This window comes from Engystomops pustulosus, chromosome 3 (assembly GCF_040894005.1).
Source record: "Engystomops pustulosus chromosome 3, aEngPut4.maternal, whole genome shotgun sequence".
Lineage (NCBI taxonomy): Eukaryota > Metazoa > Chordata > Amphibia > Anura > Leptodactylidae > Engystomops > Engystomops pustulosus.
In genome coordinates, this window is record NC_092413.1 from 74162195 (window position 1) to 74234283 (window position 72089).

General features: G+C 43.5%; 3 protein-coding genes across 4 annotated transcripts; 2 read left to right on the forward strand and 1 right to left on the reverse strand.

Moving 5' to 3' along the window:
* Positions 1 to 2788: 2788 nt before the first annotated feature.
* TBP (TATA-box binding protein) lies at positions 2789 to 11966 on the reverse strand. Of its 2 annotated transcripts, none has more exons than XM_072141098.1 (8): positions 11882 to 11966; positions 9238 to 9403; positions 7488 to 7810; positions 7219 to 7306; positions 6766 to 6857; positions 4450 to 4617; positions 3681 to 3775; positions 2789 to 3410 (listed from the first exon to the last, which is right to left on the reverse strand). In XM_072141098.1, exons 2-8 carry the CDS (start codon positions 9286 to 9288, stop codon positions 3331 to 3333), a joined length of 897 nt encoding a protein of 298 aa, XP_071997199.1. In that variant the 5' UTR covers positions 9289 to 9403; positions 11882 to 11966; the 3' UTR covers positions 2789 to 3330. The 2 variants fall into 2 exon arrangements, with proteins under 2 accessions (XP_071997199.1, XP_071997198.1); XM_072141097.1 differs by having other exon boundaries at positions 11785 to 11942.
* Positions 11967 to 24793: 12827 nt separating this feature from the next.
* Positions 24794 to 38936, forward strand: PSMB1 (proteasome 20S subunit beta 1). The gene is made up of 6 exons (XM_072141100.1): positions 24794 to 24999; positions 26365 to 26472; positions 29070 to 29151; positions 36558 to 36687; positions 37633 to 37739; positions 38675 to 38936. The coding sequence occupies exons 1-6, from the start codon at positions 24890 to 24892 to the stop codon at positions 38858 to 38860; spliced, it is 723 nt and encodes a 240-aa protein (XP_071997201.1). The 5' UTR covers positions 24794 to 24889; the 3' UTR covers positions 38861 to 38936.
* LOC140121467 (uncharacterized) lies at positions 31746 to 35255 on the forward strand. The gene is made up of 2 exons (XM_072141099.1): positions 31746 to 32404; positions 32855 to 35255. Exon 2 carries the CDS (start codon positions 32953 to 32955, stop codon positions 34954 to 34956), a length of 2004 nt encoding a protein of 667 aa, XP_071997200.1. The 5' UTR covers positions 31746 to 32404; positions 32855 to 32952; the 3' UTR covers positions 34957 to 35255.
* Positions 38937 to 72089: the final 33153 nt, after the last annotated feature.

A 72089-nucleotide genomic window follows, 5' to 3' on the forward strand; every position in this document is an offset into this window, starting at 1 on the left:
GTATCGCCACATCCGAAAAAAGCCTGTTCTACCAAACTTCTGCGTGACTTAGAAGTGTTCCACGACCCTGGGCACGACCCAGGTCTGAGTTATTTGGGTAGAGATCTCTTGATTCAGACACCACTCATTCTGGTCAGTCTTTTTGCAAAAAACAAAAAAACAACAAGAGATATCTAGTGGTCCTTCCCCCCCTTAGATTGGCTGCAGATAGGGATAGAGTGTTCTTTTTCTGGGGTTCTTGTTCCCCCTGGATGCCAAAGATAGGCGACAGTAATGGTGTTGTCCGAGAGAATCTTTACATGTAGATTCTTTAGCAGATGAGACCCAAGAACAGCCCTTAGTGGTAATTTGAGGAAAACTGAATGGGTAGTGGCAAACATCCATGGAAATAAGAGTCCACTAGCTTTGCACCCCAGCCCTTTTGACTGGCGTCTGTCTGGACTATAGTTAAAGGCCAAGGGTCGAATGGGACCCCTCGTCAGGTGTGAATGATGGGTCCACCAGTCCAGGGATGTTTTGACCAACAGTAGTATGTGGATTCTGTCCAAGTGCTGAGGATTCTTGTCCCAGCCCTGGATGACTCAAGTGTGGTTATGTGACCACTACATGTAATGGATGCAGGCAGTTATCTGACCTAGGATTTCCATTGTGTCCCTTATAGAACAATCATGTAGTGTGTGAGGATTTCTCTGATAGAAGGACATCTGGATGATTGAATTTAAAGGGCATCTACCACCAGGATGAAGGACTATTCAAGAGTGAGGGGCTCCAAGCTCCATAGGTGTTAGAGGTGGAGCCCCCCATTTGCATACAGCCCTCCATCCTGGTGGTAGATGTCCTTTAAAGTACTGCTCAGGAATATGGTCTGTATACTGTTGAAAAGCCTTCTCCCAGTTTATGAACCAGTGCAGGTTCAGTAATGTCTGGATTGTAAAGTCTTTGTGACTAGCTCCTTGTATGTCCTTGCAAGTCTTCCAAATAGGGGGACCACCACATTTTTTTGTAATTGTCACTACTTCTAGAATTTTTTGAAAATCCAACCCTTGGGGTGGATGATATTCCAAATGATAGGGCTCTGTATTGAAAGCATTGTAATCGCCTCACCACATCACGAACTACAAGTTTTAGGAATTTGATCGGAAAGGTAGTTTGGGCCATATTACGCATCCTTTAATCCATCCAGGGGCATTCGCGTGCACGACAGACTTAAAAAGAACCCGTCAGGCAAAATAACCCTGAGAGTGTGAGTGTGTCCCTGGAGGCGGATCCCTCTCTGGTTGGGTGCTGTCGTGGTGAGAGGGGGAAACTTTTTTGGGTTCAAAAGGATACCAAAGAATTTATCTAGAATGATTTGGACTCTGTTAAGAATGTCACTTATGGCTTTTAGCAGGGGGTCCAAATACTCTGAGAAGTAGTATCTGTACTCAATTCTTGCAGCTGCTACAGAGGGTGGAGGGTCTGTGTACAGAGAATCTTTAAGGGAGGCATCTCCATCTGAAATTGGATTCTGAAAGAGATCAGTGTTTTCTGCGGTTGGTCAGATGGTCTAAATGAAGCCAGAGGTGGTGAAAGAAGATTGAACTTCTCTTTTAGAAAAAAGAAATTTACTTTCATGAATGAAGTTCAGTCATCAAGAATCCCAGGACAATTTTTTTATATTTTGGAGTGAGTTTTGTATAGCTCACATCGCTTTTAGAGAAGTTGATTCCCCCCCCCCCCCTTTTCTCTTGATACTTTTCTCTGTCCTGCCAAAGAGAGCAAGCTCTCATTATTACCAGAGGCAGCGGTCCTGCTGCTTGGTTGTTGCCCTCCTAAGGGCCCTCTCCATAATAATAATAATTTATATAGCGCACAGATTACGCAGTGCTGCACAAAGCATGTCAAATTGTTCACTGTCCCCATGGGGCTCAATGTAAAACAACCTACCAGTATGTTTTTGGAGTGTGGGAGGAAACCAGAGTACCCGGAAGAAACCCATGCAAACATGGAGAGAACATACAAACTCTTTGCAGATGTTGACCTGGGTGGGATTTGAACCCAGGACCCCAGTGCTGCAAGGCAGAAGCGCTACTCACCCAGCCGTGCCACCCTTAAACCTCCATGTCTCCTGGTGTACTGGCCTGTCCCCTTGTAACGCCTTCAGCCTTTGGACACGGCAAACCTTCTTGCCACAGCTCTCATTGATGTGCCATTGTAGATGAGCTGCACTACCTGAGCCATTTGTGTGGGTTTCACAGCTGTTGTAGGGGGGGGGGGGGTCATACAGGCAAGTTGAGGCGCCACACACACACCCACACAGCCTGTAGCAGCTTTTTCCCCACTTTTTGTGGGAGACTCCAAATTGATACCTCCATTGATAATTGTGATTGTTGTCAGCACATTCACCTTTGTACAGAACAAAGTTTTAAATTAGAATATTCCATTCAGATCTAGAATGTGAGCAGAGTATATAATTACCTCCTTTAGCACACCTAGTCACTTCAGTCCTCTCCTGCAGTGTAACAGCCTGTGTAGCCAAATCACAAAGGGACTCTGGTAACAACCACCACCAGAGCCCTTTGAGCTCATTACAAGTTTAAAGTGGATTTTTAGTAAGGAGGCCATGGATATCAAGTACAAAATTATTTGTCACAGTGCCTGGCTCCAAGTCATTGCCCCTGGTTTATCATGCTTTATTTTGATGGTAAATTTCCTTTAAGGGATTATAAATGCCTATAGTACTGAAAAACATCCTCTAATGGAGACACCAAAGTGTAGTTCAGAACCGCACAAGTAGTATTAAGAGATATTCAGAGTAGAATAAAATTTTATTTTGTCCAGCTAAACACTGAATTTCAGGAATGTTTCTGGCACAATATAATCAAAAACTGCATTAGAGCAATTTATATACAATGGCTTAAAGTGGCATCACTGAATTGAGACATTAAAATGAACATTGAAATACTGCAGACTAACAGAACTGGGAAATACCCATAGGTTAAGAATACAGGGCACATGGAATATTTACAAATGCTGGGCTTCTTCCAAATCAATAAAAGGTATCCAAAAAATAAGACACTAAAATACTTAAAAATCATTCAATTGTGGTCAAATTGAGAAAAACACAGGATTAGACATCCATAAAACCATTAAAACAAACCTGTCTAAAACATCAGCATTTTTCTATCATTTGGCAAATAAAATGTAGATTAGAGGGGCAGGAACATACTGAAGACAGTGGAACACCATATGTAACTAGAGTCCATCCTTTCTTGTAACGGTATGCCTAGCCAGATAGGAAGGCTTCTAAATTGCAAAACATACAAAAAGTTAAAATTGTAAAAGCAGCCGTTATGTAGTCTTTCTAAAGCCTTTTAGGATAGGGTATATATTTTCAAAAGCTTCATATATCTCTGCTCGAACTTTAGCACCTATGGAAAAAAATAAAAAAAAAAATGTGAAAAAGTGAAACTTAAAACTCTTGGACAAACCAGTTACACATTTAACCCCATCTCAAAGATGGATGTAATAGTACTGCACATTTAGCAGAGACTTGCAGCCAACAACCTGCTGTAAAATTGTGGGTGTTAGCCTCTTGCATGTTGTAATACTCCCCCCCCCCCCCCCCCAAAAAAAAAAAAAAAAAAAACCTACCATAAACCATTGCTAATCACCTTTACCTGTACTGCGTTGTCACTTACCAGTCAATACAACTTTTCCAGATACAAAAATCAAAAGAACAATTCTTGGCTTGATCATTCTGTAAATAAGTCCGGGAAATAATTCTGGCTCATAGCTAAGCAAAAAAAAAGAAGAAAAAAAACACATGTTTTACATAATTAACTATAAAATACTTTGTGATATGCCAAATCATCTTCTACTATTTGCATGGTGCAGAAGAAAAAGACTGAATTCAAAACCAGAACAGATATTGGTCTAGTTTTTATCATCAACCCATGAGAGTGGAGGAGAGTCACAGAATTCTGGAGTAATTTGAAAGTGAAATGCCATACACCAGAATTAAGGTTTTGGATCACATTTAGGCAGATTTTTACAGATTATTTTTTAAATCAATATTATGGTTACCAACTCTAGGTTTCAACCATTTCTAAACCCCCTTGTTGTAGGCTCCCATTAACTTTGTATGCCCCCTCTTCCAAACCCATATGTGCCCGATTTCAGTTGCCCTTTCCCCTTTCCACAACCCCACTTCATTTACAGCAGACACCCTGTATAGAGAAGGCACAGCTTCTGCGCTCCAAATCCTTATGGACAAAGTTGCTAATGCAGTTTCCCTTTAAGAAATGTATACACACCATATGCAGCCATGCGTTTTTAGCTTTCTTTAAGCTGTAAAAACCTTTTTACTCAAAGGTAAAAGGTCATGTATTTTGACAAGGGACACAAAAGCTTTTACATAACAAATGTGCAGATCCACCGAATTAGGGGAGAAAATTTAGAACATGTTACCTGCTGAACTGTTGATGTGTAAGCACCAGACCTTCTAATCTGATTGGGAACTTCACATCGCAGCTCCCCACCATATTCTGAATTTTAAAATCTAAAAACTTTGCTGGGAATCCCAATTTCTGTACAACTCTAGCATACTTTCTGGCTGCTAACCGAGACTGTTCTTCACTGAAAAATAAAGACAAAAGATGTAGATGCACTTCTTACAAGTGTATGCAAGCATGTATGGGTCTGGTTTCCAGGCCATGAACAAGGTATACAAACAGTTCTTGGAAACTTCGCCTCTATAGTCTCTCAATTACTTGTTTGTTGGGCTTTGAAGACAAGCTGCATATTACAAAGTCCAGTTTTTATTTGCATTTTTGTTCTTTAATTTTGTGTAACGGTGCCCGGTACATATAGGACATGACACATTTTACTACACATATGGAGGTAGATTTATCAATCTGTTTATGACAATACTCTAGTAATGTGCAAAAAAAAATATCTTGTGACATTAAGGGTTTAAGACTGACACTTCCATGACAAGAGGCCAAGTTTTCAAGAAATGGGCTGTGCATCAAACATGCAATACACCAGCAACAGACATTTCTAAGTACTTTGCTTGCCAAAGCAATATTCGGACAAATTAGCATTTTCATGCATATTGAGTGTGGCCCAGAGGTCCAGTAGATCCTCTGCCTGGTCTCACAGAGGATGGGAGGTAAAACTGGGCAAGAGGGCACAGCAGACTTTACATTCAAAAATAGACTAATGTTAGCCATGGTGTAAAGCTCTCATTAAATACAGTCTCTAACCTTCCCCTTCATACATTATAAAGAGATTACTACATCTACACTACTTTGATATATAATGCTGGAACAGCTCTACTTTCTCTCATCCTGTCACATTACCATCTAACTTTCGTGCAAGTGCAGGTTGAGTAAGGATCTAAGCTTTTAACAATTTACCAGTGAAAATTCCCTAATAAGGTATACAATTCTAATGTCTCATAAATCACTCGAGTTTGTAAGGTTAATATATATATATATATATATATATATATATATATATATATATATATATATCTATATCTCATTTCAACCAACTCAAATCACAACTCTGCATGATTTAATAGGATCAATTCCACCCCTCCATTCCTGAGTAATCAATGTTATTTGAATTTATACTGTTGGATGGACAAAAACAGGTTTGCTTAAGTCCAGGATAACCTTTCAGGATGAATTCACATGCAGTGATCACTCTTATCACATTCTTAAAAGTGCTGTGGACCAAACACTATGCCGGGGACTCAACTCCACGCATAACATTAATTTATGCACAGTACAGTGTTGGCTCTGCTGCATATAAGTGCAACACACACACACGTTCAGTCCCCAGCAGAGTACTCGGTCCATGCCATGGCACTTCACACACACTGATCATGGAATTATCGGAAAAAAAATGTACTCAGCCTCAGTTCAGAACCCTATACACATTTGGCTTTCTACTAAATTGTAATAGTTAGCCTCTTACGTCAGCACTATCTGATAATGCAGAGTAGTAAAATTCTGATTATTGTTCCACTGATTTGGCACAACCTGTGACCCCAACGGTTCCTGTGTAAAGTATATGAAGACATGGTAACAGTTGGGTTTAGGGAGGTCACTTAAAGGGAACCTACAGCCTTGATTCTACCCATAAAAGGTAGAACGGGTGATAGGTGGATGAATGGGACATGAGGACAGCCCTTTTTTGGGCTAATCCTCACGTCCCGGCTATCTTTTAGAAAACTTTAATGCAGGCATATGTAATTTTTTTTTTTATGCGGCTACTGGGGCGTAGAGTAGCCGGACATGAGGCTACAAGTCACGGCTACTCCGCCTACCATTTAATCTTCGGCGCGCAGCTCCTCGTAGCTGCACGCCCTAGACCATGGCGTTCTGCGCATGCGCAGAACGGAGGTCTTCACCTGCGCTGACGCGGCCAGAGATGCCGGGGTATTCGGACGTGGGCACGCAGCTACGAAGAGCTGCACGCCGAAGATTAAATGGTAGGCAGAGTAACGTGGCTACTGGGGCGTGGAGTAGCAGTGACTTGTAGACTCATGTCCGACTACTCCACGCCCCAGTAGCTGCATAAAATTTTTTTTTACATATGCCTGCATTAAAGTTTTCTAAAAGATAGCAAGGATGTGAGGATTAATCCCCCCCCCCCAAAAAAAGGCTATCCACCTACCACCCATTCTACCTTTATAGGTAGAATCAGGGTGGTAGGTGCCCTTTAAATGGATTATTTTAAAACCAACAAGTCACATCAGTAATTTTACATACACACCTCTTTGCTCCTGTGCAAACCATTTTACCAGAGCTAAATATAAGTGCCGTTGTACGTGGTTCTCTTATCCTCATGATTACAGCTGCAAAACGCTAGAAACAAAAACCAACAAGAAGTCAGGTTAGCATTTTTTCACCTCTCCAAGTAGACCTTCTGTCTCTGCCCTAATTTGTAATAGTCCTGGAATTAACTAGTTAAAAACTTTAGTAATATGTAACTGCAGAGGCTACTGGGGTGTGGTGTAGCCTTAGCTCCAAGTGCCCAGCAAGGCTAGTACACGCCCCAGTAGATTCAGCAATTTACATATTACTAAACTAAAGTTTTTAACAAGTTGGGTTCCAGGGTTTTTAAGTTACAGGTTATGGCATAAACAGGCAGGAGCAAGTCTACTTCTGATGGTAGGTTTCTTTAATAAACTATACTGACAGTTCTCTACTTGTGACTCCATGTTACCTTTGGATTATATTCAGCATTTCGTGCTCTAAGTGCAATCGTTTTTAAGTCCAATTTGCAGCCAAGATTTACTGTTGACACAATATTCCTAGAAAAAAAGACCAAGAAATAAAACATTATATAACAAATTTATTGTTGGGTTATCAGGGCATACAGGATGATTAGGATATTAATAAATGCATGGTGCAGAGCTGGAATTTCAAACATCAAGCACTTTACACAGAATCCATAGTCCTAACTAAGTGTACTGTATTGATAAGTGTACTTACTGCAATTGAGGAACAATCCCAGAATTTTCTGATGCAGGAGTGGCAGGGGTAATAGGAGTCATGGGGGTCATAGGAGAGGGGTATAGAGGTGTATTGCCTGGCAGAGGAGCTGTAGTTAGAGTCTGTGAGTGAAACAATTGAGGGGTTTGGCTGGACCCCTGAGTGCCTTGCTGGGATGTGGATTGCTGAGCCTGCTGCTGTTGCTGCCTTTGCTGTTCTTCAAGAATTGACAAACTGTTGGTTGTCTGTACGGGTTGTGGGGTCAAACCAGTTCCATAGGGCATCATAGGACTGAAAATGGGAATTCCAGGTGTCATTGCTCCCTGCAAAAAAAAACACTTTAGAGGTTTGTTTTTACCAAAAAGCACAGCTGTGTGTAAAATCCTCTTCCACCAATTTATGAAGTTATTGCTCAGCTTCAATGATCATACCATTAACACTACCCATAATTCCTGGTTTCCGCCAACATGTAGAAAGAATACATTTCAAACCAGGTTTTTGGAGTAAAATACTGTATGCACCACATATTGAGACACTTTTCCAATGCATACAAATAAGGGGCAAGGTTGTTGCAGGGAAAAATCTGTGCGCAAAAATATTATTATGGTGCAGAAAACTAGACTAAGGCCTTATGCACATGGCTGTCTGGAAAAGGGGGGGGGAGGGGGAATCTCCCCCATAGACTGAAATGGCGGCCCGGCAGGGAAAATATAGAGCATGCGCTGTATTTCCCCGTGTGTGCATCTTTTCTAAGGAGGGGTCCTCTCCAGTGCAAAGCGGTATGCCCATACGGCTATGTGAATGTACCGTAACAGAGGCAAAGTGCAATTTATACTGCACCAGATTAACCATCCAGCAGCAGACACAGCCAAAGACTGGTCTAATTAGCAGCACATTTATACATCTCCCTGATAGGGATGCATGTCTGATCTGACAGACAACATATGACAAAATAACGTGGGAAGAACTTGTTTAGATCCATTTCTAGCAGAAGGAGGCATTACATTTCAAAGGGAAGGCTGTGATTAAGCATAGGATAAAACATGCAAGGTCTGAACACAGAAATCTAGAGATCCTACGTATTTATATAACTGGGTCAGCCAATATGCATAGCTTGTTCATAGGGTGTTAACGGAAATCTAGCATCTCAAAACAAAGAATGATAAACCAGGGACACTTACTCATTAATTCAGACACTGATAGTGGTAATCTTATATTTCTTACCCATGGCCTCCTTCCTTTTAAAATCTGCTTTTAAAATTATGCTAAGGAGCTATAAGGGCTGTGGGGGCATTATCAGAGCCCTTCCATGCTGCAGATTGACAGTGTGTGTGATCATTCCAGGCAGAGAAACATGTGAATTTGATGCATGGAGGGATCCTGGTAACACTCCCAGAACCCTTCAGACTCATAAGTATAATTATAAAAGTTGATATTAGAAGGAAGTCAGTCATGTATAACAAATATGAGATTATCAGTCCTGGATCTATAAGCAAGAGTCCCTGGTTAAATATGTTTAAAGAGGGAGGCGATGTCAAGCCAGATGCATGAATTCACGCCTCCTGCATGATAGATACCTCCCTCTCCCCATGTTGGAAATGGAGGCGACGCCACATGCAAATACTTAGCAGCCCAAGCATGCATTGCATCCCCACGTTCCAAGCTGCTCTTTTTCAGATGATCCCGGTGTCTTAAAGCACCGCCGGGATCAAGATGTGGAGGACGATAGGCAGGTATATACTGTGCTTACCTGGGGGGATGCCAAACCCTGGAAGGGGGGCAAACTATTGTTCTGATCCATCTTTAAGTCACTTTTCTAAAGAGCACATTAATGGAACAAACGGCTTGTTTTCGTTTTTTTATTCAAGTTCAAAGGCTCTCCAGTTTCATTGACTCATCCCAAATTGTCACTCAATCTGCAACAATACAAAAGTAAAAATAAATGAAAAGCAGGAAACACAACCAGTAACCTAGAAGAGCAACTTGTCAGTCCAAGGGCATTACTCAATAAGGGTTGCTCAGATTGTTTAAGAAAGCTCTAGAGCAGTGATGGCGAACCTTTTAGAGACTGAGTGCCCAAAATGCAAACCATACCCTCTTATTTATTGCAAAGTGCCAACACAGCAATTCTAGCATTAAATTATGAAATCTTCTTGCTCAGTGCTATACCACAGCTTTCAAGGGTCCTGAGAACACCGATATCATTGACAGAAGGTGGGAAAATTCAGATTGCCATTGGAGCTTCCCTTGACAATCCAATGAACAGGAAGAATTGTGGGGCCAAGAGCAGGAGCTTAATGGCTCCAATGATAATCTGACCATATCCACACCTTCTCTTCCTGCAGACTCAGGTAGACCCAGATGCTTCATGTACTGGGCTACCTGGGCCTGCAGGAGGGTCCCTCAAGTCCTGTCTTGTGAATTCGGTGCTGGGGCAACTGCCTGAGTGCCCACTGAGAGGGCTCAGAGTGCCACCTCTGGCACCCGTGCCATAGGTTCGGCACCACTGCTCTAGAGTATCACAGGACCAGCTCCATGCACCAGAGGACATCACAGGAAGTGAAATCCTTGAAAATGAAAGTGACGCCCTGTGTCACCGCAAGCCATTCATCAAGAGCAGGTTCTGTGACCCTCGTGGAAATCCCCGTTTGAAGATTAGGGGTAAAAAATAAAAAAAATAAAAATTCTTCAAATGGCATAACTAAACTAAAAGTACAAAGAATAATGCTAGTATTTGCAATTTATTTAGGAAAAATGCTTCACTGTTGCTTTATAAGTTGCCCATGTGTTTTAAACACCTTCATAATCTCTGAACGTTTATCAAGTGATTCAGCATTCCTGCTACTTACTTTAGTGCTGTCTGCAAACTATTTGTTTACATGTCTGTGCACTGATGAGTAAAAGGGGCATGCAACAGAAGAGTAATGACTCAAATCCCCCCTCCCCTGTATCGTCATGACGCCATGAGCACAGACAGAATGAGTGGGAAACAGAGGGCAGCATGCAGAGAACAGGGAATTGATAAAGCTCTCAAAGGGGGCAAAGACATAGGTACATATAGGTGGAGAGATATGTCTAAAGGAACAGAATTATTGAAAAGTGGCCAACCCCTAAATTAAATATCAGCTAAGCCAAATGTGAGTGGCTACCCCTGTCTATGCTAGCCTGGGCCAGAACCAGTGAAGGAAAGCATAGGCGAATCAAGGGAAGTATCCTGCAATGGATCCATCACATTAAAGCGAACCCACCACAGTCCGCTAACAGACTCTTCTGTAATCTATAAACTCCCTGAAGGTGTTTTTAGCATATTTCTAGGTTTCAGCATGCATGAAAAATAAGCTTATTCTTTTGCAGTCAGTCAAGCAAGCCCACCTCCTGCAGTCAGTCTGCTCTACCCACTCCATGCATCCAAATTCCCAGCCTTGGCTACTTCTTGCATCATTCTCCAGCCATCTTGGGATCTAGGAGCCAGGGCTGGGAATTCAGATGCATGGAGTGGGCAGAGCAGCCTGACTGCATCAGTTATAATAGATGACATTTCATTCATTCTGCAACATACATACATATACTAAAAACTCCTCCAGGGCAAATAAATATTACTGAAACAGGTAAGTAATTTAGTACACAAAAAAAAAAAAAAATAAAAGACATGAACCTCCCCTGGTCCAGTTCTGCCAATATTAGACAATTTTAGAGGCAACAAGTGGAGGATGAATGCAAATGGATGGGCTCTCGTGGTGACATACTTCATGGGGTGCTAAAGAAGGATAAGGAGAATATTTGGGAGCAATGCACTCCTTGACATTCCTTTGGATGGGAGTCACATCAACTTGAAGTTGTCACCTCTCTTCCTAGTCTGACACTTTATATAAATTAGACCAATTATGGGCTCAGAAGAGTCACGTAATACAAGCATATAATTCTATATGGCTCTTCTACTTCATACACAGCTACCTAGTAGTATAGGAATTGATCAGTACAAGGCTGAAGCTGGGGGGGGGGAGGGGGGGGTCCAGTCCAGACACATGAATGGAAGGTGCCCCACATGTGCTGCACACCTGCTGAGGCCGGTGTATACAGGAGCAGACACGTGTGCAGCCAGGCACTACCTCGTTACACGCGGATACTGAGCTATATTCCAGGAAAGCTGCCCCTTAAGCCGAGCACGCCACAACATCAGCAGACAGGGCGAGAGTGTCAGCACGGAACTGAAGCCATATACAGGTAGGGTCGGACGCGAGCACAACCGTGTACACCGGAGGTTTTACCTCACCGAAGCCAGGCCAATCCCGGTTACCTGAGAAACGCGAACAGCCTACACTCACTGCTCGCCGCGCTTCCCTCACGCCATTCCGCCGGCGCCACAGCTACTGGGCATGCGTACACTGACTTACAGGATCCCAGCTCATCCAATCCGCATCGTCCCCCACAACCCGCACTACGTCATTTCCGTTCAGTTGCCAACCACGGAAGTAGATAGGCAGCTTTGTATATAAGATATAGGTAGGCGTGGCTTTGAAATGCAAACCAATTGGGGAATGTGAGGTTTCAAACGTCGCACGGAGTTTTTGGAGCTAGTTGCTAAAGGCACATTCACAAGTTGGGTCGCGTTTTTTGATGCGTTTTTGACGAATTCCAAAGCCTTCAGCCTTAATCACATGGTGCGATAACATTGCATTTTCATTAAGGGTGCTGTCACACGTCGCGTTTACTGCATGCGTTTAAAAACGCATTGCTACAGCTGAAGGGATATTTCCCTAATTAAACAGCTGTTAACGCTTGCGTTTACAAAACGCATGCGTTAACGCATGCGTTAACATCGCGGTTAACGCATGCGGTTGTTAACGCATTGTTAACGCAAGCGTTAACATCGCGGTTAACGCATGCGTTTTGTAAACGCAAGCGTTAACAGCTGTTTAATTAGGGAAATATCCCTTCAGCTGTAGCAATGCGTTTTTAAACGCGTGCAGTAAACGCGACGTGTGACCGCACCCTAAGGATGAAGCCTTTTGAATGCGTTAAAAACCGCATCAATAAACGCAACGCATCTTGTGAATGCGCCCTCAGACTGCGCTCACTCGTGACATTTATGTCACATTTTGAAACACAATACAACAGTTGAGATGGGAATTGCCTAATTAAATTGCCGTTAACATTCGCATTTAGTAAATGCTATGTTAACACAGACATTAATATAACAGCGGTTTTGTCAACATATTTACGTAATGTTAACTTGCCTATAGTGTATTGCATTAACATTGAGTTTTGTAAACACAAATGTCATAGCAGTAATGTAATAAGGCAAATCTCCTCAGCTGTTGTATGATGTTTCAAAACGCAATGTAAATGCCACGTCCGTTTGTCTTCCGTTTTGAAGCTAACTGATTGAGACCAGTTCCGTTTGGAGTTTCTGTTTATTTGAACTGACTGCAATTTAACAGGGGGCGGGCCTTGGCCCGATCACATATTTGTTTCCCAGGAAACGCATATGTGATTGGCCCAAGGCCCTATGGGCACTTTCACATGATGCGTTGCATCACATTTTTTAATGTGTTTTTGACGCAATCCAAAGACTTCAGCCTTGAATACATGCTTAACCCCTTAACGCTCTGCGCCGTAGCTCTATGGCGCAGAGGTGCAGGGAATGTATGAAGAGGGCTCACGGGCTGAGTCCTCTTCATACAAGGGTGGGGGTTGTTGCCTATTGCAGCAAACCGATCACGGCTATTAACCTTCCCGTTGTCGCCGGCGGCATTCAAAAGACGGCGACGCGTGGGCGCTCTATCTTTATTCTGATCGTTCCTCCCCCGAACGTCATCGGAGGGTGGTGATCGGTTGCCATGGTAGCCTCGGGTCTTCGTTTGACCCGAGGCTACATGGCTTCTGCAGATTCGTTACAATGAGCCAGTGGCTCATTGTAATGAATGTCCTGCAAAAATGCCATATATTGCAATACAGAAGTATTGCAGTATATGGCAGGAGCGATCTGACCATCTAGGGTTAATGTACCCTAGATTAGTGGTGGCGAACCTATGGCACGGGTGCCTGAGGTGGCACTCAGAGCCATCTCTGTGGGCACACAGGCCTTCAACCAAACACAGAGTTTGCCTGACAGGACTTCCGCTTCTTTCAGTCCAAGACAACCCATGTTGTGCCAAGCTCAGCGCCATTTTGAAGTCCTTGGTTGCCAGAACTACAGGAGGAGCAAAAAGGTGTTGATGGAGATGGATTATTGTTGGAGCTCCTGCTGTGGGTCCCCTGATTCTACAATCCAAATTTGAAGCTACAATCCAAATTTCTCCATCTTTCTATTGTATTGGTGAACTCAGGACACCAATACGATTGAAACCTGTGATACAGCAGGGATCAATAAGTTACTGCTAAAATTGTCATGTTGGCTAGTAGCAACATATAAGTGGGTTTTGGTTGTAGCTTGGCACTCTGTCTCAAAAAGGTTCGCCATCACTGCCCTAGATGGTCTAAGAAATAGTGAAAAAAAAGTGAAAATAAAATAAAATATTACAAATTCAAAAACCCCCCTTTCCCTAGAAATGATATAAAACATAATAAACAGTAAAAATCACAGACACTTTAGGTATTGCCGCGTCCCAAAATGCCAGATCTATCAAAATATAAAAACTGTTACGGCCAGCGGTGACCTCCGAGACGGGAAATGGCGCCCAAATGTCCGAAATGCGACTTTTACACCTTTTTAATCACATAAAAATGGAATAAAAAGTGATCAAAATGTCACACAGACCTTAAAATGGCAGCAATGAAAATGTCGGCTCATTTTGCAAAAAATGACACCTCACACAGCTCCATACCCCAAAGTATGAAAAAGTTAGCTTCAGAAGATGGCCAAAAAAAATGTTTTTCTTTTTTGTACACATTCATTTAATTTTTGAAAATGTATTAAAACTCAATAAAACCTGTATAAATTTGGTATCACCGCAAAGCTGTGGTGTTATTTGGAGCGCACAGTCAAAGTCGTAAAAACTAAGCCCACAAGATCGTTTTTCAATTTTTCCACATTTGGAATTTTTTTCCAGCTTCGCAGTACACGACATTAAAACAAATAACACTACGGGAAAGTAAAATTTGTTACGCACAAAATAAGCCCTCACACAGGTCTGTACACGTAAAAATGAAAAAGTTATGGATTTTTAAAGATGGAGAGTGAGAAATGAGCGAAAAAAACCTGTGTCCTTAAGGGGTTAAAGAGGACCTGTCACCTGTAAAAAACTAAAGTAAGCAGCTCCTAGTGCTACAAAAGATGCATTATTGAAAAAACCTCCGATAGCGGTAACAGACACTGCCGCGATGTTCCCCAGAAACGCTGGACCGCGCTGTAAGCAGTCCGGCATATTCATGAGGGCACTGCCTCTTCCCCGGACTGCCCTGCCCACTCCATAGGTGGAGTGCTCCATAGGTGGAGTGCTTTATGCGGCCCTAATCCTGCCCCCTCATGAATACGGCAGACCGCAAATTTCACATTTTAATCGATTAAAACGAGACAGCCTCGGATCATCGGAAGAACCGAGGCTGTCAAGGCAACGGATCGCGGCACCCCGATGACATCAGGACGAGCAAGGCTCTCCAACAAAATGGCGTCTTTTTTTAGCTGCCAGCAGCTTTGCCGGCCGTGCTGTGTGCACCCGCGATAGGTGCTAGCAGTTGCGATATGCAGCAAAGACCGGCTATGGAGAGGGCTCAGCCCGTGAGCCCTCCCATGCACCTGCAGCCGACCTGTGAAATGCTATTGCGTCACGAGTCGTCAAAGGGCCAAATCAAAATGGAGGTGAAATTTAGAATGGTCAAATTTTTTTCCCGAGTACAGAGACCCCTAATAAACATGTTATCTTTATTCTATGGGTCAATATGATTACGGGGATACCAGACTTTAATATTTTTTCTTACGTTTTACTAAATTTGCCAAATAAAACCCCAAATCTGTCATTTTTGCATCGCCATCTTTCGAGTGGCATAACATTTTTACTTTTTTGACTATGGAGCTGGTTGATGGCTTGTTTTTTGCAGGACAAGTTGTACTTTGCAACAGTAAATATGTTTTTTAATTACTTTTTATTGCATTTTTTGTGGGATTAAATAGGTAAAAATTCTAATTCTTGTCGGGTTTTTAATTTTTTTTTTACGGCATTCATCATGCAGGTTCAATAATTATTTACTTTTATTCCATGGGTTTGTAACGGATGCGGCGATACTGATACTGGTCCACAGATGTGGAGTTTGTGTTATAATTAGATTAATTGTGTTATAATTTAGACTTTTTTGGGCATTATATGTCTCTTTATATGTTAAGGGGCTTATGGGCATTTTTATTGATTTATTATTTTATTTTTTATTAAATAACTTTTTTTTTTTTTACTTTTTTTTTCCACCATGGGACATGAACAAGCAATCATCTGATCATTAAATAATCTGCAAACTGATGTATTGCAAGGTATTAGCTGTGTCAGCCTATTCATAGGCTGACACTGTGCCTTTAAAATGACGTCACAGACTTAGGTTTAAGTAAGTTTTAAAAAAATGTAAATCTTTTGTACAAAAAAAAAAAACATTTGCCATTTTGCCAAATTTTGAGGCCAAATACTTTTTCACACTTTGGTGCACAAATGTTTTGCTGTACGTACTGGAGTTTTAATTTACAGTATATACTTGGGTATACAGCCCCCTGTAGTATATAGCCTGCCAGCCCCCTGTAGTGTATAGCCTGCCAGCCCCCTGCAGTGTATAGCCTGCCAGCCCCCTGTAGTATATAGCCAGCCAGCCCCCTGTAGTATATAGCTTGCCAGCCCCCTAGTATATATCCTGCAACCCCTGCCCCTAATATAATGCCTGTAGGAAATGCCTGTACTCACCTTCTGACGCCCCCCGGCAGGTCCTCTTCTGCTCCGGCATCGGCTACATGTCCCTGAGCGGTCCGTCGCAGGCACCATGATGTCAGCTGCTTGCTGACATCATATTGTGTGCCGATGCCAGCGCACATAGTAGAATATCAGCGAGCGGCTGGCGTCACGATCCCTGCGACGGACAACACGGGGACACGGAGCCAATGCTGGCACATCGCTGTATAGAAGAGGACCTGTCGGGGAGGGGGGGGGGGTGTTTGGAAGGTGAGTACATTGTTTTTTTCTTGACTTGAGTATAAGCCGAGGTGAAGTTTGTAGCACATTTTTTGTGCTGAAAAACCCTGCTTATTATCGAGTATATACGGTATATCAATTTGGGATCCATATAACTGTTTCCTAAAAAATCATTTTATATTCAAATATTTACAGATGGAAAAATGGCAAAAATGTGGCTATTTTCCGTTACACTGTTTTTTATATTTTGATGCCTGTTCTCTGGGCATTTTGGGAGGTGATGATGCCTAACATGTGTATGATTTTTACTGTTTATTTTTGCATTCACACGTGGCATTTTGGTTCCGTTTTGAAACACAATCTAAAGCCACTATGACTAAGGATTAGTTCCGAAACGCGTCAATGGCCGTCCCTATCTCCCTCGCCCATGTGCACATGGCTTTTTAATCGTGTGATTAAAAGTTAGTTTTTAATGTTTCTGAATTTTTTCTATAACCACATTTTTGCATCTACGCTGGAGTCCTCAAATCCTTTTTTTTACATAAGATTGCATTTGTGTCACAAGCCATGCACTAACATGCATCGGGAGGAAGATGGGGAACTCCGGCGGACCTGATCGGGGAAGCGACACATGCATGAACTTGGGCGCATGATCCTCATGAATCACGAAAGATGTGGATTCCGGCGGACAACTCACCTCGGGGATCGCGCAGGGACCAGGTAAGTAAATGTGCCCCAATGTGTTGGAAAAAAAATGTTACCAAATCACGAGTGGAGCCTTTGAATTGCGTTTCCAAACATAACTAAAATGCCACTTGTGAATGTGGCCTCAGGTACCACAAACCTTTATCCCAGAGAATTTGTAAACTTTTTATCATGTGTAATAGAGGGCATATTAACCCCTTGCTACTGATGGGCTTTTTCCATTTTCTGTTTATCGATCCCCACTTTCAAAAATCAATAACTTTTTATTTTTCCGTGTACAGAGCTGTGTGAGGGCTTGTTTTCTGTGTAACAAATTGTACTTCCTAGTGATGGTATTTTATATATTCCGTGTACATGGAAGTGGAAATACAATTCAAAATGCGATAAAATTGACAAGAAACCGCATTTGCGCCATTTTCTTGTGGGCTCTTTTTTACGTCTTTCACTGTATACTGCCAAATGGGATCCATAATATATTCTTTGGTTCCATACAAACACAGGGATACCAAATATATATAGGTTTTATTAGGTGTTTATGGATTTTACCAAAAATGTAAACTTTTTGTACCCCAAAAAAATTATTACCTTTAACATATTCTGACTCCGGGAACTTTTTCATACTTAGGAGTACAAAGTCGGCTAAGGTGTCATTTTTTATGGCACGGGCTGACATTTTTATTGCTACCATTTTGCGATGTTTAGATCAGTTTTTATTACATTTATAATGTGTTGGGAAAGGGCAAAAAAGTGGAGATTCAGACATTTGAGCACATTTTTCCGTTAAGGGGTTCACCATCGGGAATAAATGTTTCTACATTTTTATAGATTGGGAATTTTGGGACGCAGTGATACATAATATGTTGTGTTTTTTTTTAACTTTTTTTCCACTTTTTTATTATTTATTGTTTTATATGTGTTAGGGGCTGGAACCTAGTTAAATACTACAGCACGACTGTCAGCATAGGCTGATACACATCTTCATTAGGTCCCTGGCTTCCCGGACTTGAAGACGGCACCCCACGATCACTTTGTGGGGTGCCGGGAGGAGAGGGAGGGAGCCCCCTACCTCCGCAGTTATGTAGATCCTGCAGACAGTGCATTGATAGTCTAACAGAAGATGTAAAAACGGATACTAACGGACAGAATTGTATGTCCATTAAATCAATAAGAAAAAAAGATCCGTTATTTATCAATTTTTAACAAGTTAACGGCACAGTTTTTTTCATTTTTCACTCCCCACCTTCAGAAAACTATAACTTTTTCATTTTTTCGGTCTACAGAGGTTGCACTTTTTAGTGATGGTATTGATTATTCCAGGCCTTGTACTTGGAAGAGTGAAAAAAAATTCCAAATGAGGTGAAGTCGGTGAAAGAACTTATTTGCAACATTTTCTTGTGGCCTCGGTTTTTACAGCTTTAACAATGCGCTCCAAATAACACCTTTAAGCCCCTTCTACACTGGCGTTTTTCACGCGCGAGTTCTGCGCGTGCATTTGACGCGCAGAACTTGCATTGCACTCTGTCCCATTGTATTCAATGGGTCTTTCTTCATTAGCGTTTGCGTTCGCAGCATGCTCTATTTTTGCGATTCACGCGCGTTTTTCACGCCCCATTCAAGTCTATGGAGATGCATCAAGAACGCATTGCACTCGCAATCATTGCAAGTCCAATGCGAGTGCAATGCGTTTTAAACGTAAGGGTTGCTAGGTGACCATAATAACAGTATTTCCCCTGCTCGCGAACGATCATTTAATTAAAAAAACACAATGAAGAACAGTGAAGAATAGAATAAAAACAGTGAACACAGTGAACACAGGATCATTTAAGAGAAAAACACAGTGCAGAACACAGTGCAGAATAGATTACAGATGTTCGGCACATCTGCTTACTTGTCGGGAGATACGCGCGGAACGGTGCGAACAAAATAGCATGTGAAGAACAATGTATATGTGTGAAGAACACATTGCAGATGTATTTAAACATCTGCAATTTGTTCTTCACACACATATATATTGTTCTTCACATGCTATTTTGTTCGCACCGTTCCGCGCGTATGTCCCGACAAGTAAACAGATGTGCCGAACATCTGTAATCTATTCTGCACTGTGTTCTGCACTGTGTTTTTCTCTTAAATGATCCTGTGTTCACTGTTTTTATTCTATTCTTCACTGTTCTTCACATCTGCTTACTTGTCGGGAGATAATATACACGGGGAACAGTGAAGAATAGATCGCAGATGTTTGCAACTTATCAGAAGACATTATTTTTCAATTAAATAACCCATTTTAATCCCAAACCATGGTCCCTTTGAAAAATGCTCGATTCTCCCATTGACTCGCGCGTGAAAAATGCGCCGAAAACGCAAAAAAAACGCTAACAACACGCGTGTGAAAAACGCAAAAACGCTAATTACTCCAAGGAAAAATGGAACAAAAACGCAGCCAAAAACGTCAGTTTTTCACGCATTGCACCCTGACGTGAAACGCAACGCTAGTGTGGAAGAGGCCTTACTTTATTCTTTGGTTCATTGCGATCACGGGGATACTAAATTTATAAAGGTTTTATTGTGTTTAACAAAATGTAACCCTTTAATTCAAAAAAATGTAAAAACATTTTTAAAAAATTAACCCATGTGAATGAAAAAACTAATTTGTTTTACCATCTTCTGACACTAATAACTTTTTCATACTTTGGTGTTTCTGGAGCTGTGTAAGGAGTCATTTTTTGCAAGATGAACTGACGTTTTCATTGCTACCATTTTTAAGGACTTTTGATGACATTTTGTAAATTTTTTATATTTTGCAAAATGGCAAAGAAGTGGCATTTTGGACATTTGGGTGCTATTTCCTTTGCAGGGTTCAACACTGGGAATAACCATACATAACCAGACATCTTGGGACATGGTGATACCTTACATATTTATGATGTAACATGTTTATTTTTATATCAGTTCTATTTTATTAATTCATTTTTATTTTTTTAACTTTTGTTTTTTTTTACTATTTTTTTTAATCCCGCCCTAGGGTACTTTAAAGGAAACCTACTATCTATCTAATAAGGTAGATCCGATGGCAGGTTCCTTTACTATAAACAAGCCATATCCTGTTTCAAACTAAATCTTTACTGTCTTAAAACTTTTACCCCCCCAAGCAATGACGTAAGCCGGTTGTCACTGGTGCCTCCGTGATCCATGCTGCGTATTGCGGGTACACCCGTGCTCCGCACTGCGGTGTTTTTCTCCCGGCCACACGCCTCCTCCAACTAAGCCGCGCTGACTTCCCCAGACTTAAAGGGCCTGCCACCTCCTAATTGGCGCGGCTAATCCGGCGCGAGCTTCACTCTTGGCCAGATCTTCAAGTCATTTCCCATATAGTGAAGGCTCTCCTGTGTTTCCTAGTGTTCCAGCGTTCCCAGGTTTCCTCCGTGTGTCTGTACTCCAGTGTTCCTCCGAGTTCCCGTGTTCCTGTGGTTGTCCCCTGTTCCTGTGGCGGTTCCAGATTCCTGTGGAGGGCCTGTATTCCAGTGGCGGTCCTGTATTCCAGTGGCGGTCCTGTACTCCTGTGGCGGACCTTTACTCCTGTGGCGGACCTGTACTCCTGTGCCATCGAGCCAAGGTCCTGCCATCCAGCCGAGGTCCAGCCATCCAGCCGAGGTCCTGCCATCCAGTCGAGGTCCTGCCATCTTGCCGAGGTCCTGCCATCTTGCCCTCTGTTCCTGTGTCAAGCTTTGGTGATTTGTCCCTAAGGTTCCTGTTACCTGCTTCCCTACCTTTGGCTGCAACCGCGGGCTTGGTCGCACCCGTGGAACAACCTGGTGGTATGTGTCCCTGGTTTATCAATGCTTTATTTTGATGGTACATTTTCTCACAGGGGCATCATGGCAAATGCGAGTACAAACTTTTTTTTTTGCAAGTTTGCAAAAAGGGTGTGGACTCTTGTTGAAGTAGGGAGAAATTTGTCAAAAGATTTGCATATATATAGGGCGGTGTATTGTAAAAAAAAGGGGCACTTGGCGAAAAAGAAGGGGAGACACTGGGCAACAAAAAGGGGGCACTTGGGTTTATATATGGACTGTTGGGTTTATGTATGAACTGTTTACATAACAATCTCCCTTGGGACGTTTAGGAGTTCCATGTTAAAAGGCAGAGGTATTATTAGTTATATTGATTATGAAAGGGGGGCCCCATAAGGAATTTTGCTCCAGGGCCGAGAGGACTCCAGTTACACCACTAGGTCTATGTACAAATTCTACTTATGTTCAGCTTTTTTATTGAAGAAGGACTAAGCACATTATTTTCTGCTTGGGCCACGTTTTTCGACATCAAAATAAATTGTATGCCTTTGTTATTTAAAAAAATTACACTTAATATCCAAATTATATTGATGATGTGCTGTTGCAATATGACAGGTTACTGCTTTCAGAAAATATATGGCTTAATATGGCTTAACATAATGCTTTATGTTATATGGGGCTTAGTATAATTCTCTATGTACAGGTATATCAAAAATGTAAAAAAATTGCTTTGGCAGCTGGAGCTGAAAAAATTCTGTCAGATACTTTCATTGCCTTGGCCATATGTTATAGACGCAGAGGTGTGCCATTTTTAAACAGAACTTTTTATTGTATTAAAATTTGGATACATTTCCTTACTGACTTGTAGGGTGTACGTAGTTGTATTACATAATGCTGAAAAAAAATACTATTTTTCTTTATTTTTTGTGCCATGTTGTACAAATGTTGTAAAGTAAAAAGTGCAATTCCATAATTTACCACTTTTCTTTATTACTTTTCATACTTGGTAATGTATTTTTTGTGTGTAGGATCATTGCATATGTAGTCGCAATCGGCCATTTACACCTTGATTTATAGGTTGGATTATAGGATAAGATGCCGAGAAGCTCAGAGAATCAAAACACGAGAAACACTCTCTGGGGTCTATCAAAATGATTTGAATTTATTAAAAACAAAAATGCATACAGGCAGTCCCCGGGTTACATACAAGATAGGGTCTGGAGGTTTGTTCTTAAGTTGAATTTGTATGTAAGTCGAAACTGTATATTTTATAATGGAAGTTCTAGACAATTTTTTTTCTTTTGCCCCAGTGACAATTGGAGTTTCAAAATTTTTGGTGTAATTGGACCAAGGATTATCAATAAAAGCTTCATTACAGACACCTTACAGCTGATCATTGCAGTCTGGGACTATAGTAAAGCATCCAGAGACTTCACCAGAGGTCACATGGGGCAGAGGGGTCCGTCTGTAACTATGGGTTGTCTGTAAGTCGGATGTCCTTAAGTAGGGGACCGCCTGTACTTAGAAAAAGATATCTGGCTTATAGGTCAGTGCCTCCATTTATTGGGAAAACTCCACCTTTGTTATTCAAGACATAATTAGTATTAATAATGAGTGAGACAAGAATTTGATTGTTTCGCATTCTTTTCTAGTGTAAAGTAGAAATAGGTCTGTAATTAAGATTGTAGACTGCAATTCTAGCAGTTTTTACTGAGACCAACAATTTTGTCCTAATTTTAAAATAATAATTTCCTCACGCACAGATATTGTGACAATGCCAAAGAGCTATAAATCAAAATTGTCTTGAAAATGGAAAAGTACCACCTTACTTTATGGAAGCTATATCAATCCCTAGCAGCCGATAAGATGCATGCAACATATTTTGTAATAATGGTTATGATAATGTTTGGAGAAGGGCAAAATATGATCTGGACAATCATGTACTAATGACTCTTGGTTAAATATCGGAGTTGATTAATAGAGAAGGTACCGAATAAGACCAGCTTCAACCTTGACAAGTAGGAAAACCTTGCATCATATCAATATATTGCTCAGAGGCCCGTCCCTAGAAGTGGGTGCGATCTGTGAAACTGGACTGTGCGGTCCACAGTTCTTGGACCGATCTTGGTGTGAAGCCGCCCCAAGCGGGGTGCTATACGGCAGGCCTTTTACACACAGAGTAGGGAAACTGTTGCTGACCCCTTAATGACCTGGCCCTTTTTTTTTTTCATTTCCATTTTTGACTACCCACATTCAAAACACATTAAAAAATCTATAACTTTTTTAAATTTTACACGTGTAGAGCTGTTTGATGGCTTGTTTTCTGTGTAATAAATTGCACTTCATAGTGATGGTATTGAATATTCCATGCTGTGTACTGGGAAGAAAAATTCCAAATGCTGTGAAAATGGTGAAAAACGCACTTGCATTGTTTTTTTGTGGGCTTGGATTTTACGGCTTTTACTATGCGCCCCAAATAACATGTCTACGTTATTCTTTGGGGAGGTTCGATCAAGGGGATACCAAATTTGTATAGGTTTTATAATGTTTTCATACATTTACAAAAATTCAAACCTCCTGTACAAAATTATGCCATTTTCGACCTTGGGCGCGATTTTCCGTTACGGGGTTAAACGCAGTGAAAAAACATTATTATATTTTGATAGATCGGGCATTTTCAGACGCAGCGATACCTAATGTGTTTATGATTTTTACTGTTTATTTATATTTATATCAGTTCTAGTGAAAGAGGGGTCATTTTAATTTTTATGTTTTTTTATTATAATTTTTCTTTTTCATTTTTTTTATTTTTACTTTCACTGTTTTTCAGACCCCCTAAGGTACTTTGAACTTAGCTTGTCTGATCGATCCACCATATACTGCCATACTACAATATGGCAGCATATTGTGATTTTCCACATCGTTCATTAAAATGTGCAAATCGCAAGTTGTAATGAATAGGTTAAAACGAGACACCCTTGGGTCTTTGGAAGACCCGAGGCTGTCATGGTGACCGATCGCCGCTCCCCGATGAGGTCATGCCCAAAGCGGCCCGTGAGCCCTCTCCATGTACCCGCAACCGACACACGCCGTACTATTACGGCGCACGACGATAAGGGGTTAAAGGCCATCTACCACCAGGATGGATTGTAAACCACGCACACTGGTCTTTAAAACCAGGGCATAAGAAGCTTAAAGAAGAGCAGATCCTGCCAGAGGATGCACACACCAGTATGTTAGTGTGCTTGGTTTACACACCTTCATCCTGGTGGTAGATTTACTTTAAAAATGTAAATCCCATCCCTGGCTGTAAACAGTGGTTCACTAATAAATCACCCATCATGTGGATAGGCCATTAGTAGTTATAGATGTACACATTCATTTCATACACCTTTATTTACCAGCTAGTAACTGGCAGCACATGTCTCAAGACAATAAATGAGATGTCACCACTTTCAGGCCAACGGGGTCTTCGAAGGGTGTGGTTGGATATTTAGTTTTTTTTGTTACAGATTCCCGTATGTTCTCTGTCTAAATAAACCTTAAAATAATATTATATATATGGGGGTCACGATTTAGAACAGCGTTTATACAGAATAATGCGCGTGTGCGGGAAAGAGCGCAGGACCATAGAACATCCTATGTGACACAGCGCAACCGCACGACTGCCGGCAGGTCATGTGACACTGTGTGTAGGCGTGGCCAGGCTGTGGAGACTCTACCACCGGAAAGACAACGACGGACACCGGAAGCGGTATTGTCGCCATCTCCGTACAGTGATACAGCAGAGCTGTCTGGAATGTATCTATCAAGCTATGCGCGTCCTGATCAGCAGAACTTCCGAGACATGGATTATCACTACACCGGGCCTGTGGAGCAGCGCTTCAACCCCTACACATTCAACGGAGGGTAAGGATGGACGGGATCCGGGATGACTGGTGCCAGGGCTGTGTGTGACATGCTACGTTCCTGGGGATTGAGCAGGTTTTTTTGCTGCGATGTTCTTTCACTTTCGCTTTATAACAATGGTCGGGATGTTGTGAGCGCTGCCAATGTGTACAGACCCCCGACTCCTGCTCGGCAGTAATGAGAAGCGGCTTGTCTAAGAGCAAAACCCTTCTGCTTACTCATGACCACCAATCAGAGCTCAGCTTTCATTCTATAAACTTGTAGGAAAGCTGAGCATTGGTTGGTTTCCATGAGCAGTTTTGCTGTGATAAATCTCCCTCTGAATTGGCTCATATGATAATGATTTTATTTTGTTGATTATTTATATAGCACCATCAAATTCATAGGGGACATATACAAACATATCAGGGCATCATGGTGGCTTAGTGGTTAGGACTACAGCCTTGTAGCGCTGGGGACCTGGGTTCAAGTCCCAGAGTCAACATCTCTTTCCAGACTCCAAAACATAATCTGTAGCGCCTACAGATTATGCAGCGCTGCACAAAGCAGGTCAAACTGGTCCCTGTCCCAATGGGGATCACAATCTAAACAACCTAACAGTATGTTTTGGAGTGTGGGAGGAAACCGGAGAGACCCACGCAAACACGGAGAGAACATACAAACTCTTTACAGATGTTGACATGGGTGGGATTCGAACCCTGTGCTGCAAGGCAGAAGTGCTACCCACTCAGCCACCGTGCCGCCCATACTGGTAGGTTGATTAGATTGTGAGCCCCATTGGGGCAGGGAACTATTTTGGCAAAACTCTGTGCAGCACTGCGTAATCTGTGTGTGCTATATAAATTTAGAAATTATTATATTACATTACAGAGTACAAACAGTCACATGAAACAATAGGTGTGAGGGCCCTGCTCGCAAGAGCTCACATTCAAGATGGACATTATGCCCTATCCAGTGGCTAATAAGATTATTATATTTTAGCCCTGCATTGTGTGTTGCAGTTTTTACAGTGTGCAGTACAGACATTATGCTGTTGTTGCTAATAAAATATAGTGAATAAATGGTCAGCAATACAGTTTTCTAAAAAATGAAATCCCTGTAAATTGTCATCCAGTCACTGGCTGTAGTGGTCATGTGTCAGGCGTGGGGACCATCAGTGCTTCAGCCGAAATTACTTATTTGTGATGTGTTATAGGCAGTTTTTATAACTCCTTCAAAACTAGGATAACTCCAATACATATTGGAGAAAAAAAAACCTAAATTATTTGAGGACATCTTTCTTATTTGTTAGTGTATCATAGTGCTGTTGAGTGTTCAACATAATATGAAGACCCATTCTAATAAATGTGCATCTTTTCCTCCTAGGACTGTGCTGGCTCTAGCAGGGGAAGACTTTTCCCTTGTTGCATCAGATACCAGACTCAGTGAAGGATATTCAATCCATAGCAGGGACACTCCAAAGTGCTACAAACTGTAAGTTATCGTCCACGCAAATGTATTAATGTATTATCTGTAAGGTAACCCAGGCTTGACAAAAATATATAGTGTGATATATAGACACATTGGAATAAAAGTACCTTACTATTTTAAACTTTTGCTATTCTTTGATTTTTATATACTTCTTCCCTCACTGGTACATGTTTGGCTGCGTGATGAAGTGTTCCCCGTAGTAATGACACCTCATTGTGAGAATGGGGGACAGTATGACAGCTGCACCATTCTGTACAGCTTCTGTCTGTGATGGAAATCACTAGTGGATTTGAGCCATGTTTTTGCTGTGACAGGAGGGTACAGCTCATCTTTTGTATTGCAAGATTGAAGTCCGAAACCCTAATCATCATTTTTTTTTTTTTTAATAAATCCCATTCACTGTGCTGATACTGAGATTTGCACCGGTAATGACAAAGCTTTGCATGATGTGCCACTAAACAGGGCAAGTAAAAAGCCCCTTTTCCAACAGTTTTGTCGCATTTCCAACTCGCATGCCACTTAGTGTGGAGCCGGTGCATGAGCATCCTGACGTGCCCTATTTACAATTATCTTCTCAAATATCCTATTGAACAAGTCCCCTCCTGGGGATTGATATCCCACTTGAACCAGTTGTCTATATACATAATTTACTCCATAGTGTCAGTAGAGGACCAAGCACCATACCGCTCCTATATGTTTTAACAACTGCTAAATGTCTTATAGCCTCATTTTGGAAACACTTAATCCCATAATCTATGGACCTACCGTATTTTTTTTATATTCCGGTGCGCCTTGTATATGAACTATACTACAGACAAGATGTACTGTACATTAAACAGTGTTTAAAGAGAACCCGTCATGCAAAATAACCCCCCTAAACTAAATATATTTTCATAAACTGCCATTAGAGAGCATTGCCTCTATCCCTTCATTGTCCCTCTACATGCCTGCAAACCTAAGCAATGAGGTCCTAAAGCTGTATGCAAATGACCTGTGAAATGTCCAATGAAGCATTAGCATATTCAAGCTGTCCACTCTATTCATGAGTGGGAGGCACAGCCACACCCCCAGTGCATGACTGACAGCCTGTATAATGGTGTGAGGCTGTATAATGATGTGCTTCCTGGTGCTGGTGGCCACGCCCCCTGCAGCCTGTGTGTGCATGTGTGTGTGTTTAGGAGAGCTACAACAGCTCCAGGCAGCCATGTTACAGCAGAACATGTCAGATTCATGTGTAGCTGATGTCTGTGTCTCTCACCTGTATATTAGGAGGATGCTGCATGTCAGCACACACACTAGCCATCCTTTACTATACATTACACACAGACATGAGCAGGGGGAGGAGAGGGGAGGGGGAACAGGGGTGACATAACTGCCTCTGACCATGTGACCAGCCTCATTTACATGATAAAGAATAGATGATTTTACAATGAATAATGTATGAAATAACTAGATAAAGGCTGGGATGGGATCCCTGTGAGCTGCTCCAACAGGAAGAGGTGACAGGACTAGTGGCAGAGACCTGATGACAGGTGTCCTTTAAGAGCTCCACCCCAGCAATATCCTGCTACTGCCCACACTGTACATAGGATCCCTGACTCCTGAAGTGCCCTGGCACCACAACCAACATTCTGCCCATCCTGCCCTAGCACAGAGAGACCGGAGCCGCCATAGTGCCGACCATGAGGCAATCCTCATCATCAGTAAGCAATACCCCACTGACAGGGGAAAGAGAAGGAGCTACAGGAATAACACCCTGCCTGAGGAGGGAAAGTAAAGGGGCAGAGGGGAGACCGCTTAACCCCTGCTGCATCACCCTTGCAACATTAACCCCCAGCAGCCCATAACTCTGAGATCAGAGCTCTGTGACACGCTGCAGACAAGTTTCCCGGGAACTGCAGCTGCCTTGAACTGTGCACAGGTCTGCCACCTGCTGGTCATTTTTACTGACTGCATTTGAAAGGAGTGCCAAGTGCACAGTTTTTTATATCCACTACCCTAAAAATGCCTATATATAATACCTTATAATCCAGTGCACCTTATATATGAACCTAGATGTCTTAGCATTTATTCGTGGTGCGCCTTATAGTCCGAAAAATACGGTATCTGTTCATATTGAAGACATTAGGATCGTGGAACATCTTACAACCCTATTTGGAAGCACAATAGAAAAGTTCAACTCTGTCTGGGCAGGATGGGCTACATTTCAGGCTGAACTCCTTTTCTAATCGGCTTATCATTAGACGTGAGCGGATCCGATACCCAGAATTTTGATTCTGCCATCTGACCTGAACATATTGCTAGATTGGCCGTTCCCCTAGCAACCAGCCATGGCTATGATTAGCTAAAAATGGGCATCTTAATAAATCCCCCCAACGGTGCTTAGTTTTCCGTTTTGAAATTGTGCTAAAACACATTACTTACAATTTTAAAGACTTCTGCTCCTCATTTAGAAGTGTAATTGCATTTGTCCAGAGATTTTTAACATACAATCATTCCACTATTAAATTTTTTTTACCATGTTATGTTGTCTACTAGATACTCCCAGTTATTGGGCATCGGATGTCTGTTTAACAATTATTTTTTCTTAACTTCTACAGGACAGACAAAACGGTCATTGGCTGTAGTGGTTTTCATGGGGACTGTCTCACACTGACCAAGATCATTGAAGCTAGGTTAAAGGTAAATCGGTAAAACTTTGTCGCTTTGTTTGTTTAGAAATACCTTTGAAATGAGACACTGGGGCTAACAATGTAATTCATTTTATTTAAAACTTAACTAACCATAATAGTGTGTCACTATCCCAATTTACTACTTGTTTTCCTTCATAAATAGAGAATAGGGAAAAAGTATCAGAGAAATGGGTGGAGTAAGAACTGCAAAAACTAAAGGAAATGTATCACATCATTTAACCTCTACTAAGCACCACCACCTGTATACCTAAACCTCTGCATATAATAATGTTTTGACTCTTCATTAATCTGTTAATCTGCCATCAGGGTTGTTTGCAACATTCGTATAAAAAGGTACAAAATCCATCAAATTTTGCAGGACATAAACAAAGCTGGGGAATGGCATCATTTTGTGCCAAAACGTTCACCTAAATGAAAAGTTGCAATGCATGAATTTAGTGCTATTGTAAAAACTTGACTATACAAAATTAAAGGGGTTGTCCGAGTTTTGAAAAAAAAAATATATGTGGCTGGGAGCGGGCTGCCTAAAACAATAAAGCTGTACTTACCTTCCGGTGCCCTCCGGTATCCAGCGCTGCTGTCGCTCCGGTCCGGGCGCCATGTAAACAAACATGGCCGCCGGAGCAGCGCTGCTTTCTGCTTCCGGACGGTCCCGACAACCTTCCGGCCCCCATACACAATGCTGTGTATAGGGACGGATCGGCGTACCCGGCCACGGCCGGCCGGATACTGAATGCAGCGGTGCTCCGGCGGCCATGTTTGTTTACCGCAGGGCACTGGAAGGTAAGTACAGCTTTATTGTTTTAGGCAGCCCGCTCCCGGCCACATATATATATATTTTCCATAACGTCCCCCATGACGGCCCACTAGGAGGATGACCCTTGACCTCTGTAGGGACAGGAAGCAGAGAGGTTAAAAGCCTCCCCCCCACATCCTCCCGCCAGTGTCTTCCTGTCCCTACAGGGGTCAGGTCAAGAGAGGGTCTCTCTCCTCCTAAGGGGGGGGGGGGACGTTTTGGAAAAAAAAAAAAAAAAACAGAGAAGGATCTCCATACTCACCAAGCCTTACCTGGGGTTACGCCGACTGCGGTCCAAGTTCCCCTCCGGACAGATCCTCGGTTAGCCCGGCGGCTGCGGGCTCTCCCTGGACGTTAACTTCGTTCCGGCTGGCGTCCTCTCCGGCGGGCTGGTCTCCAGACTCTCGCGCGGACGCAGGAAACTACGTTTCCCAGAATTCCCCCTGTTCGATGACGACTTCTGGTCGCGACCGGAAGTGACCGCGGACCGGGCGCGGGACGCAGTAGAAGCCACCGACAGGGGGATGGGCTCCCCATGCAGGTATTTAAATCCTCAAATAGCGGGTAGTCAGTTGGTCTGAGGTCTATGACTCGTTTCTTCTTGGCTGGCCGTCCCAGACATCATAATGGCTGATGAGGCAGACTTGGGCCTACTCCACCCCCCGGTGCACGTGAGTGGTGCTGTATGGCAACATATACAACTGTTTTTTGTGTGAGCTCCAAGTCATTGTCTCCTTGCCTTCCTTCCCTAGGAGCAAGTTTCTAAGGGGAAAGGCAAGGAAGAGAAATCAGGAAAGTCTGAAAAGAGTAGAGAAAAACCTGAAAAAAGCAGGATTCCTGTTAAAAAATGCAGTATGTGCTTCCGTACACTACTAGAGGGCTATAAGAAACCGATCTGCAGACTCTGCATAGAAGAATTCATGCGGGAGGAGAAAACGTCTTTTATGGACGAGCTTAAGTCCTTTATAGACGAGAAGGTGGTTTCTTCAGTGGCGGCGGCTACGCAGGGAGCCCCCCCCCCACGTAAGAAAGCTCGGATAGTATCGGCTTCCTCCTCAGAGGAAGAAGAGGGGTGTATTTCAGACTCTCCCTCCTGCTCTCTGGCGGGAGACCAGGATCATCAGGATCGTGAGCAGGCAACATGTTCCCGCTACTTATTCCAAAATGAGGATCTGGACGATCTTCTGAAAGCTATGCGAGATACATTGAACCTCGAGGACGAGGAACCCCCTCTTTCTCGCGAAGATGAACTATTTGGGGGACTCAAAGCCAGGAAACAGCGTGTCTTTCCCCTCAACGATACCCTTAGGGGTCTAATTAGTCAGGAATGGAGAGACCCTGAGAGGAAAATCGCGGTCTCTAAGAATTTCAGGAAACGCTTAGTCTTCGACCCTGAAGAGTCAAAGGATTGGGACTCGTTCCCCAAAGTTGATGTACAGGTTTCCAAGGTCTCTAGGAAGATGGACCTGCCCTTTGAAGATTCGGCTCAGCTAAGAGACCCAATGGACAGGAAATCAGAAGCCCTTCTAAAGAAAGCGTGGGAAACTTCCATGCTAAGCCTAAAATCGAACTTAGGAGCCACTTCGGTAGCAAGAACACTATATTTCTGGCTGGGGAAGTTAGAGTCCCATATCCGGGAGGGTACTCCCAGAGAAGACTTACTGGAAAGCATACCATTGTTAAGATCAGCTACTGCCTTCCTTGCTGACGCATCTGCCGAAGGAATAAGGTTTGCTGCAAAAGAAGGAGCTCTTACCAATGCCACCAGGAGGGCCTTATGGCTGAAACAGTGGAGCGGGGACATCCGCTCTAAATCCAAATTGTGCAGCATTCCTTTCTCCGGAGACTTTGTGTTCGGACCCGAATTGGACGCTATACTCGAAAAGGCGTCCGACAGAAAAAGGGGATTTCCAGAGTCCAAAACAGTACCCAAGAAATCTTCCTTTCGTCCTTTTAGGAACACCGGAGAGACTTACCGTGGCAAAGGTAAGCAAGGACGGTGGAGTTATCCCAAAGGAGGAAGGGGAAGGGGTTTCCTTTTCTCTAACCTCCCAGAGGGTCCAGGAAACAAGAAACAATGACGCCAGAGTGGGGGGGCGTCTCCTGGGATTCCTATCCCAGTGGACAAAGGTCACCTCGAATCCCTGGGTACTGTCTATCTTGGAATCAGGCTACAGGATAGAATTCTCATCACCCCCCCCCCCCTTCTCCAAGGTTTGTCGCTCCCTTACCCTCTCTCTCTCACTCTACACATTCCTTCATTTGGCAGGAAGTGTTTCATCTAATCCACATGGGAGTGGTGGTGCCGGTCCCTCAAGAACAAGAAAAATTGGGATTCTACTCCCCGTTGTTCCTTGTCAAAAAACCAGACGGATCAAATCGCCTAATTATCAACTTGAAAGAGCTAAACCGCTTCATCGTTTACAGAAGATTTCGCATGGAGTCGGTAAGAACAGCTACCCAACTTATTCACACAGGCTCCTATATGTGCACTTTAGATCTAAAAGACGCATATTATCATGTACCTATTCACCCCTCATCTCAGAGATTCCTAAGATTCTCGGTTCTCTCTCCCGAGGGCTCTGTCTTACACTTTCAATTCCGTGCACTTCCATTCGGTATTTCATCGGCTCCAAGGGTCTTTACCAAGATCATGGTGGAGGTGGTAGCCTTTTTAAGACTACAAGACATATCAATCATCCCTTACCTAGACGATTTGCTAATTATAGGGAAAGACAAACAAAAACTAATCTTGGCAAGAGAGTCTTCCCTAAGAATTTTTACAGAGTTGGGGTGGTTAATCAACCTGAAAAAATCAAGTTTAGTACCCTCCACTCGAAAGACCTTTCTAGGGATCATTCTAGACTCAACTCACCAAATGTCTTTTCTTCCTCAGGAGAAATTATCCAACATAAGGCATCAGATTCGTTCATTCAGACGGAAGGACTCTGTACCAGTCAGACAGGCGATGAAGATCCTGGGGCTCCTCACAGCATGCCTACCTGCGGTCGCCTGGAGTCAGAGCCATACTCGGATCCTTCAGAATTGGATCCTAACCTTCTGGAACAGGAAGTCTTCAGGTCTAGACAAGAAGATCCGGATTCCTTCCTTTGTAAAGAGGGACCTGCTGTGGTGGATGGAACCAAGGAACCTAGAGAAAGGAGTATGTTGGCACCACCTCCCAACCATCACCATAGTGACGGACGCAAGCAGCTCAGGCTGGGGAGCAATCCTTCCTTCCCACTACGAGCAGGGGTCCTGGACTCTAGCCCAAGCAAAAAGCAGCTCAAACTACAGGGAGTTAAGAGCGGTCTGGGAAGCGCTAAGATCGAACACAGCCTATTTGAGGGATCATCATATCCACATTCTCTCGGACAACGTCTCGACAGTGTCCTATTTAAGGAGACAAGGGGGTACAAGATCTCCAGTATTATCGAGTCTGGCTCGTACCATCTTCCAGTGGGCGGAAGAAAACATCCTTTCCATCTCTGCCACTCATTTGAAGGGATCCCTCAACAGAGAAGCGGATTATCTCAGCAGGAGAGAGATCCTACCGAACGAATGGTGTCTCAACCAGGAAATCTTCCTACATCTAACCAGCGTCTGGGGCATGCCCCAAATAGACCTATTCGCCACGAGGGAGAATTCAAAATGCCAACAATACTTCTCTCTGGAGACCGGCGAGTCCAGAGATCACTTGGACGCGTTCAGCCATCGTTGGAGCGGAAGTCTCATGTATGCCTTTCCCCCAATTCCCCTAATTGCGAGAGTACTCAGGAAAATCTTGCTCGACCGGTCAAGGGTGATCCTGATCTGCCCAAACTGGCCAAAAAGAAGCTGGTACCCACTGCTGAGGTCCCTATCTGTCCAGCAACCCTTTATTCTACCGATTCAGAAGGACCTGCTATACCAAGGTCCGATTTTCCATCCCGATCCAGGAAGACTCCGTCTGGCGGCTTGGATCCTGAGTTCGAGTTCCTAAGGTCCCAAGGTCTCTCTCGGGCCGTAATAACTACGTTGAAGGCAAGTAGGAAAAAGGTTACTTTCGCCATATACCATAAGATATGGAAAAAGTTTGTGACCTTTTGTGGGGCTAATCCCCCCTCTCAGTCTAACCCAAATATTTTACAGGTACTAGACTTCCTGCAAAAAGGACTAGAAATTGGTCTTTCTACTAGCACTCTGAAAGTCCAAATTTCGGCTCTGAGCGCATTCTTCGACCAACCCCTGGCGGACCACAGGTGGGTCAAAAGATTTATTGCTGCTGCAAATAGAATTAGGCCTCAGGTTCTGAAGCGGGTTCCCTCCTGGGATCTCTCCCTGGTTCTGGATGCTCTCTCCAGACCTCCCTTTGAGCCTTTAAAGGACGCTAGTATAAAAAACTTAACTTTAAAGACTTCCTTATTAGTAGCTGTGACCTCAGCTAGAAGGCTGGGGGAACTCCAAGCCATTTCTATTAGAGAACCCTATATGTGTATTCTCCCTGATAGGATAACTTTGACTCTGGATCCAAGCTTTGTTCCCAAAGTGGCGTCCAGGTTTCACAAGAACCAAGAAATAATTCTTCCATCATTCTACGGGAATCCTTCTTCAAGCAAGGAATTGGAGTGGCATTCCCTGGATGTAAGGCGCTCGGTCTTAGAGTACTTAAAAGCTACGAAACCTTGGCGCAAAGATCACAATCTCTTTGTTCAGTTTCAGGGGAAGAACAAAGGGGTAAAGGCATCCAAAACCACGATCGCCAGATGGTTAAAGACTGCCATAGCCTCCTGTTACACAGAACAGGGGAAGGAAGTTCCTCCTAACCTTAAAGCCCATTCCACCAGAGCCATATCCGCCTCCTGGGCAGAGAAGAGGGGCGCTTCTCTTGAACAAATCTGCAGAGCTGCCACCTGGGTTTCTTCATCCACCTTTGCAAAACACTATCGGCTGGACTTACCCAACTCACAGGATCTCGCCTTCGGTCAGAAAGTTCTCCAGGCTGTGGTCCCACCCTAACTCTACTAATTTTGTAGATCTCCTAGTGGGCCGTCATGGGGGACGTTATGGAAATTGTGAATTAGACTCACCGGTAATTCGGTTTCCATCTAGTCCTCCATGACGGCCTATATATTTTTCCCTCCCATGTTTCTTTCACTTTTTTTGAAAATTCTGTATGTGATTCTAACAAGACAGAATAAAAATATGTTGTATCTTCCACCGGTGTAGTTATTTTGTAGACACTGGCGGGAGGATGTGGGGGGGAGGCTTTTAACCTCTCTGCTTCCTGTCCCTACAGAGGTCAAGGGTCATCCTCCTAGTGGGCCGTCATGGAGGACTAGATGGAAACCGAATTACCGGTGAGTCTAATTCACAATTTTTTTTAAACTCGGACAACCCCTTTAATGAATTTGGTGAAAGCAGTGTTTATGTCAAAATAACTTGTGCCAAAACATAGCCACACATAGACAAAACAAGAAAATTATACATCGCCCCAAATCTTTGAATGAAAGTCTAAATAAATGTTAGCCAGTTCTTACAATGCAGGCACTGTGTGCTATCAATATAACTTGCCGTGATCTTCCTGATAAGCATCAGTACATTTAACTATCCACAGCCTTAGTGTCTTATTCGCTGTGAATTATTTCTATTACAATTCATTATTACAGGGGGTTACATACAAGATAGGGTCTGTAGTTTTGTTCTTAAGTTGAATTTGTATGCAGGTCAGAACTGTATATTTTATCATTGTAATCCCAGCCAGAACTTTTTTGGTCTCTGTGACAATTGGATTTTAAAAATTTTGGGTTGTCATAAGAATCAATATTAACACTAAAGCTTCATTACAGACACCTGTGATAACTGTTACAGCTGATCATTGTAGCCTGGGGCTAAAGTACAATAAATTACCAATATCCAGAGGTCCGTTTGTAACTAGGGGTCGTGCGTGTGTGTGTGTATTTTCTGAAGAAATCCAATAAAGATTGTGTTGCAACCACCAGCTAGAGTCTATACATACTACTTAATACATTTAACATATAGAATCGAGTATAAGCTGAGGTATCTTATTTTAACACAAAAAAACTAGGAATACCTATTAACTCAAGTATAAGCTTAGAATGGGAAATGCATTGGTCACAGCCTCCCCACTATATAGCCAACCAGCAGCCCCCTGTCCCCTGGTATCTGAATTACAAATCTACCTATCTACCTTGCATGGGGCTGCTGAAACCTACATTGCAAAGTTGGAAATCCAATTTAAGAATCTCTACAAGTTTCAGATTGAAAACCTGCTATGTAACGTATTTTATATAGAAGGGTTATGTATAAAACCATCTAGTCCCCTGTCACTTGCTATTACTCCACTATTGCCCATCTTGAATTCCGTCTTCAAGAAAATTGTGGTTTTGGTTCAGTTCTACTAATTGTTATTGTAGAGGAAAAACATGTTTATGTATAACAGTAAAGGTGTAAGACATGGGACAAAGCACTCATTTGTATAAATATTTATTTTTTAAATGGATTTCGTTTTGGATTATTCTGAAAAATTCAATAAAACGTGTTTAGCGAGACAAAACCTTGTATACACTCTTACCTTCTGCATTTTATTTCCTATTAAGATGTACAAGCACTCAAACAACAAGACCATGACAAGTGGAGCAATTGCTGCTATGCTTTCCACAATCCTCTACTCGAGACGCTTCTTTCCTTACTATGTGTACAATATTATCGGAGGCCTGGATGAAGAAGGTGATCTTTATTTTTAACCCTCTCGCACCTCCAATCTGTAAATCTACATTAAGTGAGCTCCATTCAGCTAGGATGTAAATTTAGCAGCACCTTAAAAAAAAAAAAAATTGAAAGAAATTCGTCCATGATCATGTGATGGACACGCGGGGGCACGAGTCGTTATCACAGAAAGTAATCAGAGCGGCATGATACTAACTGTCTGTCCACCATTGTCTCCATCACATGACCAGGGACAGATTTCTATCCACAGGAGCAAAACATATAAGCTTTCAATAGCAAGCAGAGAGGAATTGATACAGAAAGTATATTGGAAATTGTATAAGTTTTTATTATACAAACAATTGTTTGCTGAAAATGAGCAACCCCTTTAAATACTACTGGTACATTTTATTTTTGATAATGAAAAAAAAAAAATCAGCTTTGCAGGCCAGTTAAAGTGGTTGGCCATTTTACTTTGTTTTTTGTGATGTGTAGGTGGCAGGATATTAGGTAATTTACCAATATACATTTATTTATAGTTCTGCGCCGCTTTCTTGATATGTAAAGTGAAGCGTCCTGTCTTTTACTGCACAGATATTCCTCTTTATAATGGAGATCTTGCGATCTCTATCTGTCCTTAAACTATTGCCCTGCCGGGACCTTATGATAGTATTCATGAATGGCAAGTTTATGGACTTATTGATAACACATGCTATCAGTCTGCAGTTATTTTATGGACAAGAATGTCTGTCTGATGAGGTAAAACACAGGAGGCTACATTTTTACATATCAATAATGATGAAAAAAACCTATAATAGATGTATGTATATAGGTAAAAAGCCTAATGTCCTGCCCCACCTACTTGTACACATATTAAAATGCCAGTTAAAGTGGCCAAGCCCTGTTACATGCGTGAATTTTCAGTTCAATTTTTTTAACTTCAACCTTTTTTTTCTATTTTTTTAGGCAAAGGAGCAGTGTACAGCTTTGATCCAGTAGGATCTTACCAGAGAGATGCGTACAAGGCCGGGGGTTCTGCAAGTGCCATGCTTCAGCCCCTTTTAGATAACCAGGTATATAGCTTCATCATAGTATATCATTTTGCTTGTAATTTTGCTCCTTTAAATGTTTTAACTTACCAAGCCTATTTACATTACCCAGATTATATAGGAATGGCCAGGCACTATAAGTAAAGAGCAGTGATACAGTTTATAGTGGTGTCATTCAACTAGGGTCATCTGATGTTTTTTTGATGATCCTCACCAAACTTTCTATGTATTTTCCCAGCCACAATGGGGGTCATTGTGTAGCAGTGATCCTGGTTTGCGCCTAATTTGTTTTTGTATTTCTCCTGCTTTCTGATGTTTGCGCCCTATTTAACATTGATTTTCACCTACATGGGCGGAAATAATTGTGCAATAACACACCAGTCCTGACAGCTTAGGAAAGACAATGGTATGATTTGCCTTTTTTAAAATTTGCGCCTAATAAGTCTAAGTCTATGCTGTGAACATATGAGATGTGCAGCCCACCCTGTACAGATTATCATCTAACTTTATGAGGAAATATATCACCAGAATGAAGAATTGTAAACCATGCCCTTGTTTTTACAAAAATGGCTTTAAAAATTATGCAAATGAGCCCGAGGGGCTCTGGGTTTAATTAACAGCCATTTAGCCCAGAGCCTCTTGGGCTAATTTGCATAATTGTAAAAACAAGGACCTAAGAAGCTAAGAAGAGCAGATCCTTCAAGAGGGGGCACACACCAGCATGTCAGTGTGCTTGGTTTACACATCCTTCATCCTGGTGGTAGATGTCCTTTAATAAAACAAAATGCAAAAAATTAGAAGGGTTAATCAACCAAATGTGTAATAAATATGCCAAACCTATCTAATAAGAGGATTTATTCCTTTCTGTGTAGGAATGAAGGAAGATGTATTTTAAGCCTTTCTCTAAATTTTCCTCTCTGTATTGTGCTACATTCATAATTCTGTTCTTTGACTCTTAGATTGGATACAAGAACATGCAGAATGTTGAACAGCTTCCACTGACCTTGGAGAAGGCGCTACAACTTGTGAAAGATGTATTTATTTCAGCAGCAGAAAGGGATGTGTACACAGGGGATGCCCTGAAGATCTGCATTGTTACCAAGGATGGTATAAGAGAGGAGTCTGTTCCTCTGAGAAAGGATTAATTGAATTTATTTCTAGAAATCTGAAAATGTGTTTACTCATGCTTTTTTCTTTATAAAATAAAAAAATGAAAAAAGATCTTTGGGAAATATTTTTTCTTCCTCCAGTATTAATGGAATTTTATACTTTAGAGAACACAATTTTAAAAATGTTCTGCAATGCCGTAAAAAAAGCATATTTTCCCAGAAAGGGCAAAAACATAATCCTACAAATTACACAATACTGTGTAAAAATCGCTGGACTTTTGCAAATATACATTTGTGGAAAATAATACATTTATCCTTTTTAAATAGGTTCTATTTATATAATATTATTCTATCAGTAGAAGATGACCTAATAACAATTTTGACAACATACCGATAATGGTCTTGTTTCTTTTTTTTTTTAAAACAATTTTTATTTGGTTTTGCATTTTTCACACAAACAAAATCGACCATACAACAAGAGTGAGGGTATATCGCCCTCTTCAAAGACATAACATAATAAAGCAAATTAACATTATAACATGGTGCTGTGTTTTACATGGTAGGGGTAGTCGAGGTTCACATGACAAAGTGGAACATCAAGAGCGGGATACCTCTTTTAGGTCATTCAAGCACATGTCAAATTCTATGGTACCCTTAATGGTCCCAAGGTGCCCTTCAGATTTTCCAAGAGGTACCACTGAGTGAGGGTGAAAGGTTGCATTAGCATTGTGATTTCCCTTTCATTCAAATAAGCGACAACCCATTTCCTCCATTTACCAAAGAAGTGTTTAGTCTTTGTTTTTTTCCCCCTCTCCGTCTCCAACCTTTCTATATACAATTGGTGCTTCATCTGTTCTATAATCTGTCGTATGGACGGAAGTTCAGGTTCTAGCCACATTTTCAATATACTTCGAACTGTCATGAGAGTGATGACATGAAAGAGCTGGGGGATAAATAAGGGCTGGAGCAAGGAGCTATCCTCCGATTCCTCAAAATAATGAAAAAGATACAATATTGGCTCTAATGGTATCATCCACCCCCACACCGTCTTACACATCTCCTGGATTTGCTTCCATAGCTGTTGCACATGTGTACATGACCATAGCCCATGAAACAGGTCAGTGGCGTCTTCTTGACACTTAGGACAGGCCGTTTTCCTGTCTGGTTTTGCTGGAGAGGGAGGGAGATTAAAGGCATATATTGCCTTATGTAGTATACGAAAATGTGTGTCCCTCCATGTTTCACTCAGCACTACTTTCCTAACTGTTTGCCAGCCTTTCACTAGTTTCTCCCCTATATCTGCTGTCGTAATATGGCTCGACCATGAATTAAAGGCTGTTGCTTCCACCTTTTCGGTCATCTTATTTCTTAACCTTGCATAGTAAGATGATATATTTGGACAAATTGTACCCCCTAGTATCTGAAAGTCAAATGGGTTGCTGGATATTTCTTTACTTACATCACTCAATTTTGCCATAATTACATCCCTCACTTGCGCATATTGTATAAATTGGTCCGTGCCTAGCTCAAATTGTTGTGTAAGTTCTTCTAATGTCAGCCAACGAGGCTCAGAACCGTGTAGTAGCTGCCCCACCTTTATTATTCCTTTTTCTTTCCATTTGTGGAATAGCCTATTACTCCTACCCTGTGGGAAAGCAGGGTTGGCCCAAAGCGGCAAATGCTTTGAGACTGCGTAAGATAAACCATACCTTTTCCTCAGGACTCTCCAGGATGCTATAGTGTCTTTACATATAATTGAACTCTTAAGATTATACGGTATTTTCGGTAGTTGTGTATGTAGTAGTGCTGCTGGGTTATAAGGGGAACAAAATGCCTCTTCAAGGTCGTAATCGGAATAAAAACTCGTCTTGTGCGTCCAGTCAAAAATGTGTCTAGCCATGCAGGCCAAGTTGTATGTTCTTATACATGGTAAACCCATACCCCCCATTTCCTTTGTCATAATCAATTTTTCCCTTTTAATTCTGGGTCGTTTCCCGTGCCATAAAAAGCGGGAGAATGCAGCATTTATTTTTGTCACATCCACATGTCTCAGTAGTATTGGCACAGTTTGTAACGGGTATAGTAGTTTTGACACGCTCATCATCTTTATGAGATGATTTCGTCCCAGTAGGGATAATGGCAAATCATGCCACTTGGTTAATTCCGCAATTATTTTCGCAAAAAGTGGAGGGTAATTTAATCTGTACACGGATTCCTGCGTTCTGCCTATTTTGATACCCAAGTAAGTCAGTTCCGTACGTGTTATTGGTATTCCCTGATACGTGTTTCGGAGGGTTTGTGGGAAGGGTCCTTTCCCCAGGAACAATATAGCACATTTTGAAATGTTGAGGCGAAAGCCTGAAAAAGATCCAAAGCTATCTAACGTCTCTATGGTTCTAGTCAGGTCCCCTTCTAAATCAGACATGAAAAGAATTATGTCGTCAGCAAATAGACCTGTGCGTAGGTGTCGCGATCCCATCTTTATTCCTTGAAAGACGTCCCCATTCTCCAGGAGTCGAGACAAGGGCTCCAGAGCTAAATCAAAAAGAAGCGGTGAGAGTGGACACCCCTGTCTCGTTCCCTTCTGAAGAGGAAAAGGGGGCGAGAGGAAGCCCGGTGTGTTGATCCTAGCCTTAGGGTCTAGATATAGCATTTCCAGATAAGTTCTAAAGGCACCCCTAAACCCCATTCTATCTAGGACCTGCCCTAGCCACCCCCAGCGCAGGTTGTCAAATGCCTTTTCCGCGTCGAGGGTAACCAGGGCAGGCACCTTTCCTTCCGTTTTCCCTCCCTCCGTAACTCCCAAGGCCATAAGGACCCTTCTCACATTTGTTACCGCTGCCCTTCCTTTAATAAAACCAACCTGGTTACCCAGGATCAGTGACGGCAAAAAGGCTGCCAATCGGTTTGCTAAGATTTTAGATAGGAGCTTTTGGTCTTGATTGAGTAAAGAGATAGGTCTGTATGATCCCGGGTCGGTTGGATCTCGCTTATCTTTGGGTATTAATGTTATGTGTGCTACGTTTGTTCCTGGATATAATGGACGGCCTTGCAAAATGTCATTAAACAAATTGGACAATTGGGGTGCTATCTGTTGGGTCATGGCTTTGTAAAATTCTCCAGGGAACCCATCAGGACCAGGAGTTTTTCCCTGTGGGAGCGTCTTAATGGTAATCTGTATTTCTTCTGCTGATATTGGGGCATTCAGGGACGCTAGCTGGTCTGGTGTTATTGTGGGTAAAGTCACCTTATTTAGAAATGCGTTGCCCTGTGTCGGGTCGTATGTTATATCTGTATAAAGAGTTTTGTAGAAATCCCCCAATGTCTGATTAATTTGTAAGGGGTCTATGGTCAAGGAACCGTCAGGTTTTTTCAGGGCACCTATATGACGTCTGGGTGTTTTTCCTTTGGCTAGGTTTGCCAACAGACGTCCAGATTTGTTTCCAAATCTGCGGAGCTCCACTTCTTGCTGTGATCTGATAAATTGTTCCTTCCTATCTGCCCACATGTCAAACTCTGTTTTGGCCTGTATCCATGCCTCCTTAGCATTTGGTGTTGGTGAGGACAGATAGGTCAAATATGTCTGTCGCACCAGGTCACTCGCTTTTACAAATTGTCGTTTAGCATTTTTCTTTAGGATCCCAACATGTGCCATTAGTTTATCCCTTATTGTTACTTTAGCCGCTTCCCAAAATAGGTGGGGTTCCGCCATATGAGCCCCGTTTGTCACTAGTATCTCTGTCCACCATCCTCTCATTAATTCTACAAATGTGTCATCTTTTACTAAAAAGGTCGGAAAACGCCATAGCCAATCTGAGCCCTTGGGGTGTCTATCCAGGAGAGTAAGGCTCACCGGTGCATGGTCAGATATCACTAAGTCTTCTATACACGTGTCTTGTACTCTCGTTACCAATGAGTCTGAAGTACATAGGTAGTCTATCCTGGACCACGAGTCATGTGGGTGCGAAAAATGCGTGAATTCTCTCTCCTGAGGGTGCAAGAGCCTCCACATATCCCTGACACCAACATGTACAAAAAAGTCATATAGCTTTGTGTCCCTCCTGTCGTCTCTCCTATAAGTTCTGTCTTCCGCTGAGACATGGACTGAGTTCATATCCCCACCTAATATTTTGTCTACTATAGCATCCTGGAGAATCCTTGTGGTCAGTGTCGCAAAAAAGGGCTGCTGACCGGTGTTAGGCGCATAAACATTATAAATACTGAGATCTTTTCCCTGGCTGTGTATTACCACATGAGATAGTCTACCCTCCACGTCACTGTGGTTCTCTATCAACCTATAACACACATTTTTATGTATCAAAGTTAATACTCCTGCCTTACCTTCCACAGCGGCGGAGCCGTAGACTGCCCCTACCCAAGATTTGTGCATTCGGAAAAAATCTGCCGTTGTCAGGTGGGTTTCCTGCAGCATGACTATGTCAGCCTTAAGTCTTTTTAGATGACGTAAGACCATGTTTCTTTTATGGGGTGATTTTAACCCCTTAACATTCCAAGTCACAATACGCATATTAAAGTATGTTTGACATTATAGATGTGTCTACGGCTCCCTCGTTGGATTTGTTCCCACTTCTCTTTTTCCACCCCTCATCTTCCCTCCCCTCCCCCCCCCCCCCATGTTGACAGCAGCACCTGTAAACAAAAATAATTGAACAACAAATGTAGATCAACTGAAATCTCCAACACAGTGGAGCAATGAACCAGGGCTCAACCATGCGTCCCATTAACTCGGTATCGGGGACTTCCTTTTTTCTGGTAATAGAGGCTCGCGCCTCCTCCCCGGGACTTAGACTATGTTTCCATCCCCCCCCCCCCATTTATTTCACCGCATATCATGACATTCAGCATTAAAGTCAACGCTACCCCTGGCGTATTCTTAAGGTCATGTCATCAAGATGGGGTTACTGTGCCATGTGCATCTTACCCCATACCGTCTCTAGTCGTTCTCTTCCATTGGCATTCGATCTGCTACCACCTGCCTGTTGGATTCCCGTTGTGGCTGGGGACTAGAGATGGCCCATTCTGACCTCTTATGTGGGGATGATCTCCAGTTGTCCCGGTCAGTTGATAGCGGCGGTGTGGAGTGTCGCGGTGTTCGTCGAGGCGATCGGGGGTCCTGACGGTTGTAGATTTCCTCCAATAATGCAGAGGCTGCTCGCGGTGAGTTTGCCGTTGTCAAAGTGCCATCCGGGTTGCGGATCCTCAGTATTGCTGGGTAGGCCAATTGGAATCTCACGTTGGCTTTCACTAGCGCCGTGCATACTGTGCTATACTCTTTTCGTTTTCGCGCCACCTCAGCAGAGTAGTCGCCAAAAAGCAGTATTTTACGTCCCTGCATCAACAGTGGGTCCCTACGATTGCGATATCTCCTCAGGATGGCTTCTTTATCATTAAAGTCCAGATATTTTACTATTACTTGTCGTGGTCTGGGATGCTGTGATGTTGTATGGTTTTCTGCGGCCGCTTGTGTCGGCCCGATTCTGTGGGCCCTTTCCACTCTCCTTGGAAAGGCCAGCCCCAGTGTCTTGGGGAGCTCTACCTCACACAGGTGCTGTAGGTCCACTGATGGAATGGACTCAGGAAGCCCTACCAGGCGCAAATTGTTTCTCCTGGCTCTATTTTCAAGGTCGTCAACCTTATCTTGAAGAGCTGTGAGTAATCGCTCAGTTTCACTTGTTTTATCATGCGATTCTGTATATTGATCTTCTAGAGCCGACACTCGTGTTTCCACTTCGTTCAGTCTACCTCCATGCTTGCTAACTTGATCTTGCAGGGCCTGCAGGGTGCTTTGCACTGCGGTTTGCAATGTCGCAGTGAGTTCGGGTACAATATATTTGGCCACTTCCGTGGCTAGCTTGGTGTAGTCCACCTGGTGTGTTTCAGTACCTGGCGAGTGAGCTGCCTGGTCTGTAAGTTCCTCCATCGATGTCAGCGACAGGGCCTGTGGGGCTGGCTCAGCTTGTGTGTTACTTGGCGGCGCCATCTTGGGAACGTGTGAGCCTCGTGGTTTGCCGACTCCTGTGGAGATTTTCGTGCCGCTCCGTAGAAGGTATCTTTCCATATGCCGCTCCACCGTTATCAGGTGTGTTTTTCGTTTCCCCTGGGGTTACGGGGGGGCTTATTGTCTGGTTCTCTTGTCGGTATGCGTCCCGGGCTGCGAGGAGCGGATCTGCGCACGTCCTCACATACCAGCGCCGGAACCGGAAGTCCATGGTCTTGTTTCTTAATGTAGCAGTATAGTAGCATCATCAAAAAACAACATAGTGGTAGTGGTTTGCTAGGCCAATTTCTGCTGATGGGTTCCCGTTAATGTGCAAAGTGAGCAGGGGAAAATTGCATGAAATGTGTAGAGGCTTGAACAAGCAATATTACATATACATGTCCAAGTGTGAGAAAATACAAATAAATAAATACAAAAAATACATAAAACACCTCCACAATAATGCCTAATAATCTATAAGAAGCACACACATTTGTTTCTATAAAGTTTGTAATGCTTACTCTAAAGCAATATCGCACCAGACTGGTGACACCCCCGGTCCCCTGTACTCTTCCCTGCTAGGACCTATCCAGCGGTCCCGCGCGGCTAATGATGGGTCCAGCAAGGGGAAAGAAGGATAGAGTACAGGGGCAGAAAAGTTACCTCCCGGGCTGGCGGCCAAAAGCTTGGTCCTCCGCTCCGGGGAAGAGGAAAATTGGAAGCAGCATACCTCTTAAGAAATTTGTCGCACGGCCGATGCGTGTTCCGGCATCGGGTCTCAGTGTGGCGCTGAACTTCTGACGCATCACGAGGAACTTCCGGTCCAGCGATTCCAGCAGTCCCAGACATCCAATCACGTAGCACTTCTGGGTCTCTCTTGAGGGGGTGGGGAGGAGCCCAGACATAAAACCGCCAAGCCTCAGGCATATGGCGCTGGTGTCAGACAAACACTAAGTTGGCTCCAGCATCTCCATCTCCCACATTGCAGATGAAGCGATTAACGTGTTCCAGGTCCTGGTACCTGTAAGTACAAGCCCTGGGCTACCTCTCTGTCACATTTCAGCTTATCTATGTAATAATTGATGTTATTATGTGTACCTTCTCAGGGTAAGGATCAGAAAGAACCCAGAGAAAAGGAGCAAAGAGAGAGGTAAAAACCAACTAAAAAGCCTTCCAAATGTTGTGGGCTGTGTAATGCAAAAATGGCAGAGGATTATAAAAAGAGTTTATGTCCAGACTGCTTAAATTAAATCCTCAAAGAGGAGAGATCTTCCTTAATAGATGAATCAAGATCAGTAATTAAAGAGGAAGTATCCTCATCTATTGCGGCCCACTTACCTGAACCCCCTAAGAAAAAAACTAAATATATTCAAACATCCTCTTCTGAAGAGGATTCGGATTTTCCTTCAGGATCCTTTAGTGAAAAAATAGAGGATGACCTTGAAGAAGCTCAACCTAGAGATCTAAATCAGGCAAAATATCTATTTTCCTCAGAGGAACTGGATAATTTATTAAAAGCATTAAAAAATACTCTAGATATCGAGGACGTGGTTGAACCATCCTCGGTTCAGTCTGAACTCTTCGGAGGACTTAAATATAAAAAGAAACGGGTCTTTCCAGTGGTAGACACATTAACAGATCTAGTTCTAGAGGAGTGGAAGGCCCCAGAGAAAAGAATATCAGTCTCTAAAGAATTTCGCAATAGACTTCTGTTTGAAGATAATGCCTTATGGGATTCTATACCTAAAATAGATGTTCAGGTCACCAAAGTGGTTAAAAAAACTGACCTTCCATTTGAGGATATCTCACAGCTTAAAGACCCTCTTATTAGGAAGGCTGATGCCCTTTTGAAAAAAGCGTGGGAAGCATCCTCCCTAAACATAAAAACAAACATTGCCTCCACTTCTGTAGCTAGAACCCTCTTTTTGTGGCTCTCAGAATTAGAAAACCACCTTCTAAATAAAACCCCTAGAGAATCCATCATAGAGTCCATGCCCCTCTTAAAATCCGCTACCGCATTCCTTGCCGATGCATCTGCTGAAGCCTTAAGATTCTCGGCTAAAGAAGCGGCCCTGCCCTGGATCAACAGGACACTTATGCCACTGTCTGTGCATCATCCCCCACTCTCATCTCTTTGAACCCAGATAGAGGTGAGTAACGTAGTGGAGAACGCAGGCGTAAACTCTGTCCTTCACAACAGTGAATAGGAGACATGGTGTCGCCATTACAGTGACTACAGTGCATGCAGTCACAGACACAGGATAATTATGTCACCGTGTTTGTCTGGACCAGAAGAGAAGAAGCAGAAAGGTAGGCAGGTGAGTATTATTTGTTTTTCTTTTAATTCTCAGGTAGGGCCTTTGGGGTACATCACTTGATTGGGGAGCGGCATCAATTGCTACAGAGAGCATTCATTTTTTGGGGGAACATCAATGAATCAGTGAAACGAATGGTAGATGTCCTTTAACTGGGGGATGTGGGGAACATTATACACTGAGGGCTGTAAGGGACATTAATGGGGGCTGTGTAGGAAATAACTGGGAGTTGTGGGGAACATTATACACTGAAGGCTCTAAGGGACATTAATGGGGCTGTGTAGGTAATAACTGGGAGTTGTGGGGAACATTATACACTGAAGGCTGTAAGGGACATTAATGGGGGCTGTGTAGGAAATAGCTGGGAGTTGTGGGGAACATTATACACTGAAGGCTGTAAGGGACATTAATGGGGGCTGTGTAGGAAATAGCTGGGAGTTGTGGGGAACATTATACACTGAAGGCTGTAAGGGACATTAATGGGGGCTGTGTAGGAAATAACTGGGAGTTGTGGGGAACATTATACACTGAAGGCTGTAAGGGACATTAATGGGGGCTGTGTAGGAAATAACTGGGAGTTGTGGGGAACATTATACACTGAAGGCTGTAAAGGACATCAATTGGGGCTGTGGGGCACATTATATACTGGAGGCTGTAGGGGACATAACTGGGAGTTGTGGGGGACATTTTATACTGGAGGCTGTATGAGACTTTACTGGGGGCTGTGGGTATTATTAAGTAGCTCCTTTCACTGCACATAATTAGAAATGGGACAAAATCATGAGGCATTAAGGTGGGTGTTGAGGGGTCATTATTCAGTATAAGGTCACATTTAAGGTTCATTTGCAGAGGGCACAGGTATTAAAGGGGTATTCCCAGAAAGACAAGAATCTTAAGTTTATTCTTATAACAGAATAACACATTTTTAAATTCACTGTTATGAACAAAAATACAGTTATTCACAGATATAATTTTAACCTGTCTCTATCAGTCCTGGTGTATACAATTTAGATTGCCCCAGGATTCGATCATAAAGCATAAGTCTAGGACATTTCATTCTCCTATCTGATGCTGCACTGAGCTCCTCTCTACAATGAAGCCTCCACCGTTTCATTCCAAGGCAAGCTCACACAGAGAGACTTCCTGCCAGCAAACAGCATTAGGAGAGTGAAGCTACAAGCTACCGACAGATAAGTACTTTAGACTTAAGAGAATGCAACATTTCTGCCAGATATTCCAAGTAAAAGCCATAGGCATCAGTAAAGTGGAGGAAAGGACATCTAGCTGGGGCTCCATATCAGTGCTAATTACATATCAAAGTGATTAAAGGTAACCTGCCACGAGGAACCCATCACAAAGGCATTGTAAATATTTCATAACCATGACATCCTGAGTGTTTACAGTTCAAAAATAGACAATAATAGCCTGATATTATATTACAAATAAAATTACTTTATTCCATATAGACAATACACAGCCATCCAACCTTTAAGGACACTGCTTATATATATATATGTAATACACATGGTAAACTAGTACACAATCTGTATAAATATCAAAAGTGTGAGTGCATGTACACCAAGGACTACTTTATAACCAATACTGACTTTGAAAAATGCAAGTGCATAATACAGAAAAGGTTAGGAGTAGAGATGAGCGAACATACTCGTCCGAGCTTGATGCTCGATCGAGCATTAGTGTACTCGTAACTGCTCGTTGCTCGGACGAGTATTTCGCCCGCTCGAGAAAATGGCAGCTCCCGCCGTTTTGCTTTTTGGCGGCCAGAAACAGAGCCAATCACAAGCCAGGAGACTCTGCACTCCACCCAGCATGATGTGGTACCCTTACACGTAGATAGCAGTGGTTGGCTGGCCAGATCAGGTGACCCTGGGATAGACTAGCCCCTGCCTGCGCTGCTCGGATCATTCTGTGTCTGGATGCCGCTAGGAAGAGAGCTGCTGCTGGTCAGGGAAAGCGTTAGGGTGTTCTATTAGCTTACTGTTAGGCAGGAGTGATTCTACAACAACCCAACAGCCCTTCTCAGGGCTACAATAACGTTATACTTTTTTTTTTTTATTTGCTTGTGGCTGGGCTTGCTGGCACTAGTAGTGCAGCTTGTACCATATTGTGAGGAATTAGCAGGGGGACTTGCTACCGTTGTGTTTAGCTCTTAGTGACACACATATCCACCTCAAACACCAAAGTGGGAAAATTTATTAGGGGTTTGATTTCAATTAGGCACAGTCTGCCAGTTTCTTTTTATTTTACGTTTATTTTTTTAATAACTCAGTGTCATCTCATCTTGCATAGTAGTGTGCTTTAATACTTGGCTAGAAAATAGCCATAGGAGAATCCAAACGGCTTACTTACGCCTACAGTAGCGTTATATATATTTGATTTCTGGTTGATCTGCTGGTGGCTGTAGTTGCTGCAGTGCATCTACTAGCAAATTGGGAGCAATTTGGAGTGAGACTTGCGACCGCTGTGTTTTGCGCTTAGTGACGCACATATCCATCGCAAAGACCGAAGTGGGAAAATTTATTAGGGCCCGGGGTTGGATTTCAATTAGGCACAGTCTGCCATTTCCTTTTTTATTTTACGTTTATTTTTTTCATAACTCAGCGTCATCTCATCTGGCATAGTAGTGTGCTTTAATACTTGGCTAGAAAATAGCCATAGGAGAATCCAAACGGCTTACTTACGCCTACAGTAGCGTTATATATATTTGATTTCTGGTTGATCTGCTGGTGGCTGTAGTTGCTGCAGTGCATCTACTAGCAAATTGGGAGCAATGTGGAGTGAGACTTGCGACCACTGTGTTTTGCGCTTAGTGACGCACATATCCATCGCAAAGACCGAAGTGGGAAAATTTATTAGGGCCCAGGGTTGGATTTCAATTAGGCACAGTCTGCCATTTCCTTTTTTATTTTACGTTTATTTTTTTCATAACTCAGTGTCATCTCATCTGGCATAGCAGTGTGCTTTCATACTTGGCTAGAAAATAGCCATAGCAATAGGATAGCATCGTTTGGTTTTAAAAACTAAAAAACACACAAAAAAAAAAACACGAAAAAAGTTAAAAAAAAAATTAAAGTTATAACTCTCATTTTCAAAATGTTTAACCCGAGGGCTAGGGGTAGAGGACGAGGGCGGGGACGTGGGCGTCCAACTACTGCAGGGGTCAGAGGCCGTGGTCCTGGGCGGGGTGAGACACCACCTGCTTATGAGGGAGCAGGGGAACGCCGCAGAGCTACACTCCCTAGGTTCATGTCTGAAGTTACTGGGACTCGTGGTAGAGCACTGTTGAGGCCAGAACAGTGCGAACAGGTGATGTCGTGGATTGCCGACAATGCTTCGAGCAATTTGTCCACCAGTCAGTCTTCCACGCAGTCCACCCATGTCACCGAAATCGGCACTCCTCCAGCTCCTGCACCTCAGCCTCCTCCCCCCCAGTCTGCCCCCTCCCAGCAAAATTTGCCATTTGAACCGGCATACTCTGAGGAACTGTTTTCTGAACCCTTCCTACAGTCACAAACCACTTGTCCGGTTGCTGATGAGCAATTTTCCGATGCCCAGGTTTTCCACCAGTCGCAGTCTGTGGGTGATGATGACCTTGTTGACGTACTGGAAGAAGTGTGTAAAGAGGTGTCCGACGATGAGGAGACACGGTTGTCAGACAGTGGGGAAGTTGTTGTCAGGGCAGGAAGTCCGAGGGGGGAGCAGACTGAGGGATCGGAGGATGATGAGGTGACAGACCCAAGCTGGGTTGAGAGGCCGGGTGAACACAGTGCTTCTGAGACGGAGGAGAGTCCTCGACCAGAACAGGTTGGAAGAGGCAGTGGTGGGGCCAGACGGAGAGGCAGGGCCAGACCTGGTGCATCAGCGCCAAATGTGTCAACTAGTGAAGCTCCCGTGGCGAGGGCTCCTGCGGCGAGGGCTAGATTTTCAGAAGTCTGGAGGTTCTTTAAGGAAACACCGGATGACCGACGGACTGTGGTGTGCCACATTTGCCAAACCAGGATCAGCAGGGGTTCCACCACTACTAGCTTAACTACCACCAGTATGCGCAGGCATATGAATGCTAAACACCCCACTCAGTGGCAACAAGCGCGTTCACCTCCGGCCGTGCACACCACTGCTCCTTCCCCTGTGTCAGCTGATAGTCAGCCCCCTGCCCAGGACCCTGCCACAAAAACACCATAGTCGCCTCCACGATCCTCCACAGCATCCACCAGCGTTCAGCTCTCCATACCCCAGACGCTGGAGCGGAAACGCAAATATAGTACAACCCACCCGCACGCCCAAGCCCTTAATGTGCACATCTCCAGATTGCTAAGCCTGGAGATGCTGCCCTATAGGCTAGTAGAGACCGAGGCCTTTCGCAGCCTCGTGGCGGCGGCCGCCCCTCGGTATTCGGTCCCCAGCCGCCACTACTTTTCCCGATGTGCCGTCCCAGCCCTGCACCAGCACGTGTCAGACAACATAATCCGTGCCCTGACCAACGCCGTTTCTGACAAGGTCCACCTGACCACGGACACGTGGACGAGTGCTGCCGGGCAGGGCCACTATATATCGCTGACGGCACATTGGGTTAACTTGGTGGAGGCTGGGACCGAGTCTGACCCTGCGGCTGGTCATATACTGCCGACGCCGAGGATTGCGGGGCCTACCTCGGTCCAGGTGTTTCAGGCCTACTATGCCTCCTCCTCCTCCCACCCCTCCTCCACCTCCTCCTCCGAACTACCATCCGTGGGCATGGCGCCATCAGTCGGTAGCTCTAGGCACAGCAGCAGTGCCGTCGCTAAGCAACAGCAGGCGGTGCTCAAACTGCTGAGCCTAGGCGATAAAAGGCACACCGCCCAAGAACTATTACAGGGCATCACGGCGCAGACTGATCTGTGGCTGGCACCGCTGAACCTGAAGCCAGGCATGGTTGTGTGTGACAACGGCCGTAACCTGGTGGCGGCTCTGCAACTCGGCAGACTGACACATGTGCCATGCCTGGCCCATGTGTTAAATCTGATAGTTCAGCGTTTCCTCAAGACATACCCCAATCTGTCTGATTTGCTCACGAAGGTGCGCCGCATCTGTGCGCATTTCAGGAAGTCCAGCACAGATGCTGCCACTCTCAGGGCAGCGCAGCGCCGCCTCCAACTGCCCGCTCACCGACTGTTGTGCGACGTGCCCACGAGGTGGAATTCAACACTGACCATGTTATCCAGAGTTTACCAGCAGCGCCGAGCGATTGTAGACTGCCAGATGTCAACTTCCACCAGAACTGGTAGTCAGGTCAGTCAGCTTCCTCAAGTCTACAATGAGGAGTGGACGTGGATGTCTGATATCTGTCAGGTGCTGAGTAACTTTGAGGAGTCAACACAGATGGTCAGTGGCGATGCCGCCATCATCAGCCTCACCATCCCGCTGCTTGGCGTGTTGAAAAACTCTCTGGTCAGCATGAAGTCGGAAGCTTTGCGCTCCTCAGAAGAGACGGGGGAAGAAGATTCCCTTGTTGATAGCCAAAGCACCCTTAGGTCTGTTTCTCAGCGCATATCGGAGGAGGTGGAGGTGGAGGAGGATGAGGAGGAAGAGGAGGAGAATGTTGGCGAGACACAAGAGGGGACCATTGTTGAGTCCTTCACTGTTGAGCGTGTATGGGCAGAAGAAGAGGAGTTGGAGGAGTTGGAGGAGGAGGAAATGGACAGTCAGGCCAGTGAGGGGAGTGAATTCTTACGCGTTGGTACTCTGGCGCATATGGCAGATTTCATGCTAGGCTGCCTATCCCGTGACCCTCGCGTTCAAAGAATTTATTCCAGCACCGATTACTGGGTGTTCACTCTCCTGGACCCACGGTACAAGCAAAATCTTTCCACTCTCATCCCTGGAGAGGAAAGGAGTGTGAGAATGCATGAATACCAGCAGGCCCTGGTGCACAAGCTGAAACAGTATTTCCCTTCTGACAGCGCTAGCGGCAGAGTGCGTAGCTCTGCGGGACAAGTAGCGAGGGAGAGTAGGCGAGCAGGCAGCTTGTCCAGCACTGGCAAGGGTACGCTTTACAAGGCTTTTGCCAGCTTTATGTCACCCCAGCAAGACACTGTCACCTGTCCCCAGTCTCGGCAGAGTAGGGCTGATCTTTACAGAAAGATGGTGAGGGAGTACGTAGCTGACCATACCATCGTCCTAAATGATCACACAGCTCCCTACAACTACTGGGTTTCAAAGCTGGACATGTGGCACGAACTGGCGCTGTACGCCTTGGAGGTTCTTGCCTGCCCTGCCGCTAGCGTCTTGTCCGAGCGGGTTTTCAGTGCAGCTGGTGGCATCATCACCGATAAGCGTACACGCCTGTCGACTGACAGCGCTGACAGGCTGACGCTTATCAAGATGAATAAAGCCTGGATTTCTCCTAATTTCCAATCTCCACCAGGTGAAGGAAGCTCAACCTGAATAATTTATCCACTCCTCCTCCTCCTCATTTTCCTCCTTCTCCTCCTCTTTGTACAGTAAAGCAGAGGAAACTGGCTATTTTTTGACAGGGCCCACTGGCTCTAGCTATAGTACTTTATGCATTTAATTTTTCTGGAGGGCCACCGACCCGGTCCTCTGTTTTAAACAATTTTTGGGAGTGCCACATACAGGCACTCAATCTATTCAATTTTTCTGGAGGGCCACCTACCTGCTCCTCTGGTTTGAAAACTTTTTTGGACTGCCACATACAGGCACTCAATGTATTCCATTTTTCTGGAGGGCCACCTACCTGCTCCTCTGGGTTGAAAACTTTTTTGGACTGCCACATACAGGCACTCAATGTATTCCATTTTTCTGGAGGGCCACCTACCTGCTCCTCTGGTTTGAAAACTTTTTTGGACTGCCACATACAGGCACTCAATGTATTCCATTTCTCTGGAGGGTCACCTACCTGCTCCTCTGGTTTGAAAACTTTTTTGGACTGCCACATACAGGCACTCAATCTATTCCATTTTTCTGGAGGGCCACCTACCTGCTCCTCTGGTTTGAAAACTTTTTTGGACTGCCACATACAGGCACTCAATGTATTCCATTTTTCTGGAGGGCCACCTACCTGCTCCTCTGGTTTGAAAACTTTTTTGGACTGCCACATACAGGCACTCAATGTATTCCATTTCTCTGGAGGGCCACCTACCTGCTCCTCTGGTTTGAAAACTTTTTTGGACTGCCACATACAGGCACTCAATCTATTCCATTTTTCTGGAGGGCCACCTACCTGCTCCTCTGGTTTGAAAACTTTTTTGGACTGCCACATACAGGCACTCAATCTATTCCATTTTTCTGGAGGGCCACCTACCTGCTCCTCTGGTTTGAAAACTTTTTTGGACTGCCACATACAGGCACTCAATCTATTCCATTTTTCTGGAGGGCCACCTACCTTCTCCTCTGGTTTGAAAACTTTTTTGGACTGCCACATACAGGCACTATCCAAATTGAATTGTCTCCATAGCAGCCTCCACACGTTGTCTCCATTGCTACCTCCAAAAGTCGTCCATATAGCTGCCCCCATACATCGTCCCTTTATCAAACGAGGTGTGTCAGGCCGAAATTTGGGTTGTTTTCATGGATTCCACATCAAAGTTGTTAACTTTGTCGCCACCCTGCTGTGTTATCCACAAAATACACTGGCAAACTTTTAACATTTACGGATATTATTTCAGCGCTTCTTGCGCATCTGTTTACATTCCCCTCACCCGCCATATCCTAAACTTTTAAGAACGCTACTACACTTGATCTTATACAAAAGGTTCTTAGAAGTGCTGTTTGGGGAGTAGCCTAGAGACAGGGGCTTGGATTGGCGAAAGCTCGCCTGGCAGCGGAGCGCCAGCTCCATGCCAAGAACCAACTAACATAGTTTTAACTGCAGCACCTTTAATCTACTACTAGTTCACTGCCTCCATACATGGCCGCCTTATCAAACGTGCTGTGTCAGGCAGAATTTTGGGTTGTTTTCATGGCTTCCATAACAAACTTGTTAACTTTGTCGCCACCCTGCTGTGTAATCCTCAAAATATACTGGCAAACTTTTACCATTTACGGATATTATTTCAGCGCTTCTTGCGCAAATGTTTACATTCCCCTCACCCGCCATATCCCAAACTTATAAGAACGCTACTACACTTGATCTTATACAAAAGGTTCTTAGAAGTGCTGTTTGGGGAGTAGCCTAGAGACAGGGGCTTGGATTGGCGAAAGCTCGCCTGGCAGCGGAGCGCCAGCTCCATGCCAAGATCCAACTAACATAGTTTTAACTGCAGCACCTTTAATCTACTACTAGTTCACTGCCTCCATACATGGTCCCCTTATCAAACGAGCTGTGTCTGGCAGAATTTTGGGTTGTTTTCATGGCTTCCACATCAAACTTGTTAACTTTGTCGCCACCCTGCTGTGTAATCCACAAAATATACTGGCAAACATTTATCATGTACCGATATTATTTGAGCGCTTCTTGCTCACCTCCTTTGGTTCCTCTCTGCCACCCATTGGTTTGAAGCCTGAGTCCATTTAGGGTATGTCGCCATGCCACTCTCTAGCCTGCCGCTGCTGCCGCTGCCTCTGCATGCCGTCCCCTATAGTGTCAGGGTCAATTATTGGATGTTTTAGATGCTATCTAGCTTCATTCTGTCACTCTGTCATGGCCATGCTGTTGCCCATAATTTTGGCATAATGGTGCGATTAAGCAGCCTCAGAGGCATCCATGCATGCTGCCCCTGCTGTTTCCTGTCCATTTCCGTGGTGTTTCCATGCTTTTCTGAGGTTCCCAGGTGTTTGGCCAAGCTTCCCTGTGCAGAGCCTTGGTCCCCTTGAAAAATGCTCGAGTCTCCCATTGACTTCAATGGGGCTCGTTACTCGAAACGAGCACTCGAGCATCGGGAAAAGTTCGTCTCGAATAACGAGTACCCGAGTATTTTAGTGCTCGCTCATCTCTAGTTAGGAGTAATTGTAAATGCATTTAGACCCATAAGGAAATGTTTCTAAGAATGAGGAAACTAAAATCCGTTACATTCTATAGGACAAAACTGGCAGCTGCACGACCGTCCTTCTCAAATTTTGACAAATTTCTCAAAAAATTTGGCAAATTTTAGCTATTTTTAATAAATAAATGCAAAACATATCAACCAAAATTTACCATGATGTACAATGGGGGCACATTTAATAAGCTCTGTGTGCCAGTTTTCTGTCCGACTTTGCACGTTCTTTCTTGTGCAAACTGCTTGCACAGGCATTTAAGAAGTGCCTGCGCCACATTTGTGTCTTCATATGACACAAATTTCTGCACAGAAAGGTCCGGTGCTCAATCAGACTGTGTGCCAGATTCAACATGCAAAGTTCGACACCTATGTTAATTAAAGGTGCACAAAAAACAACCGGGGTGGCAGTGGAGAATGCTCTTGGAGAGGTGGCACTATTAAAAGGAACCAAGACGTAACAGAGCTCCAAAGCATTAAGTGCACATTGGTTCCATGCATGCGCAATTAGTCTGATCAGACGCTGAAGGATACATATGCTTGCAAGCAGAGCGGTGAAATGAATGAGTTGTGAGTATTATATGATCCAACATATCTCACAAATGTCCAGCAAATACCAATTAATTAGATCTTATAATCTTCTCTTTTTTAAACTATTCACAAGCCACACAAGAGACTATAGATATGTACGCTACATTTAATTCAAGCAAATGTGTTACATTTTATCCAACTACTGTGTTAAAGTTGTGACATTACATATAAGAAAGTGAAAAAAGAAAAGAAGACTTTTTGACTTTGATATATCTTTATTTACTTTACAATCAAAGCTCTTCTGATAAATATTGCTGATAAACAAACAATGCAATACCTCAATAGTGTGAACACAACACAAGCGTTCTGGGGACATATATTCCTTTCTCATTAACCTGTTTACTAAGTGATATCTAAAATTCTGGTCAGCATCCTCATTTATGTGTATTTTTTTTGTGAGTACTATTTTGTTAGATATATTTTATATGTGTTTTTTATGTGACCTGTATAGGTCGTATGTTAGATCTCCAGTATAGCAGTGTTCTAAGTAAATTGTATTTTTATTGATAAATATACTCTTTGCATTTATTTGCAATTATAATTGGGTATGTCTTGAAAACTGGTGCTCTAGACTCTTTATGGTTAAGTGGTGCACTCTGTTGAAGCAGTGCAGGGAGCGCCAGATTCATGGAGAAATCCTGTGTCCGGCACACAGGCAAACAGCGCACAGTACATACTGCACTATTCTTAGTAAATGTGCCCTAATGTGTATATGTGTTATAACCATATAAAGCGACACATGCCAAATTACTAAAAAAGAGACTAAGCCTGAGCCATACAAACTGGCTACGTCATGAAGGGGTTAAGCACCCACTATCAAATACTGCACATATACATGTGGCACATTGCTGCCATCAAGTGGCCTATCTAGAAAATTACATTACAAGTGCTTCAGCTGGATGGAACCTGACCCTATTCAAGATCTAATTAGGATCTCTATGATAGATTACATATATTTCTGATGATAAAGACAACAATATGTGAAAACCAGCTATCCTTGTGCAAAGACTCATCTAACTAAATGTGAAACTTTCATCTGGTGGCCTCCTCAGAAAATGCAGTGCGCAGAAAGCATGTAATCCTACACAGGGCTTTTATGGGGAAGTCTTAATGTGCTACCACATACATAAAATGGATAATGTATGTCACAGACAATTGATGGCCCAGAACTTAAAGGGGTTTTCCTATGAAAGAAAATTCTCAAATTTCAATCTCCTAGTGATGTTTACACATTAAAGATAATTTTAACCCTTTACTTCACAATTTTACTCAGTTTTATTGCTGTTTTAGCTCTTATCATTCCAGGGTGTAGGCAGGGACTCTCTAAGCAGACAAATTGGTTCACATTTACTAAGGGCTTTGCGACGCACTTTAGTCGGACCGTGCACGTTCTTCATGGCTAAAATGGCTTGCACAGGTATTTAAGAAGTGTCTGCGCTGGGATTATGTCGCACGTGACCCTTTTGTGGCGCAGCTGCGCTGGATTCCATTAGGGTCCTTGCCCTTGACGGTTCAAGTGTTTTGGACCGAGTGCTGTATTTAACTTTCAAATTGTGTTGCATGCCCTATGTACTGCAAAAAAGATGGCACACACTCTTAGTGAATCGCCACATGCAATATTATAGACGAATAACGCACTTTTAATGAACTGTTTTGGGGCAGATTTACTAAGAACAGTGCAGTGGACACTATGTACAGTTTGCTTGTGTAGGGTGCAGTGTGCGCCAGATTCATGATTTGTGTCTGTTTTTCTTTTCTGGTGCACCTTTCTGGTGAACCTTGGGCAACTGAAATTGTGTACAGCAGGACTGATAGAGACAGGTTGGAATCATATCTGTGAAATGCTGTATTTTTGTTAACAGTGAATTTGTCAGAACTCGCCAATTGTTCTGATGGGATCTGGTTTCAGGTTTCTTTCCTGAAAACCACACTCAGAGCTGCCTGTGATTGACAGCTCCATTTCTGATCTTGGGAAAGCTGGTTGTGTCTTTGAACTCATTTTATATGCAGCTGCGGTTTGATTGATGGATGGCTGAGCCAGTCAGTGCTGGAGGTAGTGTCCATTACTGCCTTATATTCTGCCCAGCCCTTCATTGACTGCTGGTTATTCAGTATAATCTGTGTATCTAGTGCTCCTGTGGTTCTTGCCATTCTGTGTATTGACTTCTGCTTTGCCTACTGAACATTCTATTTGCTATACGATTCTGTACCTCTGCCGCCATCTTGGTTTTGACCCGGTTTGTTTGACCCCGCTTGTCTGTCTGTATCTGTTGTTTGTCCCTCAGTATCATTTATCTCCTAGTGTGACCCCACCTTCCTGTCTCAGTCTTTTGTTGGTTTCTGTGTGCCAGTGTGAACACTGACCTAGTCCGGTTATCTGTCCGCTCCACCATCCAGCAGCTGCCAGACAAAGTAAGTTTTCCTGTCATCTTGTAGGGTAACACAGGGACTGTCAGTTCAGTTCCAGATAGCGGGTTTCACAATTGTCAGGGCGGTTTATCTGCTTTAGGCAGAGCCTTAGCCCACGTCACAGGGCGAGTTCGCCACCACTTACCTAGTCTGACAGCTAGCGCCAAGCCTGGTTGTGGTTGTGCGATTGCTGGGCAGGTTTCTGACAGAATTAGAGAATGTGTTATTTTGTTATCCTGAGTACATTTAAGAAACTTAAGAAGGGAGTCTACGATCTCCAGCAAGCCTTATAATCTGCTGGCAGCATATTGTGGATAAATGACTTCCATTCTAGTTTATTATTTCTGTCCATTACTACAATTTCCAAGACGTTCCTAGTTTAATCCATATGCCAATGAGGCAGTTGTGCCCTCAGTACCAAGAGCTCTTTTGTTCCTGCGTATCCAAGTCTATACCAGTGGGATAGTTAGGGATCACAAAATGGAAAGAGCCCCAAGCTCATGTGTGCAGTAAGGTACTTGTCAGAACACAAGCAGTGGCTTAATGGCATGTGAGAGTACTGCGATGGATGAGTGTATTACACTTTAGAAAAGATGTGTGAGGTCACATACAGGACACCATCTGCCATAATGTGAGATGAAAATCTTGCCTTGGGTGACAAAATGCAGAGCCCTTTGAGGGGGGCAACAAAATATCCTAATCGAATGTGGGTGATTCAGGCGCCTCTTGATGCCCAAATCTTCCACTAGGAAAATCAATTGCACCTCTGTCTTTAAGACACAGATGCAGTTGATAGTTAGAGCGGTGCAGAGCTTACCTGACTAACTGCATCATTCTGTACTCAGCAGGGACACAGGCAGCATGTGATGATGTCACACCACCTTCATCTTTGCATAGAGCGGCCAACAGAAGTGCCAGGAGAGGTAGAAGCAACGAATCGTTGGAGCACAAAGACTACTGCTAAGTATAAGTTTTTAATGTTTTGAGTGGCCAGATACTGATTAAACTTGGAAGGGGGTGGGTATGGGCATTGTATATTATTAAACTGGGGGAGGGGAAAAATCTTTATATGTGGGCAGGATGTTGTTTAAACTGGGTGGGGGCTGCTGTATATAATTAAACAGGAGCATGATCAATAAACTGGGGAGGGCTATATGGGAGGCTCTATATAATTTAACTGTGGCGTCTTCATATAATATTCTATGGCAGTGGTTCTCAACCTGAGGGTCGCGACCCTTGCGGGGGTCGAACGATCAAAACACAGGGGTCTCCTAAAGCCATCGGAGCCACGATTTTATTGGATTTTTTTGGCACGAATACAATATTCTTGTACATTGTTTGGGGGTCACCGCAACATGAGGAACTGTATTGCAGGGTCACAGCATTAGAAAGGTTGAGAACCACTGTTCTATGGGGTAGTAAATCTATTTATGGGGGCCAGATTGTAATTAAATTAGGGATAGAGGGCTATATGGGAGGCCGTATATATGCAAACCAGAGGGATCTTAATATGAGGGCCTGACAGTGTTGTTATCCAGCTGATTGTATACCCTAAGTGACTATGGTATTTTTAGGGGCACAGTGTAGAGATGTGCTGCACAGAGCCGAAGACATCTGATGGAGAATTCAGCAGTGATACGTTATAGCTGGGAGAACTAGTCCTCAAGTCCTAAAGAAGAAGAGAAAAAAACTAAAAACGACAGCCAAAGAAAATGGCGCCTGGCGTGATAACATTAAAGAAACTGTGTTCAGTATGAGGTGAGTATTAAAAGGTGATCACCTGGTAGCCACTTGTATGTTTGCAACAGTATGAACCCACTCAATGGACAAATCCCTTTCCACCAGTGGGTAAATTTCTTGTTAATTACTATAGCAACTCCCAAGCTCTCCAATATCCGGTAACCGAAGGAACCGTAGATGGAAATGTATGAGAAACGAAAAAAGGGTGGAGCTTAATGAGTGCGCTTGTAACCTAGTGCGCTTTGTCAGTTGATGACGATACCGCACATTACTAGGTTACAAGCACACCCATTAAGCAGATGAAAATTTTCATCTATACTACTAGATGCTACCAATACCCTTCAGAATCTCAGTCACAGAGTGTCCGTTAACCTGCATGTTAACGATTGTTAGTAAAGTTTTTAGCATTTTCTAAACAGGATGTGGGCACTTTTAAGAGATTTGTCAGTCAGCCGATTATGATATGTAGCATAAATGCACAACACATACTACAATTTTCTTATATCTTCACATTGTATTTCTGCATTTACATACCAAGAACATTCATAAAATTTACATAAATTCAATTCAATGTGCATACATCACCCTAAAATTGGGTATAGTCAGTGAGTTCTTTAACCACGATTCTGTCCATATGAATATATTCTTAATTCAGCATACTGAGTTTCCTCATAAAAAATGAGGAAGCATGTCCTTCCATTGATGAATATACCAAAGGTGCTGGAAGTTAGCACATAATCTATAATGCGGTATATGTTATCGTATACGTTATCGTAAAATAGTTAAATCACTTTATACCTGTATATTGCAACATTACTCAATAAACTGATTTGGAAAAGGGACATTTCTTCGCATAATATATCCAGTCATTATACTGAATCCATATAAAATTAAATTGTATAAAGAAAAACTGTCCAGGAGATACAGTATAGTAATATGAATCTGTTAGCTTTCATTATTTCTAGATATATTTATGCAAATATAAAAACCCCTGACAGACATATTTCTAGTATGTTTACGAAAGTCCTCCATAATACGATAAAAATGATTTACTGGATATCACAGGAAAATATTAAAATTCTATTTTTCATTTAGTCCTTTAGGATTTAAAGTTTTCATTCTAAATATTCAGTATACTTCCATTTTTAATAATGGAACAGATGTTAATTCAGTATTACTTTTTATTTGAATTGTTTATTTATGGGTATTCTTTGTTGGCAATGACAGAGGTGAAATGTTTTCTGTAAGTCTTCACAAGGTTGGCACACACTGTTGCTGGTATGTTGGCTCATTCCTCCATGTAGATCTCCTCCAGGGCAGTGATGATTTGGGGCTCTCGGCAACACAGCCTTTCCACTCCCTCCAGAGGTTTTCTATGCTTCTTCAGGTAGGGTGCCATGTAGCTTAACAAACTTCATTTTCTAGGGATAGGAACCATGCATTTTGTAGTTAAAAACAGTGTGGGTACACGTTAGTATATTGCTATGAGAGCTTGGTATTATCCCTATTAATGAGTCTGGTTCAACAAAGACTTTTATCTGTATGTAAATTAGGCTTTTTAGATGTTAAATCAGGTGGTAGATTTACTTTAGAACGCCCACAAGCGTTTTTCATGCACAATGTGATTCGTCATTGCATTGGACCTGCACTAAACTTTTTCTCATATATGGTATATTGTTTCATTCAGACATGTGTTTTTTTTTAAACTGAATATCTTTTTTACATTGTGATTTGTCAAAAGAAGAGCATGTCCTACTTTGGTGCGAGACTGACAAGAAAAATGCCCATTGATGTCTATGGGATCATTTATCTTATCTCTGTTTGTTTTGGCTTGTTTTTGCATGTCTTTTTTTCTGTCTGCTACTTTGGTAGTTTACCAATCTCACTTTTTCATTGTGATAAATATGTTTTCTTTTCTCAGATATTTTTTTGTGACATTTGTTACAAATGTCTTAAAAATGTTGTGCAAATGTCTCTAGTCACTCTTGGCATTTCTCGGATACATGTACTATCTATTCTGACGCTCAAGAAAGAAGAATTTGCAGTTACGTCTGTGTCTGCTGGTTCATGCTGGAATCGGAAAACTTAATTTGATATGTCTTAGGCCCCTTCCACACTTGCGTTGCAGATCACGTCAGAGTTTGATCAGGGTGCGATCAGGGTTTGGTCAGTTAAAAACTGACATTTTGCATCAGAGTGCAATCAGTTTTCAGAGTTTGTTCAGTGTCTCAGTTTTTCACGCGCGTTTTCAATGCATTTTGAAGCAATTTCAATGTGTTTTTCATGTGCAGATAACAGGTGTGAAAAGGACTTAGGACGGAGGTCTATCTTTTCTATGGCAATTGATCCGTGAAAAATGCATTGCATTTTAATTGGACCTGCAAGTGTCTCAGAGTGCGATGCGTTTTTGATGCATCTCCATAGACTTGTATGGTGCATTTTTCACGCGCGTGACTTGCAAAAGTAGAGAATGCGGATATTTAAATGCGCGTTAAAAAACCGTGCGTGAAAAAAAATGTAAGTCTGAAAAGACCCATTGGTTACAATGGGTCAGAGTGCAATGCAAGTTCTGCACGTCAAAAGCATGCGCGTGAAAAACGCAAGTGTGAAAGGGGCCTTAAACTTCAGAATGGATCCACAAGCACCTGCGGTTCATTAACCCCTAGGCGCACCAGGACGTTATAGTACGTCCCCGGGGCTAGATGCTTAGCGCACGGGGACGTTCTATAACGTCCTGCTTCTGGCACCGGCTCACGAACGGAGCCGGTACCAGAAGCAGCGGCTGTCAGCTGTCTAGTACAGCTGACAGCCTGTGCTAACACCCGCGATCGGAGCCGGCTCCGATCGCGGGTGTTAACCCCTTACACGCCGCGGTCAAACATGACCGCGGCGTGTAAGGGTGTTTGCGCTGTGGATCGGATCCCCCGTGCCGCTTACCGGGGGATCCGATCCACTTCTGGGCAGCTCCGAGGACTGGCATGTGCCCCGGAGCTGCCCGGTCTCCATGGCAGCCAGACCCCTTCCGGGTCTGGCTGTAAACTGTCTGAGCATGCGCAAGCTTGCTCAGACAGTTTACACTGCTCTACAAAAAAATAGTATTGTAGAGCAGTGTATTGAACTTAAACCAGTGATCAGAGCATCACTGGTTCAAGTTCAAGTATGTATAAGTAAAAATATGCAAAAACACTTAACACTACTATATTATTATAATAAATAAAAAATAAATACCGTATATGCCGGCGTATAAGACGACCCCCAACTTCTGCCCTAAAAATATAGAATTTGGTATATACTCACTGTTTAAGACTACCCCTCTCCCAAATGAAAAAAAGTCTGCTTAAAACTTTGCAAAACAAACAAGAGAGCAAGTGCCTGGTGATCATAACTGTAAGCTGCGATATTAATGAAGATCCGACATGCTTCTGTAAGTGCCACCTGTGACCCCCCAGCTCTGTGACGCCGACCGCTGTGACAGGGCGGCTGCATTAGCATACAGCGCGCCGCCCGTCAGCGCGTACTAAGCCTCTTCTAATGACTGCGAGAAGCGGCTCTCTGCGCGCTGACGGGGAAAAAAAACACCTCACACAGTGCGGCCCCCATATATCCGGCATATAAGACGACCCCCCACTGTAGCCATTATTTTAAGGGGTTGAAAAGTAGTCTTATACGCCAGTATATACAGTACATAAAAATATAAGCCCCTAAAATGTCACTTTCCCATAAAAACACTTAATAAAGTATAAAAAACACAAAAACCCCCGCATATTTGGTATTGCCGCGTCCGTAACAATCTGTATAATAAAACAAAATCATTACTGGACCCGCACGGTACACGCCGTAGAAAAAAAACCGCAAAAACGTTCCGAAAAAAGATAATTTTTAATTATACCCTATCAAAAAATGCTCTAAAAAGTAATTTAAAAAATGTTATGCACTCCAAAATAAGCCCACTAAAAAGAACAACTCTTCTCGCAAAAAATAAGCCCCTAACCAGATTTGTCAGCCGAAAAATAAAAAAGTTATGCATATGAAAAGATGGTGATGCTAAAATGAATAAGATTTTCTCCAAATTGGTTTTTATTCAATACAATTGAATAAAATACACAAAACCCCCACATATTTGGTATCCCTGTATCCGTAACAATCTGCATAATAAAACAGAATCGTTATTAGATCCGTAAAGTGAACCCCGTAAAAAACAAAACAAAAAAAAGCTCCAGAAAAAAGATCATTTTCAATTAATACCCTATAAAAATGCTCTAAAAAGGGATTTAAAAAATGTTATGCACTCTAAAATAAGACCACTAAAAAGAACAATCCTTCTCGCAAAAAATAAGCCCTTAAACAGATTTGTGAGGCAAAAAATAAAAAAGTTATGCATATGAAAGACGGTGATGCTAAAATTAACAACATTTTTGCCAAATTACTTTTTATGCAGTAGAAATGGGAAAAAAATAAAAAATCTATATAAATGAGGTCTTTTTGTAATCGTGGCGACCCATAGAATAAAAATAATATACTATTTTTATGGTATGGTAAACGGGCAAAAAAAAAAACCCATAAAAATCTTCCTGAAAAGTGATGATTTTCATTTCCTCCACCAACAAAGAGTTAATAAAATCTCACCAATTAGCCTATAGATTCCCCCAAATTACGTACCAGAAAAGTGCATCTCATGTGGCAAAAGAAATAAGCCCCTATAGGTCCACATTAAAAAAAAAGAAAAAAATTATAGCCTGTACAATGTGACATAGAAAATCTGATCTGGATGGCGCCTCCTTCCCTTCTATGCCCGGCCGTGCGCCCATACAGCAGGTTACCACCACATATAGAGTATCCGTGTACTCGGGAGAAATTGGGTAACAAACTTTGTGGAGCCTTTATTCATTTAATCCATTGTAAATGTTTAATTTTCCACTCAAAATGGGTGTATTGTGAAAAATTAACAAACTTCTTAAAAGTGGTTTTTCATACGTTGAGGTGTGTAGTTTCCACAATGGGGTAATTTACGAGTCTCACTATTATTTAGGCCTCTCAGTGTCAATTAGAAGTTGAGCAGGTCCATCTAAATGCGGGTTTTGGTGATTTTACAAAAAATGTGAAAAATGATACCTAAATTCTGAGCCTCATAACATTCTAGTAAAATATGTGGAATCTTAAAAAACCATGCCAACATAAAGCAGACATTTGGGAAATGTAAGTTATGAATTTATTTGGGAGCTATGACTATCTGCATCAAAAGTAGAGAATTTAGAACGTTGAAAATAAAGAATTTTTCCAAATTTTTTCCAAATTTTGTTTTTTTTCATAACTAAACACAAAAGATATCATCCAAATTTTTAAACTAATTTGAAGTACAATGTGTCACGAGAAAACAATCTAAAAATCCCCTGGATATCTCATAGCGTTCCAAAGCTATAACCACTTATAGTGACACAGGTCAGATTTGAAGAATGGGGCCGCGTCCTTAAGGCCAAAATAGGCTGTGTCCCCTAGGGGTTAAGACTAGAGATGAGCGAACATACTCGTCCGAGCTTGATGCTCGATCGAGCATTAGCGTACTCGTAACTGCTCGTTGCTCGGACGAGTATTTCGCCCGCTCGAGAAAATGGCAGCTCCCGCCGTTTTGCTTTTTGGCGGCCAGAAACAGAGCCAATCACAAGCCAGGAGACTCTGCACTCCACCCAGCATGACGTGGTACCCTTACACGTAGATAGCAGTGGTTGGCTGGCCAGATCAGGTGACCCTGGGATAGACTAGCCGCTGCCCGCGCTGCTCGGATCATTCTCTGTCTGGATGCCACTAGGGAGAGAGCTGCTGCTGGTCAGGGAAAGCGTTAGGGTGTTCTATTAGCTTACTGTTAGGCAGGAGTGATTCTACAACAACCCAACAGCCCTTCTTAGGGCTACAATAACGTTATACTTTTTTTTTTTATTTGCTTGTGGCTGGGCTTGCTGGCACTAGTAGTGCAGCTAGTACCATATTGTGAGGAATTAGAAGGGGGACTTGCTACCGTTGTGTTTAGCTCTTAGTGACACACATATCCACCTCAAACACCAAAGTGGGACAATTTATTAGGGGTTTGATTTCAATTAGGCACAGTCTGCCAGTTTCTTTTTATTTTACTTTTTTTTTTTTTAATAACTCAGTGTCATCTCATCTTGCATAGTAGTGTGCTTTCATACTTGGCTAGAAAATAGCCATAGGAGAATCCAAACGTCTTACTTACGCCTACAGTAGCGTTATATATATTTGATTTCTGGTTGATCTGCTGGTGGCTGTAGTTGCTGCAGTGCATCTACTAGGAAATTGTGAGCAATTTGTAGTGAGACTTGCGACCACTGTGTTTTGCGCTTAGTGACGCACATATCCATCGCAAAGACCGAAGTGGAAAAATTTATTAGGGCCCAGGGTTGTATTTCAATTAGGCACAGTCTGCCATTTCCTTTTTTATTTTACGTTTATTTTTTTCATAACTCAGCGTCATCTCATCTGGCATAGTAGTGTGCTTTAATACTTGGCTAGAAAATAGCCATAGGAGAATCCAAACGTCTTACTTACGCCTACAGTAGCGTTATATATATTTGATTTCTGGTTGATCTGCTGGTGGCTGTAGTTGCTGCAGTGCATCTACTAGGAAATTGTGAGCAATTTGTAGTGAGACTTGCGACCACTGTGTTTTGCGCTTAGTGACGCACATATCCATCGCAAAGACCGAAGTGGGAAAATTTATTAGGGCCCAGGGTTGTATTTCAATTAGGCACAGTCTGCCATTTCCTTTTTTATTTTACGTTTATTTTTTTCATAACTCAGCGTCATCTCATCTGGCATAGTAGTGTGCTTTAATACTTGGCTAGAAAATAGCCATAGGAGAATCCAAACGGCTTACTTACGCCTACAGTAGCGTTATATATATTTGATTTCTGGTTGATCTGCTGGTGGCTGTAGTTGCTGCAGTGCATCTACTAGCAAATTGTGAGCAATTTGTAGTGAGACTTGCGACCACTGTGTTTTGCGCTTAGTGACGCACATATCCATCGCAAAGACCAAAGTGGGAAAATTTATTAGGGCCCAGGGTTGTATTTCAATTAGGCACAGTCTGCCATTTCCTTTTTTATTTTACGTTTATTTTTTTCATAACTCAGCGTCATCTCATCTGGCATAGTAGTGTGCTTTAATACTTGGCTAGAAAATAGCCATAGGAGAATCCAAACGTCTTACTTACGCCTACAGTAGCGTTATATATATTTGATTTCTGGTTGATCTGCTGGTGGCTGTAGTTGCTGCAGTGCATCTACTAGCAAATTGTGAGCAATTTGTAGTGAGACTTGCGACCACTGTGTTTTGCGCTTAGTGACGCACATATCCATCGCAAAGACCGAAGTGGGAAAATTTATTAGGGCCCGGGGTTGTATTTCAATTAGGCACAGTCTGCCATTTCCTTTTTTATTTTACGTTTATTTTTTTCATAACTCAGCGTCATCTCATCTGGCATAGCAGTGTGCTTTCATACTTGGCTAGAAAATAGCCATAGCAATAGGATAGCATCGTTTGGTTTTAAAAACTAAAAAACACGGAAAAAAAAAAAAAAAAACCACAAAAAAAAGTTTAAAAAAAAAAGAAAAAGTTATAACTCTCATTTTCAAAATGTTTAACCCGAGGGCTAGGGGTAGAGGACGAGGGCGGGGACGTGGGCGTCCAACTACTGCAGGGGTCAGAGGCCGTGGTCCTGGGCGGGGTGAGACACCACCTGCTTATGAGGGAGCAGGGGAACGCCGCAGAGCTACGCTCCCTAGGTTCATGTCTGAAGTTACTGGGACTCGTGGTAGAGCACTGTTGAGGCCAGAACAGTGAGAACAGGTGATGTCGTGGATTGCCGACAATGCTTCGAGCAATTTGTCCACCAGTCAGTCTTCCACGCAGTCCACCCATGTCACCGAAATCGGCACTCCTCCAGCTCCTGCACCTCAGCCTCCTCCCCCCCAGTCTGCCCCCTCCCAGCAAAATTTGCCATTTGAACTGGCATTCTCTGAGGAACTGTTTTCTGGACCCTTCCCACAGTCACAAACCACTTGTCCGGTTGCTGATGAGCAATTTTCCGATGCCCAGGTTTTCCACCAGTCGCAGTCTGTGGGTGATGATGACCTTGTTGACGTACTGGAAGAAGTGTGTAAAGAGGTGTCCGACGATGAGGAGACACGGTTGTCAGACAGTGGGGAAGTTGTTGTCAGGGCAGGAAGTCCGAGGGGGGAGCAGACTGAGGGATCGGAGGATGATGAGGTGACAGATCCAAGCTGGGTTGAGAGGCCGGGTGAACACAGTGCTTCTGAGACGGAGGAGAGTCCTCGACCAGAACAGGTTGGAAGAGGCAGTGGTGGGGCCAGACGGAGAGGCAGGGCCAGAGCTGGTGCATCAGCGCCAAATGTGTCAACTAGTGAAGCTCCCGTGGCGAGGGCTCCTGCGGCGAGGGCTAGATTTTCAGAAGTCTGGAGGTTCTTTAAGGAAACACCGGATGACCGACGGACTGTGGTGTGCCACATTTGCCAAACCCAGGATCAGCAGGGGTTCCACCACTACTAGCTTAACTACCACCAGTATGCGCAGGCATATGAATGCTAAACACCCCACTCAGTGGCAACAAGCGCGTTCACCTCCGGCCATGCACACCACTGCTCCTTCCCCTGTGTCAGCTGATAGTCAGCCCCCTGCCCAGGACCCTGCCACAAAAACCCCATCGTCGCCTCCACGATCCTCCACAGCATCCACCAGCGTTCAGCTCTCCATACCCCAGACGCTGGAGCGGAAACGCAAATATAGTGCAACCCACCCGCACGCCCAAGCCCTTAATGTGCACATCTCCAGATTGCTAAGCCTAGAGATGCTGCCCTATAGGCTAGTAGAGACCGAGGCCTTTCGCAGCCTCATGGCGGCGGCCGCCCCTCGGTATTCGGTCCCCAGCCGCCACTACTTTTCCCGATGTGCCGTCCCAGCCCTGCACCAGCACGTGTCAGACAACATAATCCGTGCCCTGACCAACGCCGTTTCTGACAAGGTCCACCTGACCACGGACACGTGGACGAGTGCTGCCGGGCAGGGCCACTATATATCGCTGACGGCACATTGGGTTAACTTGGTGGAGGCTGGGACCGAGTCTGACCCTGCGGCTGGTCATATACTGCCGACGCCGAGGATTGCGGGGCCTACCTCGGTCCAGGTGTTTCAGGCCTACTATGCCTCCTCCTCCTCCCACCCCTCCTCCACCTCCTCCTCTGAACGACCATCCGTGGGCATGGCGCCATCAGTCGGTAGCTCTAGGCACAGCAGCAGTGCCGTCGCTAAGCGACAGCAGGCGGTGCTGAAACTGCTGAGCCTAGGCGATAAAAGGCACACCGCCCAAGAACTATTACAGGGCATCACGGCGCAGACTGATCTGTGGCTGGCACTGCTGAACCTGAAGCCAGGCATGGTTGTGTGTGACAACGGCCGTAACCTGGTGGCGGCTCTGCAACTCGGCAGACTGACACATGTGCCATGCCTGGCCCATGTGTTAAATCTGATAGTTCAGCGTTTCCTCAAGACATACCCCAATCTGTCTGATTTGCTCACGAAGGTGCGCCGCATCTGTGCGCATTTCAGGAAGTCCAGCACAGATGCTGCCACTCTCAGGGCAGCGCAGCGCCGCCTCCAACTGCCCGCTCACCGACTGTTGTGCGACGTGCCCACGAGGTGGAATTCAACACTGACCATGTTATCCAGAGTCTACCAGCAGCGCCGAGCGATTGTAGATTGCCAGATGTCAACTTCCACCAGAACTGGTAGTCAGGTCAGTCAGCTTCCTCAAGTCTACAATGAGGAGTGGACGTGGATGTCTGATATCTGTCAGGTGCTGAGTAACTTTGAGGAGTCAACACAGATGGTCAGTGGCGATGCCGCCATCATCAGCCTCACCATCCCGCTGCTTGGCCTGTTGAAAAACTCTCTGGTCAGCATGAAGTCGGAAGCTTTGCGCTCCTCAGAAGAGACGGGGGAAGAAGATTCCCTTGTTGATAGCCAAAGCACCCTTAGGTCTGTTTCTCAGCGCATATCGGAGGAGGTGGAGGTGGAGGAGGATGAGGAGGAAGAGGAGGAGAATGTTGGCGAGACACAAGAGGGGACCATTGTTGAGTCCTTCACTGTTGAGCGTGTATGGGCAGAAGAAGAGGAGTTGGAGGAGTTGGAGGAGGAGGAAATGGACAGTCAGGCCAGTGAGGGGAGTGAATTCTTACGCGTTGGTACTCTGGCGCATATGGCAGATTTCATGCTAGGCTGCCTATCCCGTGACCCTCGCGTTCAAAGAATTTATTCCAGCACCGATTACTGGGTGTTCACTCTCCTGGACCCACGGTACAAGCAAAATCTTTCCACTCTCATCCCTGGAGAGGAAAGGAGTGTGAGAATGCATGAATACCAGCAGGCCCTGGTGCACAAGCTGAAACAGTATTTCCCTTCTGACAGCGCTAGCGGCAGAGTGCGTAGTTCTGCGGGACAAGTAGCGAGGGAGAGTAGGCGAGCAGGCAGCTTGTCCAGCACTGGCAAGGGTACGCTTTACAAGACTTTTGCCAGCTTTATGTCACCCCAGCAAGACACTGTCACCTGTCCCCAGTCTCGGCAGAGTAGGGCTGATCTTTACAGAAAGATGGTGAGGGAGTACGTAGCTGACCATACCATCGTCCTAAATGATCACACAGCTCCCTACAACTACTGGGTTTCAAAGCTGGACATGTGGCACGAACTGGCGCTGTACGCCTTGGAGGTTCTTGCCTGCCCTGCCGCTAGCGTCTTGTCCGAGCGGGTTTTCAGTGCAGCTGGTGGCATCATCACCGATAAGCGTACACGCCTGTCGACTGACAGCGCTGACAGGCTGACGCTTATCAAGATGAATAAAGCCTGGATTTCTCCTAATTTCCAATCTCCACCAGGTGAAGGAAGCTCAACCTGAATAATTTATCCACTCCTCCTCCTCATTTTCCTCCTTCTCCTCCTCTTTGTACAGTAAAGCAGAGGAAACTGGCTATTTTTTGACAGGGCCCACTGGCTCTAGCTATAGTACTTTATGCATTTAATTTTTATGGAGGGCAACCGACCCGGTCCTCTGTTTTAAACAATTTTTGGGAGTGCCACATACAGGCACTCAATCTATTCCATTTTTATGGAGGGCCACCTACCTGCTCCTCTGGTTT

Coding starts and splice junctions, on each gene's coding strand:
- TBP (XM_072141098.1), bottom strand. CDS start 9,288: ATGGATCAGAACAATAGTTTGCCCCCCTTCCAGGGTTTGGCATCCCCC. Junction 4,618..6,765: donor GTTTGCACAGGAGCAAAGAG/GTGTGTATGTAA, acceptor TTTATTTTTCAG/TGAAGAACAGTCTCGGTTAG. Junction 3,776..4,449: donor ACACATCAACAGTTCAGCAG/GTAACATGTTCT, acceptor TTTTTTGCTTAG/CTATGAGCCAGAATTATTTC.
- PSMB1 (XM_072141100.1), top strand. CDS start 24,890: ATGTATCTATCAAGCTATGCGCGTCCTGATCAGCAGAACTTCCGAGAC. Junction 26,473..29,069: donor ACTCCAAAGTGCTACAAACT/GTAAGTTATCGT, acceptor TAACTTCTACAG/GACAGACAAAACGGTCATTG. Junction 29,152..36,557: donor TCATTGAAGCTAGGTTAAAG/GTAAATCGGTAA, acceptor TTTCCTATTAAG/ATGTACAAGCACTCAAACAA.
- LOC140121467 (XM_072141099.1), top strand. CDS start 32,953: ATGCCTACCTGCGGTCGCCTGGAGTCAGAGCCATACTCGGATCCTTCA.